Raw genomic sequence first — 55913 nt, 5'->3', positions numbered from 1 at the left:
GGTTTAGTATCTCTTAAATGGTTCCAACACATATGAACCATAGTTTGTAAGAGATTATATACCCATTTACATAAAAATTCATTTAAGGAAACAATTCTCACCACTTTAGGTCTTACTTAGGCCACTATAGTAAAATTGTTGAGTGCACAGTATTAGTACAGCATCTCCCTGTGTACCTCATAGAGCTAATATCAGACTCTCCTCCAGGCTGTGGTGTCCTGCTCTGTGGTGAGTCTGTCCATAGGATGGCCGACATGGAGGATCATGTGACCATTCCCCGCCCCCAGTGTCCACCATAGGCATATACAGGCTCAGTGGTGGACGCTGGGGGCAGGGCATGTTCACATGCTTCTCCATGTCGGCCATCTTATGGACAGCATCACCACAGAGCAGGATAGCACAGCCTGGAGGAGGGGAGTCTGATTTTAGCTGTTTGGGGCACACAGGGAGCTGCAGTCAGTATATAGTGAGTACACTTACTAATACTGTGCACTCAATTACACTTACTTACTGTAAAGTGGCCAACCCCTTTTATTGGTGGGAGAATTGATCCTCATATAGCTTTGGTAGTGAGTGGTAGATACAAACAACAGGTTTATCAGCCATGAGATAGTCCGCCTCTCTCTGACTCCTGCAGTAGTCTAGCTGGCTTTTGTTGAAAAACTGGGTCAGATTCCAATCTCCTGTATATAACCGTGTCACATAGCATCTCTTCATTGACTTTAATGTTCAGATCTGTGTTAAGCAAAACTATGGCGCCACTTTTATCCACTGTCAGCTCCTTATCCTGGATTTCTTTTATAGCTCTTTTTTAGTTTATAGATAAATTATTTGGCACCATGTGTTTCAGATTATTTACATGCTGGGATTCCAAATCCTTATGTTCTACATCTTGAACAGTATCCATTACACTGATATGGATTAAAAAAAAAAATTCATAGTGAAAGATACTTTGGTTTGAATAGATTCTATTTCTAACATACAAATCTCAATAATCGATTTGTTCCCAAGAAAACACAGACCTCTCATCATCCAAATGTTTTTTAACAATCAAAGATCTAACAAATCTATTAACATCCAATACAGTCAGAAAAATGTGGACAGAAGTCTGATTTGATCCTGAGTGAAATAGGACAAAATCGCTGTATCAAGCTCTGCTGTCACGTATTGACATTAGAGATGAGCTAAGCAAGTCTGGGGAATCAAGATTCCCTACAAATCACACTGTCAATTCGCTTCCTTCTGCTAAACGAATTCCCGACAATTTGTTAAGGAAATTCACAAAAAAACTAAATGGTGGACGCACATGCTGTCTGGAGCGTCACTGGGTGGGAGAAAGGGAATAACCATAATCCTTAGCACCCGTCCAATCAGCTACAGGCCGCTCTGTGATGTCAGCACTTCCCTCACCCTCTATATAAGGCGGTTCGGTAATGGAGGTGGCCAGTCGGCTGTGTGTGGAGGAGAGAACAGGATGGCAGCAGGCAGTTACAGCAGAGCAGGGAGAGACTAACAGAGTGATATAGGGACAGAGAGGAGAGGAATGGCGGAAATTAGATGACTGACTGGCTGATTGAAATATTTTTAAATTGTGATTTTCCAATTTTTTTACACTTTTACAACAACATGCTTTAAAAAATTCCCCCTTCTGTAATAGTCCTAGTATTGTAGCTACTATAGTTTTGGCTGTTTTAATGAAATTGGTTAAGATTTGATTTGGGAATCTTAATGAGTTTGACCGAAAATTTGTGAAGCTCGCAGAATGAATTTTCGCCTGCTTTGCTCATCTCTAATTGTAATCCTTCTTGCATGACCTCACATTAACCCCTTAAAGGGAACCTGTCACCCCCCGTGCCGGGGTGACAGGCTCCCGACCCCCCGTTAGAGCCCCTATACTCACCTAATCCCGCCGAGTCCCGCTTCTGGAGGTGGTCGGGTGATGAAGATCTCAGCCGCGGTCCAACACCCATAGAGAATGACAGGAGAGTCCAGCGCTCCGTCATTCTCTATGGGTGTTGGACTCATCTCTCAGCGCGCGTGCCGGGCTGCAGCGGCTGAGATCTCCGTCACCCGACCACCTCCAGAAGCGGGACCCGGCGGGATGAGGTGAGTATAGGGGGCTCTAATGGGGGGTCAGGAGCCTGTCACCCCGGCACGGGGGGAACAGGTTCCCTTTAATGACCTGTGGCCTCCTCGGGGAGTTCAGAGGGGGGGCGCACGGCGACCCCGCTCTGAACCGCCACGGTCCCAGGTCCTGCTTGTAGCCAGGAACCGCTGCTATTAGCGGGCACGGTCCAATTGCCGTGCCCGCTAAGAAAGTAATCAGATGCAGCTGTCAACTAGTTGACAGCTGCATCTGATTACTTATGCAGCCCGATCCCTGGTGGTCTAGTGGCAGAGATTGCCCCCCTGCGACGTTGTCCCGGAGGAGCCATCTCAGTGTTTGCTTCCGCCCGGGGTCTGCGCCATATTGGCGCTGAATCTTGGTTTGAATCTTTTTCAAGCCATCAGATAAAATAAAAGTTATACATGTTACATATGGTTTTAATCGTAACGACTTGTGGAACATATATAACAAGTCAGTTTTACCCCAGGGCAAACGGCGCAAAAACACATACCCCCCAAATAAACAAAATGAGTTTGTTTTTTTTTTTTTTTTCAATTTCACCACACATTGAATTTTTTTTGTTGTTTTGCAGTGTACTTTATGAAAAAATGCAGCCTGTAATTGCAAAGTACAATTAGTGGCACAAAAAATAAGGGCTCACGTGGGTCTCTATGTGAAAAAGAGCTATGGCCTTTTAACCCCTTAACGACAAAGGGTGTATATTTACGCCCTGTTGCCGTTAAGGACGTTCAGAGCGGGGCCGCGCGGCGACCCCGCTCTGAACCGCGGCGGTCCCGGGTGCCGCTTGTAGCCCGGGACCGGAGGTATTAGCGGGCACGGTCCGATCGCTGTGCCCGCTAATACAGTAATCAGATGCAGCTGTCAAACATGACAGCTGCATCCGATTACCGGACGCAGCACTTCCCTGGTGTCTAGTGGGGGACATCGCTCCGCATCCCGGAGGAGCGATCTCCGTTTCTGAAGCCGGCCGGGGACTGCTCCAAGATGGCGCCGTCCCCGACTCGGCACTCGTTTACTTCCGGCTGCAGCAGCCGGAAGTAAACAAGTGCCTATCTCATGGATCTCTGTAGCATATCTATGTTGCAGAGATCTCTATGAGAGATCAGTACACTTATACTAGAAGTCCCCCAGGGGGAATAACCCTAACCCCAGGGGGACTTCTAGTATAAGTGTAAAAGTAAAAAAAAAAAAGTGTCATTATTAATAAAAATCCCCCTCCCCTAATAAAAGTCTGAATCACCCCCCTTTTCCCAGGTTATAAATAAAAGTAAATAAATAAATAAACATGTTTGCTATCGCCGCGTGCGTAATCGCCCGAACTATTAATCAATCACATTCCTGATCTCGCACAGTAAACGGCGTCAGCGCAAAAAAATCCCAAAGTGCAAAACTGCGCATTTTTTGTTGCATCAAATCCAGAAAAATTGTAATAAAAAACGATCAAAAAGTCGTATATGCGCAATCCAGGTACCGATAGAAAGAACACATCATGGCGCAAAAAATGACACCTCACACAGCCCCATAGACCAAAGGATAAAAGCGCTATAAGCCTGGGAATGGAGCGATTTTAAGTGACATATATTTGTTGACAATGGTTTGAATTTTTTACAGGCCATCAGATACAATATAAGTTATAAATGTTACACATCGTTGTAATCGTAACAACTTGAGGAACATGCATAACAAGTCAGTTTTACCCCAGGGCAAATGGCGTAAAAACACATTTCCCCCAAATAAACAAAATGCAGGGTTTTTTTTTTTCAATTTCACCACACTTTGAATTTTTTTCTGGTTTCACAGTGTACTTTTAGTGACGCAAAAAAATAAGGGCTCATGTGGGTCTCTAGGTGGAAAAATGCAAGTGCTATGGCCTTTTAAGCACAAGGAGGAAAAAAACGAAAACGCAAAAATCGAAATTGGCTCTGTCTTTAAGGGGTTAAGCACAAGGAGGAAAAAAAAGGAAGTGCAAAAATGCAAGTTGGCTCTGTCCTTAAGGGGTTAAAAGAGAAGTCTGGCACAAAAAAATTAATTAAAGAATTGTATTGCCCCCCAAACGTTAAACAAATCACCAATATACACTTATTACGGGAAATGCACATAAATTGCTTTCCCCTGCACTTACTACTATTACCAACAGTTGTAATCTGGGTTCTTGGGCCTGTTCACCCACCAGAGCTGATCTGGTGGCTGATAATGATCAGATCACTGTGTAAGCTATGCCTGACACATCAAAGGCCATACCTGGCACAAACACTGCTATAGCTGAGCTGTTGCTTTTATACATGTATATTTACTACCCACTATGTCAAAATCCCTATATAATGCACTTATCAAAACATAATCCCCCATTCCCCTTATTGTTATCATCTACAGTTATTTATCCTTTTGATGCATATCTATATACATTATTTGTGCAATTTTTGAGTATTCCTGATATTGTTATACGACTCTTCCCTATAAACCCCCCATACCAGTATTTCTTGCACTATTCCTCCTGGGGCATACACAGGAATCCTAAGGCAATTTACTGAGGTAAGGTGCAGGAGCCAAACCAGTACCGTCCAGGTTAGGGTGAGAAGGTGACTATTCATATCTGCACCTTTATATCAAGGTATACATCAACTTTATTAACAAGGGAAAAGAAAAAGGTTACAGCTTCAGGTATGTTCACATGCTGTACAAACAACAGCCATTTGGCATAAACGGCTGTGGTTTAACGATACCTATGGCCGGAATTAATGTTCATGATCATTACTTCTAGCCAAAGGCAGTGTTAATCATTGGCCGTTAATGCCAATAGGCGTTGTTTGTACTGCGTGTGAACATAGCCTTAACCCATAGCTGAACTATGGGAGTTCGGAGGGGGTCACGCAGCGACCCTGCTCTGAACTGCCGCGATTCTGGATGCTATATGCAGCACGGGACCACGGTTATTAGCGGGCACTGTCCGAAAAGCAATAGAGCAAAGATCTAAAGATCTAATTGATCTATGCAGTATAACTATACTGCATAGATCTCAGTGAGAGATCAGTGTAGTAATACTAGAAGTCCCCCAGGGGGAAAAACCCTAACCCCAGGGGGGCTTCTAGTTAGTGTGTAAAAAAAAAAAAAAAAGTTTTTTCATTAATACAAAATCCCCTTACCCTAATAAAAGTTTTAATCACCCCCCCCCTTTCTCTATTTTGTAAATAAAAATAAATAAATCAATAAAAAAAACATGTTTGGTATCGCCGCGTGCGTAATCGGCTGAACTATTAAATTATCACATCTAAACGGTAAACGGCGTAAGCGTAAAAAATTCCAAAGTGCAAAATTGTGCATTTTTGGTCGCATCAAATCTCGAAAAATTGTAATAAAAAGCGATCAAAAGGTTGCATATGCGTAATCAAGATAACAATAGAAAGAACACATCATGGCGCAAGAAATGACACCTCACACAGCCCCATAGACTAAAGGATAAAAAAGTTATAAGGATGTTAATAGAGAGATTTTAAGGAACATATATTTTTTTTTTAGTTTTTACATTTTTTTTAAGCCATCAAATAAAAGAAAAGTTATACAAGTTACATATCACTGTAATCGTAACAACGGATTTACCCTTGGGCAAACAATTTCAATTTCAATTTCCCCACACATATAATTTTTTTCTGGTTTCACTGCATATTTTAGGCAAAAATTACATATGCCATTGCAAAGTAAAATTAGTGGCGCAAAAAATAAGGGCTCATCTGGGTCTCTAGGTGGAAAAATGCATGCGCTATGGCCTTATAAACACAAGGAGGAAAAAATGAAAATTGGCTGTGTCCCCTAAGGGTTAAAGTTATTAAAGGGGTTATCCAGCACTACAAAACCATGGCCACTTTTCCCCCTACTGTTGTCTCCAGTTCAGGTGCAGTTTGCAATTAAGCTCCATTTACTTCAATGGAACTGAGTTTCAAAGCCCCACCCAAACTGGAGACAACAGTAGGGGCAAAGTGGCCATGTTTTTGTAGCGCTGGATAACCCCTTTAAGATGTTACTATATGTTTACTATTCTACTAGACTACTTTAAATTTCTCTTCTCACTTCTAATTTTTGAATTTTGTTCAACTGGTTGTAGGTTTTGTCAAGGTAAAGTTGCATTTGTTTTACACAATCAATGACGTGCAAAACAAAGTAGAAAATGTTATTGGATCTGCTCAAGCCCAAGTAGAACATAGAAAAGAAATGCTGTATAATGATGCTGTCATCCATGAGATTCAAAAAATTGGTGACATCTTACCCAGAAGTAAAAATGAGCAAATCACTTGGAAATTAGTTTTGCAAAGTTCATGAATATTCGCACAAATTCACGAATACTCGCAAATTGCATACAAACAAATTTCATTAAAGAAGAACTCCAGGTAGAGGTGGGGGGGTATTCTGTATTGTGTTTCTGTCCTTCCTGGTTTAGCAGTTTCCAGAATGCAATGCTTTTCCTCAGCTGATTATCACAGTCCCCCACCCATAACAATCAGTAAAATTAGTGCTGCACCTGCTTTTGGCCGGTCAGAGATGGTGGATGACTTTGGGGATTGGAGGATCCAGCCAAGCCTCCTGTGACATCACGCCCTGCCCCCTGTCTGCATCATCAGCCTGTCCTCAGAAAAGACACACAATTTGAGACAGAGGCATGGAATATTTGTCTCCTAAGGGGGGGAGCAAGAAACAATGTGAATTGACACAGAGGCCATTTTTTTTTAATTCCTTGATTTCTATCAGCTACCAGTGTGGCAGAACCACACAGATACGGTAATACATTGTATAGACACATCTATATAACTTTTAAAGCACTTTTAATAGAAAACACGTTTTTCTTATCTGGAGTTCCCCTTTGAAAATAGTGGCGAGCGAACATGCCACTAATTGTTCTTGTTTGTTGATACAAACAATTTGTTCAATGATCGGAATGGTTATAAAGATAATTTTCGAACATGCGAACATTTATCTAGTGATGTACTCAACTGCGTAATGTAATATTCGCAAATGCGTAATGTACACAACTGTGTAATATGTATAACTGTGTAATGTTCGCAACTGCGTGAGTGTAAGCTAACCTGTTTGATCGCACTTACCATTTATAGTATATTTGCAAAGCAAATCTGGTGAATTCGCAAATCAGAATGAGGGAAATTATATGCCCGATTTGTGACGAATCAGAATTCATCAGATTTGCTTCGCTCTTCTCTACCCAGAATCCTCCTGCTGACAGATTGCCTTTAAAGCCTTCACCCCGCCTGTGCCGATACGGTGGGATGCAGCTCCTGTGCGAGATATGGGAAGGGCACTGGGAGAAAAAAGGTGTAGACTTAAAGCAAAGGGAGGCATAGTGGTCCTAGGTCCTAGGCCCACCTCCACAACACTGATGTAGCAGAAAATAAAAACATGTCTTACCAAAAATAATGCACAACCTTATGTACATCCTCTATACATCTTATCTTATATACACTGTACAGGTCCCCATACACTTTATACTAAAGCTGCCACTATAAAGTAAATTGGGGCCTCTAAAGTCTCCACTCGTACGAACATGAACTCTCAGCAATGATTCCCGCTGTCTGCCCGCTCCGTGGAGAGGGTGGATACAGCGGGAAGACCGCCTGGAAAACTGGGATAGAGCCATAGCCATAGGCTGTATCCCAGTTTTCCAGGCGGTCCCCCGCTGTATCCACCCGGAATCTGATGCCGAGCGTTCGGGTTCATACGAACCCGAACTTCGGCAGGTTCGGACCATCCTTAGTCTTCACCAACAGATGATTATAGGGGTCTGATGTGATAGAATTGTGCTGCCTAACCACTTATCCAAGCACCTCAGACAGGCTCTATGAGAAGAGCACCGAATATACTGCTCAATGCAATGTAATGGCACCGCATTGACCAATATATGTAATCCAAAGATTTCAGGTAATAGTTTCCCAGGGGGTCTTATAAAGTGTAAAATAAATAAATAAAACACGATTTTTTAAAAAGTATTTTTTTTTTAAATATGCCAAAACCTCTTCTCCTATAAAAGGTTTAAATCACCGCATTTCCCTTTATACAAATAAAAAAAAAAAATAATAATTAAATCAATAAACATATTATATATCCTAGAATACCTGATTGTCAGATCTAATTAAAATATAGAAATATGGTTTATGAATGAATGGAGTAAACGAAAAGAGGGAAAAACCTGCCAAGATTGCTGATTTTCATAAAGATCATGGTGCAAAAAAATGATGCCAAGTAAAGTCACAATAGAGCAATTTTAATCAATTATTTACAAAAAAGGTTTAACTGTTAAACAAAATAATAAAACATTAGAAAAGCTATGCAAACATGCATATTGTTTTATTCAGACTGACATATATAATAAACAGTAGATAACATGTCGGTTTTACCATAAAGTGCAATATGTAAACACAGAAAAACCCCAAAATTTGCTAAATTGCTTTTTTTCCTCCCAAATTTTCTCATAAATAATATTTTTGAAGTCCCATCATACATTTTACAAAATACACTAACAAAATACACCTGCTCCTGAAAAAAAAAACCCAAAGCTTTACATGGCCCTGTAGACGTAGAAATAAAATTAGGAGGAAAAAAACTAAAATGCAAAAATGATAATTGGCCTTTTTGGGTTTACGTACAAATATAAATCGGTCTTCAATTGGGAAGGTGGAGAGATTTTATCAATTCAAAGGATAGCAATAGCCTGCTCTTCAAAGGAAGAACAAGATGACTACTGGAATGTTGGGAGGTGGTCCCAGGTCAGCAGGTATTCTGAGGGCTGGAATATTTTGTATTGGGTTGGCAACAGACAATTCAGAAGGAGTGATAAGAGAGGCAGTAATATTCTCCGATTAGGTAAGTAACTGGGACTATTGGGAGTTTACCAGCAGCAAACATGTTATGAAAATTTTGGCAACTGTCATAAACTTGTAAGATCACTGTATACAAACATTAGCAAGGGAACACTTTCTGACACCATTTGATCTAAAAGATTTTTTTTTTGATGAACTATCCCTTCACGTACTAGATTTCCATAATTTTGGCCCATTGATGTGTTCATTTGTAATAATACTTGACTTCACAACTAAAATTTACTTGCAATACCACACTTAGCCACATGGTTTGCTGTATGAAAAAAAAAAAAACAATAAAAAAGCATGGAGCTGGGCAAAATTACAGTCTTAGGCTGGGTTCACACTACGTATATTTCAGTCAGTATTGTGGTCCTCATATTGCAACCAAAACCAGGAGTGGATTAAAAACACAGAAAGGCTCTGTTCACACAATGTTGAAATTGAGTGGATGGCCGCCATATAAGGCTATGTTCACACTGCGTATGATTCCGGCTGCATTTCGTACACTGCCATACATGTCCGGCTGAAACTACGGGCGTGGGGAAAATCGACATGCGGCCGGATGCGTACGCACCGCGAACATACGCCTGTAGTACAGTTAGGCTTCCCTAGCTTGTTTCGAAGCGATCTGAAACAGGTCATTTACTTGGAAAACTTCGCCCAGCCCAATAAAACACACAGAACCTTTTGGATCAAAAAATCAAGTTCAATTTGGCTGAAATAAGCACTCCGTACGGGACCGCACGCACTGAAATCCACGGCCGTGAGTTTCAACATTTCCGTCCTCAAACAATGGTCTTGTTCATTTTTCATGGTGCCGTATACGAATTGGCCGTAAGCTCATACGTAGTGTGCATTGTGCGGGCGTATATCCTATACTTTCAAGCGAACGCATATTTCAGTCAGTATTGTGGTCCTATTGCAACCAAAACCAGGAGTGGATCAAAAACACAGAAAGGATCTGTTCACACAATGTTGAAATTGAGTGGATGGCCGTCATATAACAGTAAATAACGGCCATTATTTCAATATAACAGCCGTTGTTTTAAAATAACAGCAAATATTTGCCATTAAAGATGACAGCTGCATCTGATTACCTGATGCAGCCGTTCCCTGGTGTCTTGTGGGGTGGATCGCTCCTCGGGGACATCCTGCTCCGTAATGGCGCTGATCCGGGCTCGACACTCGATTGCTTCCGGCTGCGGCAGCCGGAAGCAATCAAACTGCCTTTCTCATTGATCTATGCTGTATATCTACTGTACTTAAACAGATGCAAAAATGCAGTGTGAACTGAGCCTGATAGGACCTTGAATCAATCTGCAGTTTAGTTTATTCTGACAGCAGAAACCAGTTAATCCAGAATAAAGTACAAGAAGGTTAAGGTTTTTACACAGAGCGATTTTTCATGATTAACGACTAACGATAAACGATCGCAAACTTGATTGTTTATCGTTAACCTGAAATCGTTCACCATATAAGGGTCTATTTACACAGAAAGATTATCTGACAGATTATCTGCCAATGATATGAAGCCAAAGCCAGAAACAGACTATAAACAGAGATCAGGTCATAAAAGAAAGCCTGAGATTTCTCCTCCTTTCAAATCAATTCCTGGCTTTGGCTTCAAATCTTTGGGAGATGATCTGTCAGATAATCTTTCTGTGTAAATGGACTCTAATGGTGCGTTTACACAGGCAGATTTATCTGACAGATTTTTGAAGCCAAAGCCAGGAACAGACCATAAGCAGGGAACAGGTCATAAAGGAAAGACTGAGATTTCTCCTCCTTTCAAATCCATTCCTGGTTTTGGCATCCAAAATCTGTCAGATAAATCTGCCTGTGTAAATGCACCATCATACAGAACGATATTCGTTAGTTACAATCATTACTATAATTGTTATTGCGATCATTACTATGATCGTTTATTCCATCTAATCCCAGCAATGAGCAATGTGCAATTACACTGAACGATTAGTGAACAAATGCGGAACTTGAGCGAACGAATGTGGAATTACAGCGAGCGATTAGCAATAATTTTAGGTTCCGATCTAAATCAACGATCAACGACATACGAATAATTTTCCTGCAATTACACAGGATGATTATCGTTCAAATTTGCATGTTAATCGTCCCATGTAATAGAGCCCTTAGGGTAGATTCAGACTACGGAATCCACGCAGAGAAATTCCGGCAGTTTCTGTGGCTTGTACCCCATTCAGGGCCACGTGCATATCCGCCCGTGCCCGCGGGCTGATTCCGCGTTTTGCCAAAAGAACTGACATGTCTATTTTTTCGGCAGAATGCGGAATCCGCCCGTGCATAGAATGGTGTCTATGGCACGGGCGGATATGCGCCTTGGTTGTGAACAGGTATGAGCCACGGAATCCACCGGAACTTCTCAGCGTGGATTCCGTAGTCTGAACCTACCCTACATTAGGATGAAGCAAAATAGATTTCAATACGACAATACTACATCTGAATGAAATAGATGTCTCCAGATACTGGATCCAGGAACGAGTGAGTTTACTATGAGTCCAATTACTTCAGTTATCCGTTAAGATTTTTTAAAGATTGTAAAACAACTAAATCCTTAAAGGAACAGCGTTATGTCTAGAGCAGGGTTTAAATGGGCACTGTCATTAAAAACAACTTTACGTATTCTGACAAAGGCATCGATATCTAGAGAATTTGTACTTCACATTAACTACTAGGTGTCATTATTATTAGCTCCACTGCTTGTTGTCAATGATTGCATGTCAATAATTATAGCAATAGTGACCAAGAAGTGAGGACAGGAGATTCAAAACTCTGCTCCTATGCTATCAATCACAGTGCAGGGAGAGAGCAATAGACTTCAGAGAAACAGAGAGGCATCTCTACATTAGGTAAGTTCCTGATTTATTTTAGTTTTACAGTATAAATTTATGATTATATTGAGAAATAACTTTCTTGTATTTTTTTTATGTGATTTTCCACGTATTTGGCAAATTCGTAGAAGAAATTATGCAATCTTACCATGAATGGCACAATTCATGCTAAAATGGCACCATTATTTTTACAGAAATTCCCAATCAAAAATTTAGACAATTTTTCCACAATTGGTGCAAATGTTTCCAAAAATTGGAAAAAATACTGCACAGTAAAAAGGTGTTAAGATATATAAGTGCTCACAATTTATTATTATCAATTAAAATGCAATAGGAGTGAATAGAAATGTATAGCGCCCCCTTCCTGTGGTCAGTGTGGCTGTTACATTTTATATAGCATTGATGTATAGCAAAATGATGTACAGCCCTCCCCTACTTATCTGCTGGTTGTTGTAACTGGAAATACATCAGCTCAGTAAGTTGATTGAAAGCTCGAAGTCTTTGTCAGATCCTTTAGGTGCCAATGGTGCCAAGTGTTGTTGGGCAATATATACTACTATAAGACCATTGTATCCTGTACTATGTACTTGTTGTCTTGAATCATCTCCATCCACTGATACCAACATTTATCTCAGAGTATTGGGTCTGTATCCAGAAGCTGTATGCATCACTGTTACTGTTCCAATTGCTGCCCTTAAAATTTTCATAAATTGAGACTTTTTTGTAGCAGAAGTAAATTCTAAATCAAAAGTTTTTTTTCTGGTATTAGCTTGAAAAACTATATGTGAAACTCCCCTTAGCATATAATTGCCAGGAGCAACCATATTAATTGTGCTATGTTTTTTAAGAGGTCAACGTGGATTAAAAAAAAAAAAAAAAAAAGTCACTTACAATGAAATTTTTTATGTAGTCTCAGTTTGGTCATGTGATGTCTCATATGATACCATGATAAAAATAAATAATGAAAAACTCTCTTTTTCTTTATGTAGATTCAACCATCATGCTGGGTCCTGACTTTATTACTATTGTTCTCCTCTTCATAATTTTCTGTCTTTTCACCAAAGTATTTTATAACCAGAAGGAAAATAAGTACAAGAATTTCCCTCTCGGACCCAAGTGTTTGCCAGTCATTGGGAATCTTCATATATTTGACATAACGGACCCTTCTAGAACATTAACCCAGGTAAAGATTCCACTAGCTAATTTGACCTTGTGCTGTTCCCATGGAATAAGATACTTATTCTATGTAAAGTCCCTATTACACGGAGCAAGCGAGTGGCGGCTGGGATGATCTCCACTGACACCGGCCGTTCTGTGACACGGCCAGGTCACAGAATGGCTGGTGTAACTCACATAGTGTAAACACGGCCTGAAATTGCAAACACTCTGAACATGTTGTGGTGTATATAGAATAGGTTAATGGTGTCTTTACACAGACAGATTATTCTGACAGATTTTGGAAGCCACAGCCAGGAATGGATTTGAAAAGAAGAGAAATCTCAGTCTTTCCTTTTCGACCTGTTCCCTGTTTAAAGTCTGTTCCTTGCTTTGGCTTCACAAATCTGTCAGATAAATCTCTCTGTGTAAATGCACCATAACTCCTCTCAATGTAAGGTAACAGATCTTAGCACTTAAATATTTTTTATGTTTGTCCTTTACTCAGAATAGCATAATTTGTATCAGGCCAGCCTGTGAGGACAGACGGAAACACATTCTGTACATATATACGTTTTACATAAATACGCAAGTGCCGGGATTTCCTGACTACAACCTAAATTGTGGTCACTGTTAACAGGGCCGTATTAACAACAGCTGCTGTCCTAGGCACTTAACCTGAAGACGCTCCATCTTCACACATGAATCATGATTTTCTAGTTTCTGAACATCCTATTAATATCTTATCAGTCTTAGGCCGCGTTCCCACATTTACTGTATGTCACCACATGCAGCAGATTCCAGACCCTCATGTGGTAACCAATAGGCGTATGGCCAATAAACCTGGTAACAGCACATGGCTACTGGGGAAGAAATGGCAGCATAGTTTCGGCCACGTGCATTTCTCTACATTTAGAAACATTGTCTGAATCACAATTTTCAAGGTATTTACCTGCTTAAAACATGACCTGAACAATACCGCCATACTGTAACTGGATGACATCACCATACCAGACCTGACAAATATTACCGTCTCCCCCTTCCCCTTGAAAAGACACCAGATTTATTGGCAAGTCTGAACGGGTGGTGGGAGACAAAAATATAAAAACAAAAACAATTGTTTCCTTCCCCCTGCCCCTGCAAGGTGCTACCCTAGGAACCGGACCACAGTTGCCTAGTGGTAGATATGGCCCTGATTAATAATATAAATGGATCATTATGGCTATTATAGGGACTAGTATTTGTACCCAGGAAATTTTTGCAGAGGGGAGGAGATGTAAAAGCCAAAGTATTTTGTTGGGGTTTAATAGAAAATAATAAATATCTTATTCTCACCTACCATGCTCCCCTGGGGGTCCTGCTGTGCTCGCCTCTGCAGTGACATCCAGCTCACACAATCACTGACTAAGATTGGACATACCTAGAAACCTATGAAACAATACAAATACCTGGATCATCCCTGCGATCCAATGGACTCCAACTCTCTCCAATGGCAGATTTTTAGAAAAATTTCAACAAGCCACTGACTTACTCTCTCCTTCTGCCCTATATAATTGTACTTTCTAAAGGTGCCAAAACTGTTTCTTGTTAGAGGAAAAAGTGTATTGTGTTACCCTAGTCCTGTATCCAACTACTGTAGCTAAGGTGGAGAAGCTTGTTGACACCACAATAGACACTAAGAAGATATGGCACATGGCCCTCCATTTGAAAGTGTGGGGGGAAACTGCAATTAACAGTAATCTTGTTCAAATTTGCTTAGAGAATCTATACACTCTATAAGGCTATATTCACACACACAAGGCTATGTAAAAGTACGGCTGTTGTTGCCGATGGGAACAATGCCTTACTTTCAATGGGATCCCGGCCGGAGTGTATACACATCGTATGCGCTCCGTCCGGGATCCCATACGGGGCCGCAAAAAACTGACATGTCAGTTTTCTGCGGGCGCAATTCAATGAATTGGGGCCATAGGAAACCCTGTCGGTGCACACTATGAAGCGAGCGGCTCCGGCTGCTTCCTCCATAGTATGCAGGGGGAAGATCTGATGCGGGCGCGCGCTGATGCGTCCGCATCAGAGCTCTGCGGCCGGACAGATCATCCGACCGGTACTTAAGTACCGGCAGCGATGATTCGGGCAGAGACCAGCCGTTCTGTGACCCGGCCGGGGTCACGGAACGGACGGTCTTTTACATAGTGTGAACATAGCCTAAGGCTATGTGCACAATTAGTGTACCGACCGGATGATCTTTAGCGCCGCAGAGTTCTAATATGGGCGCATCCGTGCGTGCCTGCATCAGAACGCCCCACTGCACACGATGAAGCGTGCGGTCGGAGCCGCACGGTCCATAGTGTGCATTGACAGGGTTCTCTGCGACCACTATTTAATGAAAAGGGGCCGCAAAAAAATGACATGTCAGTTTTCTACGTCGCCACTAGGGATCCCGGCCGGAGTGTATACCATGTGTATACACTCCGGACGGGATTCCCTCGGCCTGCAGCACAATGTAATTTCCGTACCAATCATGGCCGTTGCAACAACCTCTGTGATTAGTACGGAACTTACGTTGTGAACATGGCCTAATAATGCTTGTTGGCACCACAATAGACACTAAGAGGATGTGGCACATGGCCCTCCATTTGAAAGTTGGGGGGGAAACTGCAGTTAACAGTATTCTTTTCTAAATTTGCTTCGAGAATCTGTATACACTATAAGGCTATGTGCACACTTAGTATGAGACTGACCGGGTCATGGAATGATGGTTCTCAGAAAAGGATAACCAGCCCGGCCGCATCAGAACTCCCCACTGCACACTATGGAGCGTGTGGCTGGAGCCGCACGCTCCATAATGTGCACTGACAGGGTTTTCTGCAACCGCTATTCACTGAATAGAGGCCGCAGAAAACTGACATGTCAGTTTTCTACCTCGCCGCTAGGGATCCCGGCTGGAGTGTATACCATGTGTATACACTCCGGATGGGATTTCCTCGGCCTGCAGCACGATGTAATTTCCGTACCAATCGTGATTAGTACGGAACTTCCGTTGTGTGAGCATGACCTAATAATGTATTATTACTATAAAGGACTGTTGTATTGCATTATATCATATGATCCTTTTCCTCAACAGTTAAGCAACAAGTATGGCCCAGTGTTCAGCATCCAGCTGGGAATGCAGAAGGTGATTGTATTGTATGGATATGATGCAGTGAAGGACGCGTTTGTCAACCATGCTGAAGAATTTGCTGACAGAGCTGACATACCGATATTCACGGACATATTCAAGGGACACGGTATAACAGACAGACCTTACCTTTGTGACTCTTTAAAGGAGGACGGTATGGGGTGCTGAAAAATTATAAACAAAGTAAACTTCCCTATCTTCATGCCCGTAGTGCCGCTCCCAGCTCCCAGTTAATAGCCACCAGTGTCCTGCAGCTCTTCCAGTTGCAACAACCAGCGGCCAATGGCTCAGCCGGCCTGCGATTTTGCAGCAGGAACACCCGGGTTTGTGACGTACCTAGTTTCCATCCAAAAATGACATCCAATGGCCGTCAGCTGGACCCAGGAGTCGTGATACGGAGGCACGAAGATGGATGAGTTTACTTTGTTTATTATTTTCCTGCATCCCCCTGCCTTTCCCCCTTTTTTGAATTTAGTGGGACTTCTCATTTAAGATGCACATGTACACTGTGCCATCAAGGTTATCACCCATGGAAATGCAGCTGTCATTGATAACCACATTCCTCTACCAAGTACTATGCTAGGGAAAATACTAGTCATAGCCACAAAAAGGTGAAAAAAACTAAGATTTTGTCACATTATATATCATTATTTTTTTTTCTTATCTACACTAATATTGCATCAATAAGAACTAGAGAACATGGCACAAAAAAGTTAGCCCCTAAAGAGCCCTGTAGATGGAAAAATAAAACGGTAAGCCTTTGATACAGCGTCCTGATTATACTCCTCTTAATAAACCCTTCTGTTCCACAGATATGCAGATTTAGGCTATGTTCACACTACGTAAGTTTCCGCCGTAGCGCGCTCCCTCAATAAGCGGCCGGAGTAGTTTGCGCACAATGGAAAGTATACGATCTACGGCTGCACAGTTCACACTAAGTAAGAACTTATGCCCGGATTGTATGCGGCGCCGTAAAAAATGAACCAGACCATTGTTTCGGGACGGAAATGCCGTAACTTATGCCTGTAGCGTAACATGCGGTCCCGTACGGAGTGGTGATATCTTCATTTTTACACTTTGATTTGCCGATCCAAAAGGTTTTGTGGGGTGTCCGGGGCTAGCCGAAGATATCCAAGCAAAAGACCGCTGTCAGATCTCTAGGTACGCCGCTCGGGAAGCGTACGTAGCTTACGCGCGTAAGTTCGCGGACCGTATGTAGCCGGCCGCAACTTGCGTAAATCCCGTCCGGAGTTTTACACGTATATGTCAGGCCGCGAAAAATATGCGGCCGGACATATACGTAGTGTGAACATAGCCTCAGAGTTTCTCAATTAACAATTGACTTAAAAGATGGGAGGGAACATTTTTATAAAGGGAGTGAATATCAGGTGGTGGGTGTGATTAAACAGTCAGGGTATATATTAGACATACACCCCCCTCAATGTAAAACATTCACCCTCCCCCCCCCCCCGACTGTATGATCACACCCATTACCTGATATTTACTGTAGTTATTAAAATTAAGTTCCTGCCCATCTTACTTTCAACTAAATTGTTAGATGAATTATAAGCACACATATCTTGCGCACAGAGAGGGCGTATCGAGAAACTATAAAATGGGCAACTAAGACAATTCTACTTCACACCAGTTTGATAAATCTCCCCCAAAGTGTCTACCTGCTAGGACCTCCAGTGATCATTTAAGGTCCCCATTCACATTAGTGAAAAGTCAGTCAAACCCACCAACTTTAGCAGGACCAATCAACTAACTCATGTGATTAGGAGTCTCCTGACAGATGATGTCAGTAAAAAGAATTTCAATGGATAAAATGCAGCCAAAGGTAACATGAGTTTTCTCGACTGGAACACACAAATGTTTGGCTAATCTCAATGTGGGTTACCACAAATCTGTGGGGAAACCTGACATTAAGGGACTCATTTATCAAAATGCGCCCCTGGCGAATGCCATGGAAGGGGGCAAGATTGACCAAATTTCTGTGGCATATGCCAGCCATATCCCCACTCAACTAATGATATAACATGGGTGGCGCAACAGGTTTGGGAGGAGGCATGGTCTATTTCCATGCCTCATATATTAAGGATTACGCCTGGAAACATAAACCAGGCAAAATATTTACACCTGATTCGGAGCAGGTGTAAATTTTTTAGGATCTTCTGCACCAAGGGTGTGCGCCTCTTAGTGAATCCAGCGGGGTAATTGGGGGAGGGGCCTAAATTAAGACCAATGTACAATCATCATTTTTTTTTTTTTCCCCTATGAAAATTGTTTTTATAGGTTGAACGTTATTGACTTTTATCTATCTAGACACATACAGTTAAATACAATTCCAATAATATTAATAATATAATAACTTGCAATAATCCAGCACTACTTTCTGTAAATTTCTCTTTTTTTTCAAGGCATTATTTTTTCTAATGGTGAAAACTGGAAAGTAATGCGACGATTTACAATTTCAACATTGAGAGACTTTGGGATGGGAAGGAAATCTTTAGAAGATCGGATAAATGAAGAGAGTGACTGCTTAGTACAGACATTTAAATCCTATGGAGGTAAGAAGTCCTATGTGCATTGCATCACAGACCAGAACCCAATGAACAGTGAGCTCTGACCAGAGCACATGTTCATCTTGTAGAGCATAAAGTGTCAGATACAACTGCACAATATGACATTATAGAAAACTATTCTCAGTGTTACCCAGAAAATGGATGCACCATTACAACCTATTAACCATCATGTCCCTGTACTAGAGCTGTGTCTTCCAAGTAGCAAATTCATGACTTCCAGCAGTGACCAGCATGGTCCGTTCTTTTTTGGTTGACTATGGAGGGGCTCTGCTACTTGTACTGGCTACATTTGATGTGATAGACAGACTGTCCAGAGAGTCTGCCCTTATGTCCCACACTTATTGCCCACAATTTCGTATAATGTTTAAGCCCAACTGCAAGGCCACCCCAGATATTGTTTACCAAGAACAGCCTTGCCAAATCGAGTTATTTGATTAAGTATAGTACCAACCAGCGTTGGCCATGACAAAGGTGAGTTCATAAGAGGAACATAACAGGAAGGGAGGGTTAGTTGACAGTTATTGACCAATGTCAATGACTATTAGGGATGAGCGAACTGTCGGACTTTTGGTCCGACGGCATCTTTGCTCAATTACTATGCCTGCGATGCCTGCAATCCCGGGTGCATAGTTGTGATCCCGGCAATCTGCGGGCAGGATCTTCCAGGGAATTCAAGATACATTCCCTGGATTTCCCGGAAATGTATCTTGAATTCCCTGGAAGATCCTGGCCGCAGATTCCCAGGAGTGCAACTTTGCACCCGTGATCGTAGGCATCGCACTGGAGTGAGCAGCTTTCGGACCGAAAGTCCGAAAGTTCAGCTCAGCCTTAATGACTATCCCACTAAGGGGCCATTCACAAGTCCGCAAAATACTGTCCGTGCAGGAACGGTATTCTGCGGACAGGAACTGGGAGCTCTCGGCATTAGCATTCTTTATGATGCTAACAGCTCCAAAAGAGTATATATATATATATATATATATATATATATAAGCAAAGCAAATCTGCAAATTCCGATTTGCTGTGAATTGGGCATTAAATTTGCTTGGTATCGGTTTGCGTATTCACCAGATTCACTTTGCAAATTAAACATGGCGGCCACACATGTTGGCTTACAGAACTGTCTTTTGGCAGGAGCGAGGGGTTATCCATAATCCTTTGCACCCGTCTCATTAGCTGCAAACCACACTGTGATGTCAGCAACCCCCCCTCCCTCCCCCCCTCTCAACATAAGGTGATTGGCTTCCTTCAGGCGGCCAGTCAGCTGTGTTTAGTGGAGAGCAAGTTTCAGCAGGCAGTTAGAGGAACAATTAGAAGTGAGAGTTACAGAGAGATAGGGAAATATTTGGAGGAGAGGATGGTGGATTGTGGGTGCTTTTCTGTGGGAGCAGTGAAGCCATTGTCCAGTATACCAACTAACAGGGTGACTGTTGTTCATTATTTCAAGTCTCTGGGTGCTGGGTGTGCATTATAGGAAGTCACAGTGACCACAGTGTCCATCTTAATAACTCACAGGGTGCTCATTTACCAATGCCCACTGCTGTTCTGGAAGAACATTAATATTACGCCTCTGACCCACCATTGCCCACTACTGTCCATGACGGAAATTGAATGATTGACAGGCTGATTGACAGGCTGATTGGCGTTTACATTTTCCAATTTTAACACTGTAAATCGCTACTCCTAACAGTCCCACTATTCACGAATTCATAAGAATATTCACAAAATGTATTTCCAAGTGATTCTCTCATCTCTATGTATGAATATTCTTCCAACTTTACAGACTTGCTGTGTCAGTGCGGAAGCTCAAACATTTAAACTATTTTGGAGCTCCCAGCAACATTATGAATGATGATGCCAATGGGGCTGAGGTCTGGTCCACAGAATACGTTTTTTACAGTAAATGACCCATAAGGGTCCTATTTTATCAGAATAGTCTACATTTTGTTTAAATATAGTGGACAATATTATACCCCCGTTTTGTATACTTCTTCCAGGAAAGCCATTTGAGAACACTACCATCATTAACAGTGCTGTCGGCAATATCATTGCTTCTATATTATTTGGCCACCGATACAATCATGGAGATCCTACAATCCTAAAATTCATGAGTTTAGTCAATGAAGACTTTAAGCTCATGGGAAGCCCAATGATCATGGTAAGTTTACATTGCATTAGGCCCAAGCACTAGACATGTATCCAATGTTTTTCTATGATCATGGCATATTTTTTATTGTTACAAAACATTACAAGACGTGATACCCTTGATAGTGGTTAGAGATTTTTTTTTTATTAACCCTTTACATGTTTTACTTCTCTTTAAGTTGTACAACATATATCCAAACTTAATTCGTTGGTTACCTGGAGGTCACAGGACACTGTTTAAGAACAATTCAGAGTTTCAAGACTTCATAATCAAAACGTTCATCAGGCAGAAGAATCGGCTGGATGTCAGACACCAGGGGAGCCTTATTGATGCCTTTCTGACAAAGCAGCTGGAGGTAATCTGGTATGATATGTGACATAATCAACCCTCAGTAGACATGATATAGATGTTATGGGCACGCCATTTAGGCCTGGCTCCCAGCACTGCTGGAGTGTGCGGCCGCCCCCTGCTGATGCCATCCCTGGCAACCGGCACAGTCGAGTGCAGGGTGCACGCCAACAGCATCCCTAGCTACCAGCTAGCCAGGTTGCTAGGGGGTGCGGCGGCTTCCTTTGATCTTGCCGGGGCTTCACCGCCCCTGGCCAAGTGGCACTGGTGGCTATCATTGTGTATTACTGACTGGAAGCTGGCACCACCAGTGAGCTTGATGTGGGTAGTGGGTGGTGTACTTGATGTGGAGCTGGGAGCTGGGCCTCCATAAATATATTCCCCTATGTGTCCTCTTTGCCTGCGATAGAGCCTCAGTTTCTGAGTCTTACTTGACCTTGCGTTTTATTTTGATTGGGTTCCTGGTTACCTGATTCTGGCTTTTGACTACCCTTTTGACTTACGTTCGTGTACTGTGCTGACAGACTGTTGCCAACCTTGCTATCCTGACCACATATTATTGTGTTTGTCTGTCTTGTCCTTGTTTTGTGTAACACCCGTGCAGGCGAGGGACTATCGCTCAGTTATCCACTGCCGTTTAGGGCAGTTGCGGTAAGTAGGGAGGGTCAGCGGGCGGGTGGCAGTGCTAGGGCATCACCTGTCTTATGTCCTCCAGTTTCCTGGTCCTGAAAGTAGATTTCTGTGTTGGTGTACGTCTTTATGTTTCCAAGTCCATGCAGGGACATACAGAAGTTCTCTTTCTGTGTAATCCTGTATGAAGGAAGTCAGTCACCACTAAGGTCTTTATTAATATTCCAGAATAATCCTGAATCGGACCAGTATTTTCATAATGACAACTTAATCGCCCTTGTGTCCAATTTGTTTATTGCCGGGATGGAGACGACTTCTACAACTATGAGATGGGCCATCCTGCTGATGATGAAATACCCAGAGATCCAAAGTAAGGAACCTTCAGGATATTTCTTAACACAGCAGTTTATGCATGTAGACTAGAGATGAGCGAACCTTGAACATGCTCGAGTCGATCCGAACCCGAACTTTCGGCATTTGATTAGCGGTGGCTGCTGAAGTTGGATAAAGCCCTAAGGCTATGTGGAAATCATGGATATAGTCATTGGCTGTATCCATGTTTTCCAGACAACCTTAGAGCTTTATCCAAGTTCAGCAGCCCCCGCTAATCAAATGCTGATCGTTCGGGTTCGGATGGACACGAACCCGAACCCGGTTCGCTAATCTTTAATGTAGACAAATCCCTGCCCAGATGTGGGGGTCGAAGACCAGACAATTTGTTCTCCAAAACTTGTGGCCAATAGCTATCTCATGTGGAAATGCTTTTGTTATACTTTGGGCAATGTTTGACTGGTGTGATTTATTTGCAGCAGTAATGGTCAACCTTTTGGTCAACCACCACTTGATGTGGCTTGAGACTCCATTTGAGGGACACAAATGATCTTCAATTACTTTTCTCCCTACATTTGCAGTGGACCCTTCGTTATGCTTGTGCTGTCTTTATATACCATGGTAAATGGACTCATCTCTTGCCAACTAAAGATTAGTGCAACTTGAGTATGCTTGAGCCTGATCGTTCGCCATTTGAATACTGGTGACTGAAGAAGTTGGATGCAGCCCTAAGGAGTCAGAGCAAACAGACATATGCTGTATTCTACTTAGGAGCGGCATCCAACTTTTTCAGCCACTGGTATTCAAATGCCGAAAGATCGGACTTGAGCATGCATGAGTTGAACTCATCTCTATTGCCAACCCCTTCCTGTTTATCTTGATTGCAAATCAAAAACTGTAACAGCAACATAAATGTGGAAGTGTTGGGGAGGGATAAGTCTAGTAGCACTTCACCGGCGGGGTCATGCCTTCAGCACACTTGTGGGCACAAATAAAACTTGGATTTTTGGAATAACCTGATTCCTAGGAACATTTGCAGTGTTCTTGAGGAATGAAACAACCAATCAACTGCCACTATATCACTAGTACTCCCCAACCTCTCTGCCTTAATCTTGATGTGATTTTTGGCTTGACAGCCAGCTAACATGCACAGATTGGAGGGTGGTAAGAATTGTAAAGGAAATGTGACCCTGTATATATAGTGCGCCCACCTACCTGCTATATTCTACAGGTAGCCGCATCATTGTCTGATGCTTCCACCTAACGACCAGTTTATTAAAGTTTAAGCAGAAGAGAAATAGACATGAGAATAGACCTTGCAGCTACAGAGTTGCCACCATTGCTTTATAGTGTCCATTCTAGAAATAACGATTACCTGAGATGTCACCTTCGTCGTTGACCTATAAGATTAGAATTTTTTAAGGAATTTTTACAGTTTAGTTTTTTATATCATTAAACATTCCATAAGTCATTGCTGCATGTATTATGTTATTTAAGAAAATGTTCAAAAGGAAATAGACCAAGTAATAGGACTACGCCAGCCTCAGATGGAACATCGCAAACACATGCCCTACACGGACGCTGTCATACATGAGATTCAGAGGTTTGGGAATATTATACCCGCTACGGTTCCACATGCTGCAACTCAGGATGTCATGTTCAGAGGCTACTTCATTCCAAAAGTAAGAAATATTAAAGGGGTATTCCAGATTTTTTTTTTCTTATTCTTACATTTAGGGTGAGCAGTAAAGGGTGACACTGCTCCTCTGCTACCACCAGTGGCTGTTATGCGAACTGCAGGGCTGCGCAAACCCTGGTTTAGCACAGATACATATTGCTAGAGCTGCTTCATGCAGATACTGAGCCTCCCTTGATGTCTATAAAATATATGTTAGCATTAGAACAGACATAACACTTTGGCAAGCTGTCTGTGTCAGGAGCACTGCAGGCATGGTAGCCTCTTTCCAATTGGGCATTGATTGACAATTATCCCTGCTTGTTCTGCTACAGTGTGGCACATCTGAAACCAACTACTTCTAACATAAATGTCTTTCCCAAGTTTAATGTCTATTCTGATGCTAATGTGCATTATTTAGTCATTATTTATCAGAGGAGGCTCAGTATCACCAGTGCTGTCTCAGATATGTAACTGTTGTGGGACCAGGGCTTGTGCAGCCCTGCAGTTCCCAGCACAGACATTGGTGGCAGCAGTGAGGCCGTATCACCCCTTACTGCTCCCACTCAGTTTAATAAAATTATGTTACAACGATATATACCTTAAAAATGTAAAAGTAAAATAATTTCTTCTACCCTTTCTATTTTATGTATTCCTCTCTCTAATATCTCCAGGGCACCCAAAGTAATAAAAATTACTTTGAAAAACCGGATGAATTTTATCCAGAACATTTTCTCAATTCTCAAGGACACTTTGTGAAAAATGAAGCCTTTCTGCCCTTTTTAGCAGGTATAACACTTGACATGCGTCCACAGGGAGACATTGCTCATCCAGCACTTGCCCCATGTTGTGTGGAATTAAATATCTGGATGTAAAAATCTGTATTCACATTCAGTGGTTGGTACACAACTCTTCCCCAGGCCCTATGTATATCCATACCATAGACAGGGCAGATTTGTATCACTGGAAGTAATGCACATAATGAAAGTTGAAAAAGATACATAAAATACTCAGTACCCATGCGAATCTAAGTAACCCCACAGCTTCCCTCACATACACATGAGGCCACAAATATCATGACCAACTCTTTTCCTTTTATTCTAGGTAAAAGACGGTGCGCAGGAGAGATCCTGGCTAAAGCCGAGCTGTTTATCTTCTTCACCAAGCTATTGCAGAACTTTACTTTCCAGGCTCCTCCTGGCATTGAGGTTGACATTACCCCTGTAGTCGGGTTCACCAATGCTCCAATGATGCATGACATGTGCGCTGTGCCACGTCATAGTGACTAACAGCCCTGGGTGAAAGTTAATGTTGGCTGGTGTCCTCTATCCCTGTTGTCTTCACTTCTTGTGCATGATGATGTCTTGTCCATGGTACCTGACCACAGTCATCAGTCTTTCCACTGCTATGATATGGAAATAATCATGAATCCATGGCTACCAAATGTCTTCTACTTACAACTGACAGAATTTAAAAAAATTATATTGTTGGAGGGTCACTTACTTTCCAATTTCAGACATTAAGAAAAAAAGGTCACCCCTGCAAGTTCTTCTCCCATTTGCACAGAACCCCACTCCAACAGTGAACTTCAAATGCAAAACAAATGGATCCAGTGATCAAGTGAAGAAAGAAACAAAAAAAAAAATAACTATTTTGTTAAATTTTCAGCATATACAGGAAAAATATGATGTGACTCCCAGAAAGATGCCTACTAGTTTCAGTTTCAGGTGCGTTCCCATGCACTTATTCATGGTTGGCAATAAATGTGTGTGTAAACGCTACTGAGCCTAGTAGGCTTTATATTGTATACAAATTTACTGATGTATGAGGTTTTTAACAACTCTACACATCAACATTTTAGTTCCCCAAACCGACAGATTTAGGGGGAGATTTATCAACAGGGGATTTTTCTAGATGTGGTCTATTTCTGCTTTGGTAAGAATAGACTGGTCTATTTAAAGGGAGCCTGTCACCGGGGACGCGGGCACAGAGCCCCCCCGACCCCCGCTGCAGCCCCCGGATACTTACCCATTGCGATGAGTCCCGTTCCTGGAGCCGGCCCCGGGACGAAGATATTAGCGCCCGAAGCCGTGCGCGAGCTGTATGCAAATGAGCAGAGATGAGTCCGATGCCCATAGAGAATGACGGCTCTGTCATTCTCTATAAGCGTCGGACTCATCTCAGCAGCGCGCGCGCACGGCTTCGGGCGCAGAAATCTTCGTCCCGGGACCGGCTCCAGGAACGGGACTCATCGCAATGGGTAAGTATCCGGGAGCTGCACCGGGGGGGGGTCGGGCGGGCTCTGTGCCCGCGTCCCCGGTGACAGGTTCTCTTTAAAGTGCAATTTACTATCAGGGATAAGCCTGGTCTATTTTCTGTGGTGCTGATTTGTTTGCCTCAGAATTGTCTCTAAATAGTCTCATTGGCCCTGATTTGCCTCCTGGGTAATGAGCATTTTCTTCTCCCTTCCTTTTTCAGATCCCGGCATGCAGAGGATTACGGCGGATTCGTTTGGATTACGTCGATGACCGGCGGACTTTACTGTTCAATAAAATGGTCAACGAGGGGTGTGGGGGTGTTTTTATTTGAATAAAAACATTTTCTAGGTGTATTTGTGTTTTCTTTCATTACTTTATAGACTTAGTAGTGGAAGCTGTCTGATAGACGGACTCCATTACTAAGTCGGGCTTAGTGTTAGCCGGTATAAAATGGCTAACACTAACCCCCCATTATTACCCCAGTACCCAATGCCACCAGGGGTACTGGGAAGAGCTGGGTGCCAGTGGTCCCAGAGCGTCAAAATTGGGGCTCCTGGACTGGGCAGCAGCAGGCTGGTAAGATTTAGGCTGGGGAGGGCCTAAACCAATGGCTCTTCCCACCCTGGTGTGACCAGGCTGCTGTTGTTTGGTTATTAACCCGGCTGGTTACGTAAATAGAGGGGCCCTATGCGATTTTTTTTTTTATTATTTATTTATTTTAAAAAAAAAACGCATAGGGTTCCCCCTATTTTCATAATCAGCCGGGTTAAAAAACAAGCAACAGCAGCCTGGTAACACCAGGGTGGGAAGAGCCATTGGTTTAGGCCCTCCCCAGCCTAAATATTACCAGCCTGCTGCCGCCCCACTCCAGGAGCACCAATTTTGACGCTCCGGGACCACTGGCACCCGGCTCTTTCCAGTACCCCTCGTGGCATTGGGTACTGGGGTAATAATGGGGGGTTAGTGTTAGCCATTTTACACCGGCTAACACTAGGCCCCGACTTAGTAATGGATTCCGTCTATCAGACAGCTTCCACTACTAAGTCTGTAAAGTAATGAAAGAAAACACAACACACCTAGAAATTTTTTTTTTATTCAAATAAAAACACCCCCACACCCCTCATTGACCATTTTATTGAACAGTAAAGTCCGCCGGACATCGACGTAGTCCAAACGAATCCACCGTAATCCTCTGCATGCTGGGATCTGAAAAAGAAAAGTCACAAGCAAAAACAAATAGCAAGTAAGGGGTTAAGTCCCAGGGAGCCAGACTGTAACTCCCATGCCTATGCTGGAGGTCACCCAGCTTTCCCAGCATCCTGTAAGGTTAACCCTTACAGGATCATGGGAAAGCTGGGTGACCTTCTGTATGGGCATGGGAGTTACAGTCTGGCTCCCAGGGACTTAACCACCTGGGGACCAGACTGTTCTGGCACTGCACCTGCACCAGCAAGGAAGGGGGTTAAGTGCCCCCTTCCTTGCTGGGGCAGATGCAGTGGGATCTCCATGGGGAAGGAGGGGGTTGATGCTAGGGGCTGGGGGTTACCTGCTGAGTCTTCTTCAGCAGTTGGCAGCAGTCCCCGAATGTCCCGGTAAGCTCCGCCCCCGAAATTGCGCAGCGATTTTGGGGGTGGAGCTTATCGTCACGGGGGGCGGAGCTTACCGGGACATTCGGGGACTACTGCTGCAGTGTCCCAGAACATGCAGACTACTACTCCTATTATGCCCATTTCTATTGCTGTGTCAATGCCTGTTCTGGTAAGTGTTTGCACTGCAACTGCTGCTGGTTTTTCCCTAGTATTCTCTGGTAATGTGCATTCTCATGTGTATTCTCATGTATTCCTGTGTATTATTGCATTGTACAGTGGTATGCAAGGCTGTTGATCACGTGACCTGTAACCATGGTTTCTCCAATGGCCGACTAGCTCTGGCCAGGAACAACCATGTGACCTCCCACTTCCTCCTAACAAGTGAGTCTTCCCCCTGCTTCCAAGCAAGGAGGATGTGTATCGTCCCTCTCCTGCCTCAGAGGAGTTGGGCTTCTTCTCTGCAGCTCCCACTTCACCACTAGAAGTGTGGATCAGGTGCTCTGCTATATTAAAGTCTTCGGCTGTATCTGCCGGCTCAAGTGTCTGGAGTCTTCTCTCTCATCTGGGTGTCATTCCGTTATCTCTCCTCATCGCTACAAGGATTCACAGCAAGTATTATTCTCAAGCTAATCCACCCAGCAACGCTATTCCTCTCATACTCCTACTCCCATCATCCGGCACGTATTCTCACAGCCTATGCAGCATCACTCCTGCTTTATTTGTCAAAGCCTGCTATATACCCGGTTGCATCCGGACAGAACTGTTGCTACTAGTTACCTTATCTATAATAAAACCGCTGTTACTGAACCCTGGCATTGGTGTCCACTAACTGGTGCCCTGACTAAGTGCAGCGAAGAATCGCATGCCCATCATCACCCGCAGATTCCACAGACCGGCCCTACAGCTGTGCCGCCCTCAGGCCTATACCGTGACAAGTATAACCCCTGCAGCTGCCCCGATCATTGCCCGCTCATAACACCAGCACTGCGGAAGTGGCCCCCAGGGGCCAGGGCATCGCACTGCCAACTGCTGAAGAAGACTCAGCAGGTAACCCCCAGCCCCTAGCATCAATCCCCCCCCCCCTTCCCCATGGAGATTGCACTGCATCTGCCCCAGCAAGGAAGGGGGCACTTAACCCCCTTCCTTGCTGGTGCAGATGCAGTGCCAGAACAGTCTGACTCCCAGGGGGTTAAGTCCCTGGGAGCCAGACTGTAACTCCCATGCTAGATGTCACCCAACTTTCCCAGCATCCTGTAAGGGTTAACCTTTCAGGATGCTGGGAAAGCTGGGTGACCTCCAGCATGGGCATGGGAGTTAAAGTCTGGCTCCCAAGGGCTTAAGCCCCTGAGAGTCAGACTGTACCTTCTGTGCGGGATTTTAAATTTCCCGCCCAGAAGCAGACTGCTTTCTGTTTTTGGGTGGGAAACCATGTAGGCAGGGAATCCCGGCTTAATTAAGGGGATTCCCTTCTCCTGTACTGCAAGGAGGGGTGCGCCTAAGCACCCCTCCTTACTGTACAGCCCCAGGGGGTTAGTAGTGATGCTGCTGCATCACTACTTAACCCTTTACACTCCGTGGACCGGGTGCACTGCACCCGACCCACGGAGCAAACTCGCTCCACAGTATAGGTAGTGAAATAGACCACCTCTAGTGTGGAGTGAGTTTGCGACACATGTACGACTATTTTAGATAGTCGCACATGATAAATCATGCCTACTTTCAGCGTAAGCTGAAGTAGGCATGATCAGTCTATGTTGAGGAAAAGTCGCAAAATTTTGCGCAGCTATGCGGTTGCTCAAAATTTTGCGACTTTTCCACTCCAAAAAAAGGTGTAAATTGTTGATAAATTCCCCTCTTAGTGTCTAAATCTGTAGAGTTTTTCACATGACAAAACTCAAACCTGACCATCCCGCCACATTAGGAGTGGCTGGATTTTAGAATGGAAACCCATATAAAATTATGATTTGTTTGATAAATATGTCGGTTGTGACAGCTTTTAAAGGGACACGCCCAAGGCACACCCACTGTGTGTCAGTTTTTAGAGAAGCTTTTAGGCAGACAACATAAGGTGCAACAAGAAATGAAAAGGGAAAAACTATCAATTCGATGACAGAAACATGTTATTAAATGAGACCCATTGTATAATGTATTTCGTAAATAGCTCGGACTCCTCTGAATCATAGTTTGCAAGAAATTATCCACCCATTCACATAAAAATTTATTCTGAACTGATTCCTGCCACTATAAGTCTTAACTAGAGATGAGCGAACTGAACCTCCCCTCGAACCCAGGTTCGGATTGTACTTCAGTTTCCTTTGGTAAATAAAAAATAGAACAAAAATATCCTGTATAGTATAACTATATAGTGAAAAAACTGGCGGCATTAATGCAAGAGGATCGCTATAATTCTGCCAGTTATTTCATGTTATCATACAGCTTATTTTCATTCTAGTTTTGCTATTTTTTACAATAGCAAAACAGAAACAAAAATATAGTTCAAATTGCATTCATAAATTTACCGGCAATATTACCTTTTCAATAAATAAGGTAATTGCCAGTCAATTTATAAATGAAATCGCTAGGTAGCATGTGTACCAGCTAATTGACTGTATACACATAGGGGGGCATTTATTAAGTCAGGCGTTTTCTGCGCCGCACTTAAAAATGCCCCCGCAGCTCCGGCGCTATGGAGATTTAGGTAGAGGCGGACTGCCTCTACATAAATCCCGTCTGCCCCGGTGCGCACCGGCAAAAACCTATGCCAGCTGAGGACTGGAGTAGGTTTTCGGCGTATCTTTTGGCGGAACGGATGGTAAATCGCCAATAACGAACGTTATTTAGCAGCCTGGCCTCCCCTTGCAATGACTGGTGTTTGTACATTATTATAGTTTGGGATTACTAATTGAACTTTGGGTGTGTCTTAATTGAAAAGTCCATTGAATTTAATAGTAACAACAGAGAAAGAACGGTTAAAGGAAAACTGTTTGTGAACTACTAATAGTTCACTGTTTGCAAAAAGACGTCCGAAAATATTGATCATGTTCATTATTTTGACATCCGCGGCAAAAACATCTGCTATTCAATGCATTGTGTGCATTGGGCATCAGTCTTCCCATTGACTTCAATGCTTTGCCGTTGCAGTCAGTTAAATCGCAGCAAAATCGGACGTTTTTTAAATATGAAAATCTTGGATTAAATATGTGAAGGTACAAGTAGCTTGGGGGGGGCAGATTGTGGGTACAGAGTCACTTTAAAGGGGTTAAAAGAAAGTTTTATATTGATCCCCAAAAGTTATACAAATCCCCAATATACACTTATTACAGGAAATGCTTATAAAGTGCTTTTTTCCCTGCACTTACTACTGCATCAAGGCTTCACTTCCTGGATAACATGGTGATGTCACGACCCGACTCGCAGAGCTGTGCGGGCTGTGGCTGCTGGAGAGGATGATGGCAGAGGGATGCTCAGTGCCTCTCCAGTGTCCTGTGTCCCTCAGTGTCCCCCTACCATCATCCTGTCCAACAGCGACAGCCCCCACAGCTCTGGGAGTCGGGTCGTGACATCACCATTTTATCCAGGAAGTGAAGCCTTGATGCAGTAGTAAGTGCAAGAAAAAACATTTTATAAGCATTTCCCGTAATAAGTGTATATTGGTGATTTTTATAACTTTTGGGGGGCAATACAATACTTTAATACATATTTTTGCCAGACTTCTTCTTTAATGAGTGGTAGATAGAAATAACAGGTTTATAAACCCTTAGATAGTCTACCTCTTTCTAGTTAAAAACAGCCATGGACAAACCCTCCTGCAGTAGTCTAGCTTGTTTGTGTTGAAAAACTGGAGTGAGGTCAGATTCTAATCTCCTGTATGTAAAAGTGTCCGATAACATCTCCTCATTGAATTCCTCATGACCGGACTGTCAGCTCATTATTCTGAAAAAAAAATTATAGCACTTTTTCTTTTATTGATAAATTATTTGGAGCCATATGTTTCTGACTACTTAAATGCAGGGACACCAAATCCTTATATACCCAGTCCTGAAAAAATATTTAGTGCGAGATTGTAATAAATACAAATGACTATTTTTCATGGTGAAAGATACATTGGTGGGAATAGTAATAAAGGGGTAGTTACAAAAAAATTCTTTCAGGTCAACTGGTGTCAGAAAGTACCAGAGATTTGTAATTTACTTCTATTAAGCAATGTTGTCCTCCACTACTTATCAGCTGCTGTATGTCCTACAGGAAGTGGTATATATTTTTTTCCAGTCTGGAGAGCAGGAGAGGTTTTCTATGGGGATTTGCTCCTGCTCCGGACAGTTCCTGACATGAACAGCGGTGGCAGCAGAGAGCGCTGTGTCAGAATGGAAAGCATACAACACTTCCTGCAGTACATACAGCAGCTGATAAGTATTGGAAGATTGGAGAATTTTTTATTAGAAGTAAATTACAAATCTTTGCTATTTTCTGGCACCAGTTTATTTAATAGAAGTTTTTTTGTGGGTGAATTAACTCCCAAAATATAATATAGTAAATATTATTTTTAGCATATTCAAATCCTGACAATTCGTTCCTGAAAAAAAAAGAGGAAACACTGACCCCTTTAAGGGAAATGTACTATCAGGTGCATTTGCTTTAAGTGTTGCACATGAATAGAACTGCGCTAGCACAGGGATGCCGATGACCGGTTCCTGTGCATGGTGGCAGTCTATCACCGAGCACGATCGCCCCCAGCCCTGCAGCCCCCGACTGCACGATCGCCCCCAGCATCGCAGCCCCCGGCCGCACGATCGCCCCCAGCGGGCGATCGTGCAGCCGGGGGCTGCGGGGCTGGGGGCGATCATGCGGCCGGGGGCTGTGGGGCTGCAGGCGATCGTGCGGCCGGGGGCTGCGGGGCTGGGGGCGATCGTGCGGCCGGGGGCTGCGGGGCTGGGGGCTGGGGGCGATCGGGGCTGCAGGGGGTCGGGCAGGATATACATTACCTGATCCCGGCTCCTGCTTGCTTCGGCGGCTCCCGGCACATTCTGCCCGGCCAATCAGTGGGCTGCCCTGCCGCAGCGCACTGATTGGCCCGGGCAGGCCGTGAAGACACCGGGAGCCCCGAAGCAAGCAGGAACGGGGACCGGGTAATGTATAATGTCTGGCGGCCAGGGGGTTAATGGGGAGGGCTGCAGACAAAATCGCAGCGCTGCGAGTTTCTCTGCTATTGAAAGTATAGGGCCGGGATCTGCAGCGAGTCTCGCTGCAAAAACGCAGCAAGGAGACTCGCTGCAGATCCGGCAAGTGTGTTTGTAACCTAAAGCAGAGATTTTTTGCCGTAAGGGAAAGGACAGTGCTGCTTGTGGCCACTTTGTGAGAACTACCTCCCAAGCTGCACCTCACCAGCAACTAGGGGGCGCCTCACTGGTGAGGCCCGCCTCACAGTTTGAGAAGCACTGGTCTAGGTGACCCCAGAGAAGACAAAACACACAGATAATGGTAACAGCTTAATAACATGTTGACGAGCAGTAGGAGCAGTCTCACTGACCTAACAGGGTCAAAGACATTGAGACCTTACTTGCTCCATAACAGGTTTGGCCAAATTAGCAACAAAGTTCACAAATACCAGTTCTCCCATTTATCCACCTTGGTGCAGGGATGGGCATTCAGCAACGCGCTGTGGAATGCAACAAAGAAGCAAGTGATCCAGAATTTCAGTATAATATTCTGTTTCTTAATTCCACTTAAGTTAAAAGGACAAATCCCCTACAGTACATCCCACGTTAGTATCTAACAACGCGTTTCGGGCCCATGCGCACCCTAGTCCACAGACTAAGGCCACAACGTAGTTAAAATACACAGTAGTCAGCTAAGATTGCTAACTATACAGATCACAAATATCTAGTGGGAGTAACTGCATGTCAACCATTCCCAATTTAACCCTTTGAGGACCAAGCCCAAAATGACCCAGTGGACTGCGCCAATTTTCATTTTTGCGTTTTGGTTGTTTCCTCCTCCCCTTCTAAGAGCTCTAGCACTTTCAGTTTTCTATCTACAGGGCCATGTGGGGGCTTGTTTTTTAATAGGAGTGGTTGTACGTTGTAATGGTGTCTTTCATTTTACCATAACATGTATGATGGAATTCCAAATATATTATTTATGAAAATATAAATTGGTGAAATCGTAAAAAAGAATGCAATATGGTAACGTTTGGGGGGGGGGGTCCTGTGTCTACGCAATGTACTATACGGTAAAAGCGACATGATACTATTATTTTATAGGTCAGCCCGAACACAACCATATGCAGGTTTACACAGATTCTCTAATGTTATATATTTTTTTAAAATTTTTAAAATTTTTTGCAATTAATTGTTAATAAAATGGCCCTATAAAACGGTTTTAGTTTTTCACCTATGGGTCATATGGGGTGTAATTTTTTGTGCCATGATCTCTAGTTTTTTTATTAATACCATATTTGTATAGATTTGCTGTACAGAATCATTATTGTTATATTTTAATAGATTACACACGCTATGGGGTATTTTTTTAAAAACATTTTAACTTTTTTTTTTTACACTTTTTAAGTCCCCCTTGGGGACTTTTACATGCAATCATTAGATTGCATACACTGTTATATGCTATTCCATAGGCATAGCATTAATTAGTGTAATCGGCACTCTGCTCAATAAGCATATCTGTGGCAGACTGAATGAGCAGAGCACCGATCGGAACGCACAGAGGAAGGTAGGAGACCTCTGGCGGTCCAGGAGAGTGATCGGGACCCCTGCAGTCACACTGAGGGGGTCCTGATCGGTAAGTGACAGGAGCTGCTTCTGTCACCTACATTTAAACGCTGCAGCATTTATGGGGTTAATGATAGGCTGCGTGATCGGTGCAGCCTGTAATTAATGGTGAGGGCACGGCTACTGAATGCAGCCGTCCCCCACCTGCTATGAAATGCGCTCTGTTCCAGAGCATGCTTCATAGGACATTAGACACCCAGGGCGTACATGTAAGCACAGGGTCGTCTGGTGACAGGCGGCCAGGGCCTGCATGTATGCCCTAGGTCACCTAGGGGTTAAAGATGACATATAAACATATAATAAAAATATTCATATAAAAGAACAGTTATTACTATTGTATTACTGATAATTTTGCAATTTTTCTGGATATGAAGCAATGATAAATGACAATAATAATGCCCCAGAGAGTTGGACATACGTTGAACATGGATACGAGGTAAGTTGTGGGTAATGGTTATTGGCCAAATTAGCCACAGTGTAAGTGACCATACAGGGCCTAGGACAGAAAGGTAAAGGTGAAAGCAGTAACAGAAGCAGCATTTTCTTGGACCTCAATGCTTTACAGGGTTAATTCCACCCAGGAGAACAGTGGACGTTGGTGGATCACTGGAGTACAATGACACTTATTCTGCTGCCAGACACGGTTTTAGGACTGGAATGGGTTCAACGAACTTTGCAAGAAGTTTGGTCCTTGGTTCCAGGCTGCTCGTTACCAAGTGCTAAGAAAAGCTGGATTCAGTCCTGAGAAACTAGGAGTGTTTCCCAGGACTGAATCCACCTTTTGCAGGCACCCAGGGAGAAGCAGCACTGAGTTAAAAGGCAGCAGGCTGATACGCCCTCTGCCGAGATAGCAAAGTGATTTGCTTCATTATTTTTGTAAATTCACTTGTCCCTATTAGAGACATGTCATCTTGATGCTGGTTTCATACATAGCATTTTTTTTTTTTTTTTTCAAACTGACTCTGCAGTTTTTGTTCCAAAGCCAGAAGTGGATTCTAATGGGATGGAAATTATAAAGGGAGGACTTGTACTTTTCTGTCCTTTTGGATCCACTCCTGGTTTTGGCACAAAGACTGCAGCATCAGTGGTATGTGTGCAGGGCACATGTTAGCACTGGACTTACCCAGGCAAGTGCTGGAGCCCACGGAGGGAGAGGGGCCCAGTGCTGTAATGTTCAGCCAGATCACTGTAGTGTAGGGTGAGGGGCCAAACATCAGAAGACAGAGAAGAAAGAAGCAGGACCTGTAAGAATCCTACACAGAAAAAGAGAGAGAGGGGTGGAGGACCTGATCACATGACCAACAGGTCATCAACCTGCCTGACAGAGAGGAAAAAGGAGAAGACCAAGCTGTAAGCGCTGTGTGTATATGTGTGTCAGTCAGTCAATCAATCAGTGTTTGTGTGTAAGTGAGTCACTCAGTCAGTTTGCACCACTAATTGTACTTTGCAATGACAGGCTTAATTTTTGCATAAAGTATGCTGCGAAACCAGAAAAAAAATTAAATGTGTGGTGAAATTGAAAAAAAAAAAAAAAAACACATTTTTTTTTTATTTGGGGAGGTTTTGTGTTTACGCCATTCGCCCTAGGGTAAAACTGACTTGTTATACATGTTCCTCAAGTTAGTCCGATTACAAAGATATGTAACTTGTGTAACTTTTATTTTATTTGATGGCTTTTAAAAAAAATTAAAACCTTTTTTAAAAAATAAATGTTCTTTAAAATTGCTCTATTACCATGCTTATAATACTTTTATTTTTTGGTCTATGGGGCTATGTGAGGCGTCATTTTTTGTGCCATGATCTATACTTTCTATAGGTATCTCGCTTGCGTATATGCGACTTTTTGATCACTTTTTATTACATTTTTTCTGGATTCGATGTGACCAAAAATGTGCAATTTAGCATTTTGGAATTTTTTTGTGCTTGCGTGCGACATCAGGAATGTGATAAATTAAAAGTTTGGGCGATTATGCACGCGGTAATAACAAATATGTTTATTTATTTATTTATAAAATGGGGAAAGGGGTTGATTTAAAATTTTATTAGGGGAGGGGATTTTTTATTAATAAAAAAAACATTAACACTGGGGGACTTCTAGCATAACCACATTGATCTCTCATTGAGATCTATGCAGTATAGACATACTGCATAGATCCATGAGATCAGTGATCTATTGCTTTCGGCTCTATGTGTAGCTAATTAGTGGGCACGGCGATCGGGCCATGCTCGCTCATTGTCGTGGTCCTGGGCTGCAGATAGCACACAGGATCGCGGCGGTTCAGAGCAGGGTCGCCACGTGACCCCCTCTGAACTCCCTTAACCCTTTTAAGGACAAGGCCCAAAATGACCCAGTGGACCGCGTAAATTTTGATCTTTGTGTTTTTTAGTTTTTCCCTCCTCCCCTTCTAAGAGCTCTAGCACTTTCAGTTTTCTATCTACAACCCATGTAAGTGCTTGTTTTTTTACAGGAATAGTTGTATTGTGTAATGGCTTCTTTCATTTTACCATAACATGTATGACGGAATTCCAAAATTATTATTTATGAAGATACAAATAGGTGAAATTGTAAAAAAAGAATGCAATATGGTAACGTTTGGGGGGTTCCTTTGTCTACGTAACACACTATACGGTAAAAGCGTCATGATGCCATTATTCTATAGGTCAGCCCGAACACAAACATATGCAGGTTTACACAGATTTTCTAATGTTATTATTATTATTTTTTTTTTTATGAAATCCTTTTTTTTGGCAATTAGTTATTGATAAAATGGTGACCCTTATAACGGTTTTATTTTTTCACCTACGGGCTGTATGGGGTGTCATTTTTTCCGCCATGATCTCTAGTTTTTATTAATACCAAATTTGTGAAGATCGGACGTTTTTTTACACTTTTTTTCCTCTTTTCGTGTACGCCGTTCGCAATGAGGCTTGTTATATTTTAATAGATCGGACAATTACGCACGCTACGGTATATTATATGTTTATTTATTTTTATATGTTTTATTTATATATGCTATATGCTACGTTTACACGGAACGATAATTCGGCCGATCGTACGATTGACGATGTCGGAGTAACTTTTTTTTTTTCATAACGATCAGCATTTAGACGGTACGCTATATCGTATGGAAAATTAATTTTGCGAAAGCTTAAGCCTATCTCACACATTGGTTAAATCGGCGAATGACTGTTCACACGGAACGATCTGCAAATTTTTTTGCCAACGATCAACAACGATTTGAGAAGTTGTTGAAAGATCAAAATGAACGATTTCTCGCTCATCGTTTGATCGTTCGCAGCGTTTACACGTACGATTATCTTTTGAATTCGATCGTTATCGTGCAAATTCGCACAATAATCATTCCGTGTAAATGCAGCATTAGGCATAGCATTGATCAGTGTAATAGGCGATCTGCTCATTGAGCCTGCCTGTGCAGACTCAGTGAGCAGCTCGCCGATCGGACCACACAAAGGAAGGTAAGAGACCTCCGGCAGTCCGATACAGCGATCAGGACCCCCGCAGTGTGACTTGGATCGGTAAGTGACAGGGGACTCCACCTGTCACTTACACTTAAACGCCGCGGCCGTGGTGTGATCGCAGCATTTAAGGAGTTAATGACACGCTGCAGCGTGATTGCTGCAGCCTGTCATTAGCGATGAGGTGTTGGATGCTCACTGCAGCAGGCCCCCACCTCCTATGAAGTGCGCTATGCTCCAGAGCACGCTTCACAGCAGGAGAAACACCCAGGACGTACAGGTACGTCCAGGGTTGTCTGGTGACAGACTTCCATGGCGTAACTGTACGTCCAGGGTCGTCTAGGGGTTAACGACGTCAGGGAGTACGTTTATGCCCTTGGTTGTTAAGGGGTTAAAGAGGTTGTCCAGCAAGCAGAGACAACTAAGATTGAACACACACAAAAATTAATATGATCATCAGATTGCTGAAAGACTTGACTGTTTAACATTTTATTTCCCTACTAATTTAAATTCATGTTTCCCAGGGAGCAATGCACCCACGATTTCCCTGCATTGAGTGCTTTAACCAGCACCCGGCAGTGTTATCTTTGGCTGGTCTACCTGAGATCAGCGATCTGTTTCTCTTATGGCTCTACTAGGCATTGCTCCCATCTAGCCAGAATCCTGCTCCACATTGATGAGGGGCAACACCCCGAAACAGCTGTCTGTGGATGGTTACCTGGCCTTGGTTTTTTCCTTGTCATTACATTGACTTATATTGACCTAATATGGTGGTTTTGGTGATTTACCTACAGGAGCCACCCCTTGGCTGGGTCTTTCCCGGAGGAATATCTGGCTAGTACTGTGTTTCGAGACTCTTAAATGAGGCTCCACAGGTTTTTTTTTTTTTTTTTGCATATTAATGTTTCCCAGGGAGCAATGCACCTGGGATTTCACTGCATTGAGCGCTTTAACCAGCAGCCGGCAGTGTTATCTTTGGCTGATCAGTAATCTGTTTCTCCTAAACAAAAAATCTCAAAAATGAAGGGGAAAAAAATCACGTTGTTTGTCCAGACAGAAACTGTATAGTATGTGAAAGTTCATTGACATTGTTATGTCTGCACATAGAGTGTGGGGAGATTGTACAAATTCAATGAATAACAATAGCCTGGTCTTTAAAGGGTTAAGAATGTTGGAATGCTAGGAGGAGGACCCGGGTCACGTTTCAAAAGATATTCTAAGGGTTTGAATACTTTCTTTTTCATTACAGACAAGTCAGAAGGGGTGAAGAGAGAGGCAGCGATATTCTCAGTTCATGGTAAGTAAAGGGGACTAGGTGGGTATTTGCCCACAGCAAACATGTTATGAAAATTTTGGCAACTGTCCTATTCAAATTTTTAAGATTATTGCATACAGAAATCAGCAGTTGCACACACGCGCACGCATACACACACACACACACACACACACACACACAAGTACTTGGTATAGCAATATGTTAAAGGGAAACTTTAATGTATTATCATATATGTGCGGTTCAGTCAAACTGGAAGTTGATTGACACCCAGGAAGTGAAGAAAACTGGCCACTTTGTTGCCTGCTCCCACTGCTTTCCCTTCTCAGGAGACAGAGATTGCATGCCTCTGTCTCATTGTGTGTTTGCTGAGCACAGGCTGATGATGCAGACAGAGGGCAGGGTGTGATGTCACAGGAGGCTTGGCTGGATCTTTTCTCCCATCCACCCCTGTTGATCGATCATCTCTGACCAACCCCACTAGCCTACACCTAAGCAGAAAAGGAGTGACAAAAGCAGATGCTGCAACTTCACTGATAACACAATATGGGATAGAGTCCTAATTGTGTGACTTAACTTCAGAGATAACAGATGCTCAATCATAATGTGGTGATACAGGGAGAGAATACAGTGTGCTGTGTGGTATTACAGGTAGAGAATACAGTGTGCTGTGTGGTGGTACAGGTAGAGAATACAGTGTGCTGTGTGGTGGTACAGGTAGAGAATACAGCGTGCTCTGTGGTGGTACAGGTAGAGAATACAGCGTGCTGTGTGGTGTTACAGGTAGAGAATACAGCGTGCTGTGTGGTGTTACAGGTAGAGAATACAGTGTGCTGTGTGGTGTTACAGGTAGAGACTACAGCGTGCTGTGTGGTGTTACAGGTAGAGAATACAGTGTGCTGTGTGGTGTTACAGGTAGAGAATACAGTGTGCTGTGTGGTGTTACAGGTAGAGAATACAATGTACTGTGTGGTGTTACAGGTAGAGAATACAGGGTGCTGTGTGGTATTACAGGTAGAGAATACAGCGTGCTCCGTGATGTTACAGGTAGAGAATACAGCGTGCTCCGTGATGTTACAGGTAGAGAATACAGTGTGCTGTGTGGTGTTACAGGTAGAGAATACAGTGTGCTGTGTGGTGTTACAGGTAGAGACTACAGCGTGCTGTGTGGTGTTACAGGTAGAGAATACAGTGTGCTGTGTGGTGTTACAGGTAGAGAATACAGTGTGCTGTGTGGTGTTACAGGTAGAGAATACAGTGTGCTGTGTGGTGGTACAGGTACAGAATACAGCGTGCTGTGTGGTGTTACAGGCAGGCTCGTTTCTGCCATGAGGCAGACTGAGGCTTCTGCCTCAGGCGGTAGCTCCTGTGTTCCTGCAGGGGGCGGCACAATCTTCTCTGCCACTGTCATTTTAGTGAAGTTTAACTTAACTAAAATGACAGCAGTCCCGACCCCTATCAGTGCTGAGTGCCTGGCCGCCCCCTGCCGCCCTCCCCAGGAACTGCTGGGCTACGTCTCTCTGATGTGTGACGTCACCTGGCAGTCTTCCTGAGGATTGGGTAAGAGCCTGCACAGCCGGCCACAGCGGCTCCACGTGCTGATCCCTCCTCCTCCTCCCCAGTACTAGTGAGTATAACAACGAGGGAAAGGGGGGAGGCTGGTGGCTGAGGGTCATGATTGTTTGTAAGGGGGAAGGGGGAGGGTCTAGAGGGGGGGGGTCCTGACAATTGGGGGTGGGGGAGCAGGTCTCAGACCCAGGAGGGAGCCATGTGCCAGGTCTGTAGCTCTGGGATTACAACTGTGTGGTGCTCTGTGTGGATGTGTGAGCTACAGGCAGTGCAGTGTGCTTATAGGAGAGTGTGCACACAGACTGATAACAGCAGCAAACACAAGATTCTGCTCCTCCAGCAAGTTGTATCCTGTCAGTGTGAGCTCCCCCTCCTCCTGCCTGTGCTGGACTCCAGCCCCTTCATTACTATAGTGTACAGACTGGGGCATAGTACTGGAGGTGGTGGTATATAGCAGCACATGTGATATATAATGTATATGTACACTGGGGCATAGTGCTGGAGGTGGTGGTATATAGCAGCACATGTGATATATACTGCATATGTACACTGGGGCATAGTGCTGGAAGTGGCCCCTAGTGTACATGTATATCCACTTGTGCTGCTATATATCACCTGAGAAGCTGAGGTGTATGATGAGGTCCTGCAGCAGCTGAGGTGTGTATGATGAGGTCCTGCAGCAGCTGAGGTGTGGTATGATGAGGTTCTGCAGCAGCTGAGGTGTGGTATGATGAGGTTCTGCAGCAGCTGAGGTGTGGTATGAGGTCCTGCAGCAGATTGGGTGTAGTATGAGGTTCTGCAGCAGCTGAGGTGTGTATGATGAGGTTCTGCAGCAGCTGAGGTGTAGTATGAGGTTCTGCAGCAAATGGGGTGTAGTATGAGGTCCTGCAGGAGCTGAGGTGTGTATGATGAGGTTCTGCAGCAGCTGAGGTGTAGTATGAGGTTCTGCAGCAGCTGAGGTGTAGTATGAGGTCCTGCAGCATATTGGGTGTAGTATGAGGTTCTGCAGCAGATGGGCTGTAGTATGATGTTCTGCAGCAGCTGAGGTGTATTATGATGTTCTGCAGCAGATGGGGTGTATGATGAGATTCTGCAGACCATCATAATACACAATGAGAAAATAATTAATTTACTAATAGTACACAATTGATGGATTGATGGGGGGGGCGCCATTTAATTTTTTTGCCTCAGGCAGCAGAAAAGCTAGAAACGGCCTAGCTGTGTGTGCTGTGTGGGACCACAATGACATGATAGAGTACAATGAACAGTTCTGTAACACTATGAAACTGCAATGTGTGAACACAGCCTAGATGTTCTGCAACAGCTTAGGGTGGGGAATGGGCTGGGTGGGGGACTGTTGTGAACAGCTGAGGGTTATGCTAAGTTAACACGGAGCGATAATTGGCCCGATCGCACGATTAACGATTTCGAAGTAACGTTTTTTTTTTAATAACCATCAGCGTTTAGACGGTACGATATATCGTACAGAAAAATCGTTTTGCGATCGCGCGCCCGCAGCCCGCCCCCCCCAATCAACCGCAGCCCCCTGCGCCGCCCCGATCGCCACCCCCGCCGCTCCGATCGCCCGCAGCCCGCCCTTCAGCCAATCAGTGCTGCCTTGCATTGATTGGCTGAAGAGTTGAGTTGGGAATTTCAAACGGCTCCTCTTCAGCCAATCAGTGCTGCCGTGCATTGATTGGCTGAAAAGGGGAGCCGGGAATTTCAAACGGCTCCTCTTCAGCCAATCAGTGCTGAAGAAGAGCGGCGGCGTTGGGGGGGGGGGGGAGCGATCGGAGCGGCGGCGGGGGCAATCGGAGCTGCGCGCGGGGGGGGGGGCGATCGGAGCGGCGGGGGCAATCGGAGCGGCGGGGGCAATAGGAGCGGCGGCGGCAGGGGGGCGATCGGAGCAGCGGCGGAAGTGGCGATCGGGGCGGCGGGGGTTTCGATCGAGCCGGCGCAGGGGTCTGTGGATGAGCGGGGGGTCGGGCTGCGAGCGGGGGGTCATTAGACTCCTTAATAAATGTCCCCCATAGAGTCTTTTATTACCTTATTTGCACCCATGCCTTTGTCCACAAAAAATTTGATAAGACTATAGATTTTCCAGAGGAAACGTGACCATAAATTCTCAGCAAAGCAGTAAATGTGTAATTTATACAGTTCTGATAGAGATCAACAAACCGATGAATTACAGAAGGGTTTATGACTAGGGATTAGTGAATGTACAGTAGGTGAAAGAGGAGCGAGGGCCGGGCCTACAGGTTCAGCAGGTACACGAAGTGATAAGGAGAGTCCTGGGAAAATGAAGTAGTAGCGGAATACAATAATAACAGAAAACAACTGCACAGTAATATAACACTGTCTATAATAACAAACAATTAATTTAGCCCTTTTACTGTGTCCCAAGTTTCGGTTTTCAGCCAGCACCAGCACTTCCCTTGCACTCATACCCTGCTCAGAGAGCAACAGACAGGAAGCATCTCCATGAAAACACATTCTGCCACTTCCTGTTTACTGCTAGGTGATGATGCAGTAAGTTATCTTCAGTATGATGTATCAAATCTGCATTCGCAGCATACTGATAGGCTTGTAGGAGTCCAAAACATGCCAGTTATTACATATATTCTGACTTTGCAACTTAGAACATTTATTTATATGCAACACTACATATACTTATGGGCAATTTACTACTTTGCTGCCAACTACTGACTAAAGTTATTATTGCAGTATACATAACAGCAAATAACGCTACGTTCTTACATAGAAACAAAGCAAATTGATTTGTTAAAATCGTCCAGAAGCTTGTCAGTCTGCTGGCTTTAAAGTCCGTGCCGCTCAACTATGGGTGCTGCAAAAAGCTCCATCCAGTCCTGGGAAACTGCTCGCAGCTTGTCAGGCTGGGGCTTTGAAGTGCATGCTGCTCCACTCTAGGTGTTGGGAATAATTGGATCCAGTCCTAAGAAACTGGGAGAAGTCTCCCAGGACTGGATACTCATGGTTCATCAATCATACACGTATGGGACCTCATGTACCATAAGGTCATGTTCACATGCTCAAAATAATTAATGAAAAACTTTCCTTTTCTCTATGTAGATTTGACCAACATCATGCTGGGCCCTGCCTTCATCACTATTGTTCTCCTCGTCATCATTTTCCTCCTTTTCACCAAAGTATTTTATAATCAGAAGGAAAATAAGTACAAGAATTTCCCTCCTGGACCCAAGTGTTTGCCAATCATTGGAAATCTTTATGTATTTGATATAAAGGACCCTTCCAAAACATTCACCCAGGTAAGGGAATGGGCCTGATTTTACGGATGAGGCTCTACAACGTAATTGCATTTATGGCACATCAGATAAAAATTTTCAACACTCTGAGCATGTATGTTGTGGTGTAAGTGGAACAGGTTGACACTAAATTGTGTTCATTGGTAACATAAATAAATCATTATCACTAATATTGGGATAAGTACAGTACCCAGGACATTTTAGCAGATAGTAGATGATAGTAAAAGTAAATATGATTATTGGTTTAAAACCAAGAGTAGGTAAACTGGGGGCCAACAATGATATGATGCATTCAGTTGACTATTTGATTGAAGTCTTTATAACTAACCATAAGTTCAGCCTTTATTGTTCTACGGTATGACCTATCCTGAAAGACTATTAAAAAATCTCCCATTTTCTTACTAATTACTCCTAATACTACCCCCACACCATGATCCCAGGGACCAAGAAGCTGAGGCATGAGGAGACCCAATCCCATCTCACCTTATTCCCAACCTCCCCTCAGCACTTGTTCCAGCACTAACCCATCTCTTAAATCTATCACTAACTTCTGGTGTCTTCCCATCTTCATACAAAAACGCAACCATCACACCCATCCTTAAAAAGCCATCCCTTGACCCAACTTCCTTATCCAGCTACCCCCCCATCTCACTTCTCCCTTTGCCTCAAAACTCCTAGAACAACATGTCTACCATGAACTATCCTCCCACTTTTCACTCCCAACTTGCTTTTTGACTCCCTTCAATCCGGCTTCCGCCCCCATCACTCCACAGAAACTGCCTTAACCAATAAGGCAATGACTAACTGCCAAAGCCTCACGCCAATACTCTGTGCTCCTTCTCCTTGACCTATCTTCTGCCTTCGACACAGTTGACCATTCCCTCATTTTACAAATTCTCTCATCCCTTGGCGTCACTTGCTCAGCCCTCTCCTGGATCTCCTCTTACCTCTCCAACCGCACTTTTAGTGTCTCCCCTTCTCACACCACCTCCTCTCCTCGTCCCCTCACTGTTGGTGTTCCCCAAAGCTCTGTCCTCGGTCTTCTTCTCTTCTCCATCTATACCTCTGGCCTGGGACATATCATAGAATCCCATGGCTTCAGGTACCACCTCTACGCCAATGACACTCAGATTTACCTCTCTGGTCCAGATGTCACCTCTTTGCTATCTAGGATTCCAGAGTGTCTATCGGCCATATCTTCCTTCTCTTCTCGCTTTCTAAAGCTCAACATGGACAAAACAGAACTAATCATCTTTCCCTTACCTTGCTCCACCCCGCCATCTAATCTGTCAATTACTATCAATGGCGGCACTCTGTCCCCTGTCCCCCAAGTCCACTGACTTGGGGTCACCTTTGATTCTGCCCTGCCTTTTAAACCACATATTCAGGCCCTGGCCACCTCCTGCTGCCTGCCGCCTTAAAATAATAATGTTTTGTAAGGTCCTCACCCTACACAGCTTTAGCTGCCCATACACTCAGGGCATTTATATTGTTTTATATATAGATGGGGTTTCATAAACAAAAACAAAACAAAAAATATTCTATTTTCCCCTAGCACACTCCCCCAGGGGTCCTCCTGTGATTTTTTCGGGTTACCCACTGAATGTCCTGACCACTGTTTCTTAGATGGACTGACTTCTGCAATGTCATCCATTAGCAGATTTTGACGAAAATTTCCACCTGCCTGATCCTTTAAATCAGTCAGGAGATAAGCCGCTGACTTATTGTCTCCTCCTGCTCTATAGAATTGTACCTTCTGAAGGTGCCAAAACTCTGCCTTGTTAGTGGAAGATATTTAGTGTGTTAACCTAACTCTGTATCTAACTACTATAGCCAAGGTAGAGTGGCTTGTTAGCTATGGACAAAAAGAAGATGCAGCACATGACATATGCTTGAAGGTTGCAGGATTACTGCAGTAACAGTAATCTTGTCTACATTTGCAGGAGTAGACCTATAAGAATCTGTGCACACTATAAATGTAATTTCTATTACTACTATAAATGACTGTTGTATTGCACTTTATGATCCTTTCATTTTACAGTTAAGCAACAAGTATGGCCCAGTGTACAGCATCCAGTTGGGAATGCAGAAGGCGATAGTATTGTATGGATATGATGCAGTGAAGGACGCGTTCATCAACCACGCTGAAGAATTCTTTGACAGACCTGAAATTCCAATATTCCAGTACATGTTCGAGGGACACGGTATAACAGGCAGACATTTTACTCTGTGCCTCTTTAAAGCTTACCTGATGTTATAACTATACTTATATTGAGATTCAGTCTCCTGAAGGCAGCTATATAACAGCTATACTTACTTGTATCCAGGTCCAGTCTCCTGAAGGCAGCTGTATAACATAGCTATACTTACTTGTATCCAGGTTAAGTCTCCTGAAGGCAGCTATATAAAAGCTATACTTACATGTATCCAGGTTCAGTCTCCTGAAGGCAGCTATGTAACAGCTATACTTGTATCCAGGTCCAGTCTCCTGAAGGCAGCTTTTTAGTCTTGTGATGTTTGCAAAAAGAGACTGGGGATGCAGAAGGCGATAGTATTGTATGGATATGATGCAGTAAAGGACGCGTTCATCAACCACGCTGAAGAATTCTTTGACAGACCTGAAATTCAGATATTCCAGAACATGTTCAAGGGACACAGTATAACAGGCAGACATTTTACTCTGTGACTCTTTAAAGCTTACCTGACATTATACCTGACAGCTATACTTCAGGTTCAGTCTCCTGAAGGCAGCTTTTTAGTCTTGTGATGTTTGCAAAAAGAGACTAAACACATAAAGTCCCAACCGGTACAGAAAGTCATGGCTCAATACGTCAATGACCGACCACCTTCTCTGTGAGCGCAGATGACCTGAGAAACAAGAGATTTCCTGTGTTTTTTAAATTGTTAACTAGCTTTGTTGATTTAGATTTTGGAAGTTATGACACTGACACTTTAAGATACACATGTATATAATAGCATCCAAATAATCCCCCATAGAAATACAGCTGTCATTGATAACCACATGCCTGTGTAGTGAAGTGCGTAGGATGTCCTGATTCCACGCCTTCTTACAGTTTCTTGGTACGCCTTGCTGTTACTGAAATGTGTGGGTTTATAGTTTTTCTAACAATGGGGGTAAATATCAGGTGAAGGAAGTGATTATACAGTCAGGAGTATATATTAGACCCCCCCCCCCCCCTCAATGTAAAGCATTCACACCTCCCAACTATATAATCATATCGGGGAAAGGGGGGGGGGCTTAACAAGGCTTACCAGATCTCATACCCATGATACATCACCGAGTTCCTGAACCCCATCGGTTGTTGCTTTCTCCCGGCTTAAGGGTACGTCACGAAAATAGTGTGGTTTAATAGGTCATGTTAGAAGGAAATGGTCATTCGACATGTACAAAGTCAGCTGATCGTTGTCTTTAAACATGACCTATCAAAACGATAAAGATAGTGAAGGTCTTCCTGTCGCCCCGCGAAATAGGAGCAGTGGTAGCAGATCGCTGCTGTCTGAAATGGGCCACCCAGATGATGGCAGCTTCCCACGAATACCGCCCCTTCCCTTCCTCGCTCAAGGTCTGAGCATGTAATAGTACAGAGAGCAAGAGGAACGGCAGGTTTGCACTCGCTTTCTCCTCTACATCGATACGTGTGGTACAGACCTTACTTGTCAGAAAATTATAAACTTGAATATCTCTAGAATGAAAGGGCATGTCAAGAAACTATAAAATGTGGTGTAATCGGGACACCCTCCATTATTTCAATATAGTAACACTTTATTTTAGGGGGGGATTGGCTACAGATCCTGAATGCTCCCAAGCAGGTGAAATGAAGTAATACACAGTGCCTAGTCATATTACAGGTCCTCCAGTGGGAGAAAACTTCTTCGTAACTGCTGTGATTTTTTTTTGATTTTTTTTGTAAGGCATTGTCTTTTCTAGTGGTGAGAACTGGAAAGTAATGCGACGATTTACAGTTTCAACATTGAGAGAATTCGGAATGGGAAAGACATGTTTAGAAGATCGGATAAATGAAGAGAGTGACTGCTTAGTACAGCTATTAAAATCGTATGGAGGTAAGTCCTATGTGCATTGTGTTTTTTTTATTTATTATTATTATTATTATTATTATTATTTTATTTATTTGTTTGTATGTATGGGTTTTATGTTTGCTGTATGTTGGGTTTCATGCTCCTCTTTTATGCCAGGACATTTCTCTGGCCTATACAGCATACCGAATAAAGACAATAAAATACAACCTATTACAATTTCTACATTTTACTTTTTTTTTTAAAGAACAAGAATTTATACAAACCCCAACATTACAGCACTTGAGTCCCGGATGATACATACAGTAACGCACACCCAAAAATAATAGAAGACCAAGAGTCCCCCTTAATACAGACAAGAAGGGGTGGTGTGGGGAAGGGTTAGTTGACAACCAATGTCATTCCCACTTAGGGTCATATTTTATTAAAAGAGTCAACATTTTGTCTGAATATAATGGACAATATTCTACCCCGATAATCTATCCTTTTTCCAGGAAAACCATTAGAGAACACTATCATCGTTAACAGTGCTGTCGCCAATGTTATCGCTTCTATATTATTTGGCCACCGATATGATTATGGTGATCCTGTGATCCAAAAACTCATAAGTACAGTCAATGAAGGCTTCAAACTCTTGGGTAGCCCAATGGTCATGGTAAGTTCTACATTACTCAGACTATGAGTTGCCATGACAGGCATAAAAAGTGAAAAAAATATATATATTCTGTGGCCCCAGCACTAGACATGGTCCCAAGGTTTGTTTCACGCTGATCCTGGCACAAGTGATTATAACTTTTTTAGATGTTACCAAACATTACACCAAGAAGTTGTATTCTTCATAGTGATTTGAGATTTTCTGATTAACCCTTTACGTGTTTTACCTCTTTAAGTTGTATAACACATATCCAAACTTAATTCGCTGGTTGCCTGGAAGTCACAGGACAGTGATCAAGAACAATGTAGTGTTTGAAGACTTCTTACGCAAAGCTGTCACCAGTCAGAAGAATCGGCTGGATGTCAATCACCAGGGGAGCCTTATTGATGCCTTCCTGACAAAGCAGTTGGAGGTAACCTGTAATTACCATATGAGACGACATAATCAAAACCTGCAGTGGACATGATATAGATTTCTGTTTTATTATACACCTATACCTCCAAGTTCATTCAGTTGCTACAGAGGTTCTCTTACTGTGTAATCCTGTATGAAGATATCCGCAGTCACTAAGGTCTTAAAGGGGTTATTCAGTGGTACAAAAACATGGCCATTTTTGCACCACTCTTGTCTCCAGTTGGGTTGGAGTTTGAAACTCAGTTCCATTGAAGTAAGTGGAGCTTAATTGCAAACCACACCTAAACTGGAGACAAAAGTGGTGCAAAGGTGGCCATGTTTTTGTAGCACTGGATAACCCCTTTAATATTTATTCCAGAATAATCCTGAATCAAACCAGTATTTTCACGATGACAACTTAATCAAACTTTTGTCGGATTTATTTGTTGCTGGGATGGAGACAACTTCTACAACTCTGAGATGGGCCATCCTGCTGATGATGAAATACCCAGAGATCCAAAGTAAGGAACCTTCAGCATATAACACTGCAGTTTATGCATGTAGACAAATGCTTGTCCTGATCTGATGATCGACAGACAATTTAGCTTCCAAAAATTGTGGCCAATGGCTATCTCATGTGGGCATGCTTTTGTCCTAGTTTGAGTATTCTCCGACTAGAGAATGGTCAACCACCACTTGGATAGGCCAAAGATTTGAGTGTCACATATTTTCTTCAATATCCCTTGTCCGTACATTTGCACTGGACCCTTTGTTATGCATGTGCTGTCATTTATATACCATGGTAAATGGCTCCATGGCTTGCCAAACCCTCCCTGTTCATTTTGACTGATTGCCAATCCAAAACTGTTACGTCAACATAAATGCTGAAGGGTTGGGGTAGTGATATGAATTTATAGTGATATGGATAAAACTTGGATTTTTGGAATAGTCTGATGCCTAGAAACATTTGCAGTGTTTTTGAGGAATAAACCAGCCATTGAGCTGCTGCTATATTACTAGAGCTCCTCAACCCCTCTACTTGATGTGATGGTTTTTGGCTTGATAGCTAGTTAAAGTAGTATTCTGGAGAAAAAAAAAACAAACAAACATTGTTTCTAAATCAACTGGTGTCAAAAAGTTTATATAGATATGCAATTTACTTCTATTTGAAAAATAACAAATCTTATTAGCTGCTGTATGTCCTGCAGGAAGTGTTGTATTCTTTCCAGTCTTTCTGCTATCTGCTGCCACCTCTGTCCATGTCAGGAACTGTCCAGAGCAGTAGCAAATCCCTATAGAAAACCTTTCCTGCTCTGGACAGCTCCTGACATGGACAGAGGTGGCAGCAGAGAGCACTGTGTCAGACTGGAAAGAATACACCCAAGGAAATACAGCAGCTGATAAGTACTGGAAGACAAGAGATATTTTTTTTTATATAGAAACAATTTACAAATATGTAAATTTGTAATCTGACAGCAGTTGATTTAAAAAAGTTTTTATTGTTCCGGGTCTGAGTGTTCAAACCTGTACCAATCGGGAGATAGGGCACCTCCACTCTCTGCTGAATTATTTTTTTTTTTAATCTAGATTTATAATGGGCTCCTATGGAAACAAACTCTTCTTTGTCGATGGGGAGACGATGCACTGCAGCTGCAGTCCTCTCACCGCTCTCCATCCCGATCCAGGTCTGAATACTCATGTCTCTATGACATGTAAAAAGTTGTTCATACTCATCGGTACACTTTAAGGCTGCGTTCACACTACGTATATTTTAGTCAGTATTGCAACCAAAACCAGAAGTGGATTAAAAACACAGAAAGGATCTGTTCACACAATGGTGAAATTGAGTGGATGGCCGCCATATAACAGTAAATAACTGCCATTATTTCAATATAACAGCCGTTGTTCTAAAATAACAGCAAATATTTGCCATTAAATGGCGGCCATCCACTCAATTTCAACATTGTGTGAACAGATCCTTTCTGTGTTTTTAATCCACTCCTGGTTTTGGTTGCAATACTGACTGAAATATACTGACTGAAATATGCATATACTTACTGAAATATACGTAGTGTGAACGCAGCCTAAAAAGAACATGGAGAGATTTGAGGGCAATGATACCTGTAAAGGAAATGTTACTCTGTGTATGCAGTGCCTACATATACCTGATATATATAGCCCTTATTCCTCGTGTATACAACTCATTTCTCAGAGGTTGCAGTCTTTCCTTTCCCAGCTCCTCCTTACTGAAACGTGTAGGAAGTAGCATCATTGTGTGATGCTGCCACCTAATGGCCAGATTATTGAAAGAGAGAGACCCTGCTGTAGTGAAGACAGGCCAGGGCCCTTGTCAGGGACTAGAGACTAAGAGATTATTCTTTTATGAGAGAGATTTGCTGAGAGATGCACTGCTAAGCCAACAGGGGTGGTTACTGTCTTCTAGGGTACACCTTGTCCACACCAGGGCTCAATTTCCACAATTTTTAGCACAGTTACTACATCAAGGAACTGGTCCCCAGTAAGACAAAGAGTGGGAAAGCCGAAGTATCTTACTGATTTGAGCCCGGCTATCCTGGGAAATCTGCTACACTCAGTTGTTAATTCGCAGCGAAATCCGCTGCGGATACCTTCCCTGTAATTTTTAATGAGATGAAATACTCGCAATGGGATTGTCATCCCACTGAGAGTATGTAAATGCTGTCCCTCTTTCCCGAAGCTGCCCGGAGCATACTTTACCTGCTCCACGCTCCGGCTGCATCTGAGGCTCCCAGTCCCTGTAGGTACCACTCAGCCAATCAGTGCAGGACCCCGCCGCAGTCACTGATTGGCTGAGCAAGACTGGGAGAATCAGATACAGCCGGAGCGTGGACCAGGTAAAGTAGGCTCCAGGCAGCGTCGGTTAAGGGGCCGGCATTTACATACTCTTAGTTGGATGACTATCCCGTATCTAGTATGTAATCTCATTGAAAATTACAAGGAAGGTATCCGCATAGGATTTCGTTATGAACTCGCAGTGTTAAACCTGCTGCAGATATGGTACGTGTGAACCCACCCTTATGGTTTATTATATTATTAAACATTCTGTTTCAGTATCCCGTGTATGACTTTATTTTAGAAAATGTTCAGAAGGAAATAGATCAAGCAATAGGACTACGCCAGCCTCAGATGGAACATCGCAAACAAATGCCCTACACTGACGCTGTCCTACATGAGATTCAGAGGTTTGGGAGTATTATACCAGCCATCGCTCCACATGCTACAACTGAGGATGTGATATTCAGAGGCTACATGATTCCAAAAGTAAGATACAAATATTATTATTTTTACATTGAGTACCACCTATCAGGGGCACTCTTCAGGGCTACACAAGCTCTGTTCCCAACTAAAGATAAACAAGTATATTCAATCAATATTACACTATTCAATATATTTGTTTTCGATCCAGTATCCAAGCGAAAAGGCAGTAAAAATTTGTTACTCCTCCCACAATGCTTGGCACTTTTTTCTAGGTGCAAGGTTTAGAACACAAAAAAATCACATCACACATCAAAAACATCACACAAACACACGCACACACACACACAATGACAGTTAGCGGTGGGTGCTGTTTGATTTCCCCCTTGCCTATGCCATCTGTGGTTGTCATAAGCAACGTGATTTAAAGGGATGCAGGAAATTTCTTCTTTTGATTACAATTTGGCTTTCTGTCCATGCTTTTTGTCTCTCCCCCCCCCCTGCCCAGATCCTTAGATATAACTGGGAGAAGCTCACACCTGTGTGCTTCACTCCCTTGATCCATGCAATCTCTGTATCCTGCATGAGATTAGCTCCAAGAAGAGAAGTGCTAAGCCAGGCTTATAAGGATCAGTGGAGGTCTCAATATTATTTTTCTTATAATAAGAAGTATGCTTTAAAGGAAACCTGTCACCCCCGTGCCGGGGTGACGTCCGCCCGACCCCCCGGCGGAGTCCCGGTCCTGGACCTGCTCCCGCCGCCTAGATATTGTCGTTGGAAGCCGAGCGCGCGCTCATCAGAGATGAGTCCGAAGCTCATAGAGAATGACTGCTGCAGTCATTCTCTATGGGCATCGGACTCATCTCTGGTGAGCGCGCTCATGGCTGGGACTTCGAGGAAGGGGTAAGTATATGGTGCTGCACGGGGCGTCGGGCAGGCGTCACCCGGCACGGGGGTGACAGGTTTCCTTTAAAGCGTAACTGTCGTTTTTTTTATTGCATAAATCAGTAGTATAAGCGATTTTAAGAAACTCTGTAATAGGTTTTATCAGCCAAAAAAGCCTCCTTCTGTACTCAAGAAGCAATCTCCCAGCCTCCCCCCCGACTTCTTATCTGTGCATTATCAGGCAAACACGTCTTCATTACAGAGAAGCCAGTGAAGACGGGTTCTGCTCTCTCCATTCTATCCTTATAGAGGGGGGAGGGGCCGAGGGAGATGAGGGAGCAGGAAGAGGTGACATTAAGGTCAGCTGTTTGTAGACTGTCTGGGCACCTAAAACGCTGGATTCTGGGGTCAGAAAGGTCAGTGCTTATCTATGAACTTACTGAGAGAAGATTGCAGGGTGTTGTGCTGTGCAGGACTGCTCCGTGCTCAGTCACTCCTAACAGCCCCTCCCCTCTCCATAGCCACATAATGGACACAGAAATCCTGCTTCATCTGAAGTCAGGGGGGAGGCTGGGAGATTGCTTTTTCAGTACAGAAGGAAACTCTTTTGGTTTATAAAACCTATTACAAAGTTTCTTAAAATCGCTTGAACTGTTGATATTTAATGTTTTCAAAAAAATGACCCTGAAATGACAGTTACGCTTTAAGGTTTGGAATATTTATTTTCTTCTACCCTATATATGTATATATAATTTATTTCTCTCCCTAATATTTCCAGGGCACCCATGTTTTTGCAATATTGTCTTCTGTACTGAGGGATAAAAATTACTTTGAAAAACCGGATGAATTTTATCCAGAACATTTTCTCAGTTCTCAAGGACACTTTGTGAAAAACGAAGCCTTTCTGCCCTTTTCAGCAGGTATTATTGACATTGCTCGTCCTGCACTTGTTCTATGTTGTGTGGAATGATATTGCTGGGTGAGTCTGTAACAAGCTGTTTCCCCAGTCAGTAGTTGGTACATAACCCCTCCCCAGACCCTTTACCTGCCTATCCATCACATGACCAGGGCAGATTTGTATCCACTGGTAGTTAAGTACATAATAAAAGTTCTTGAAAGATCTTGACACATATAGTATACAGCTCTCGTGCAGATCAATGTATCTCCAATAAAACTGGAAAATATAATACCCCCCAGTTTAAAGACATTTTTAGGAGATAATGTAGACATGATGAACTCTTCAGGCCCTTTAGAGATCAGCGTTTTAATGGTGGGAAATATTATGGGGGTAACTTTACCAGTCTGGACCATGACAGCTTCACTCACATACACATGAGGCCATATTATGTAATTTTTTTTTTAATCCTAGGTAAAAGACGGTGCGCAGGAGAAATCCTGGGAAAAGCCGAGCTGTTTATTTTCTTCACAAAGCTATTGCAGAACTTTACTTTCCAGGCTCCTCCTGGCATTGAGGTTGACCTTACCCCTGTAGTTGGATTGACCACTGCTCCCAGGACCTATGAAATGTGCGCTCTGCCACGTCATAGTGACTAACAAGCCTGGGTCATGGTTGGTGTTGACTGGTGTCTTCTATCCCGAGGGTCTTGATTTCTTTACCATTATGATGTCTTCTCCATTGCACCTGACCACAGTGGCTAATTTTTCCACCTCTGTAATGTGTATGGAAGTAATCATGGAAGCTTGGCTACCGAACTTCTTCTACTTAGTGATGACAGAATTAAATAAAATTAAATAAGTTACATTTCCAGATTCTAAGTCTTGTCTGTCAAGTTCTGCAGGTTCTGAAAGATAGAGACCACCAGCAATTGTCTCCTGGCCCACCCTTTTAATGGCTAATGGACACATTGGGATCTTCTTTAGCTAGAAATGTTGCATTATCATATTACAATGTGTGAACATGATCTTATTAATACAAAAGTGTCCATTTCATGTGACAAACTATGGGGCCACATATGAAATCAAACATCCAGATAGATATCAATGAATAATAATGGCTAAAAGGAACTTCGGGCCATGGACAATTGCCCCTTATGTCCTCGAGAAATAATTAAGTGAATCATAAATGGTTACTAATAGAGATGAGTGAAATATTCGACTTTCGAGAATTTGAATCAAATAGTCTCCGAGATTCGACTATTCGAACGAATATTCAATCCCATTATAGTCTATGGGGAAAAAATTTGTGGCACTTGGAAATCCAAATTTGACCACTTGGAGGTCACCAAGTCCCCCATGAAACCGCCCTAGACGATGCCAACACCTCTGGAGTGATACTGGGACATTAGGGGAAGCATGCCTGGGTGCACCCAACACCCCAAATTCGCAGTATGTATGACGTGCCTTTTTCTGGGCTACTGGAACAGTATATATCAGGTGCCCTTAGTGGGCTACTGGAACAATATGTATCATGGGCCTTTTACAGGGCTGCTGGAACAGTATGTATCACATGCCTTTTACTGGGCTACTGGAACAGTATGTATGACATGTCTTTTACTGGGCTACTGGAACAGTATATATCAGGTGCCCTTA

At 43.2% G+C, this 55913-nt stretch overlaps 2 protein-coding genes across 2 annotated transcripts; both read left to right on the top strand.

The window, feature by feature from the left end:
• Positions 1-8745: 8745 nt before the first annotated feature.
• LOC138795284 (cytochrome P450 2K6-like) lies at positions 8746-25197 on the top strand. The gene is made up of 10 exons (XM_069974275.1): positions 8746-8992; positions 12848-13041; positions 16141-16303; positions 18615-18764; positions 20777-20937; positions 21104-21280; positions 22132-22273; positions 23731-23915; positions 24583-24697; positions 25013-25197. The coding sequence occupies exons 1-10, from the start codon at positions 8746-8748 to the stop codon at positions 25195-25197; spliced, it is 1719 nt and encodes a 572-aa protein (XP_069830376.1).
• A 3533-nt stretch (positions 25198-28730) lies between these two features.
• LOC138795075 (cytochrome P450 2C5-like) lies at positions 28731-55091 on the top strand. The gene is made up of 11 exons (XM_069974028.1): positions 28731-28802; positions 39264-39311; positions 43947-44143; positions 46182-46344; positions 48074-48223; positions 48691-48851; positions 49087-49263; positions 49624-49765; positions 52360-52544; positions 54142-54283; positions 54733-55091. The coding sequence occupies exons 3-11, from the start codon at positions 43961-43963 to the stop codon at positions 54915-54917; spliced, it is 1488 nt and encodes a 495-aa protein (XP_069830129.1). The 5' UTR covers positions 28731-28802; positions 39264-39311; positions 43947-43960; the 3' UTR covers positions 54918-55091.
• Positions 55092-55913: the final 822 nt, after the last annotated feature.

The sequence above is a fragment of the Dendropsophus ebraccatus genome, chromosome 6 (assembly GCF_027789765.1).
Source record: "Dendropsophus ebraccatus isolate aDenEbr1 chromosome 6, aDenEbr1.pat, whole genome shotgun sequence".
NCBI classification, from domain to species: domain Eukaryota; kingdom Metazoa; phylum Chordata; class Amphibia; order Anura; family Hylidae; genus Dendropsophus; species Dendropsophus ebraccatus.
Note: the sequence above shows the minus strand (reverse complement) of the source record. Positions and strands in the feature narration are given on the sequence as shown.

What these genes read in the sequence shown, in the direction of transcription:
- LOC138795284 (XM_069974275.1), top strand. Translation starts at nt 8,746, where the DNA reads ATGATAATTGGCCTTTTTGGGTTTACGTACAAATATAAATCGGTCTTC. An exon ending in CAGTAATATTCTCCGATTAG is followed by an intron (nt 8,993 to 12,847) that starts GTAAGTAACTGG and finishes TTCTTTATGTAG; the next exon opens with ATTCAACCATCATGCTGGGT. An exon ending in TGGGAAGCCCAATGATCATG is followed by an intron (nt 20,938 to 21,103) that starts GTAAGTTTACAT and finishes CTTCTCTTTAAG; the next exon opens with TTGTACAACATATATCCAAA.
- LOC138795075 (XM_069974028.1), top strand. Translation starts at nt 43,961, where the DNA reads ATGCTGGGCCCTGCCTTCATCACTATTGTTCTCCTCGTCATCATTTTC. An exon ending in CTTCCAAAACATTCACCCAG is followed by an intron (nt 44,144 to 46,181) that starts GTAAGGGAATGG and finishes TTCATTTTACAG; the next exon opens with TTAAGCAACAAGTATGGCCC. An exon ending in TCCTGACAAAGCAGTTGGAG is followed by an intron (nt 49,264 to 49,623) that starts GTAACCTGTAAT and finishes TATTTATTCCAG; the next exon opens with AATAATCCTGAATCAAACCA.